Raw genomic sequence first — 72,089 nt, forward strand, 5'->3', positions numbered from 1 at the left:
ATGTAAATATGTTGTCCTCTCATGTTTAACATATTCCCATGTTCAAATTCATATTTCTCACTTATTTATTAAAATGTCTTATGTTTTAGGTCTTTGAACTATGATTCCATAGCACTATTTTAAGCATGATTATCGTATTTTTGTGATCATTCAGTATTAGTGGGTTATGAACAATCGATACCTATGTGTTTTACATGTTTCTATTTTCTAGTAATGAGTCATTCAAACCATAGTTTTATTATCATATTAAGAATATCATGTTCATGCTAAGCACATACAAGTACAACTATGTCATGATAAATGGCTAATAGCACCAATGTCATTCAGTTGGGAGTAATACTTAGCACTGAGTGAACGTAGGATGGTCTCTCCCATCAGTTAGGCATGAGGCTGTAACGACCCGAGACTACTCCCTAGTCGTTACACGGTGCTCATGACTCCAAAGGACCACAAGCTAACCCTTTCCTGATATCTGTACCATGAACACTAGATAATATCTGAAAATAAATGTGAAAAAACAGGTAGAAACAAGCCATAAGGTTCAACACATCTGTAAATACTCAAAACTGAAAATTGAATACTAATACATCCATCCGAAAAGCCTCTAACTATCTGAACTGTAGAGTTGATGGGATATATCCCCAACTAACTTCGTTAACTGAAAATAAATAAAGTATGATACAATAATAATACAAGGATCATCCTCGAATAAAGAGGACTCACTTCTACATCTACTGCTGCTGACTAGGACTGAACTGCTGAGGGAACTCTGGATCACGTGCCTCTGGACCTATGGTGTCAAATAAAACACCATAGCGCAAATGTGTCAGTACGAGAATGTACCGAGTATGCAGATAAGGTAAGGATAAATGCAAGGGCTCATACATGAACAGTTACATAACTGAATAATCATGAGAGTACCAAATGAGAACACATACAGGAATGCACAAACCATAATCACAATCATCACAATCCAAGATATTGAAACTCGAATACCGCTTTACTGTCATCTGAATTCACTACTAACACTGAGATACTGAATCACTGAATCATCTGATACTGATAACTGATTAACTTAATATAGTCACATAAATGAATGAATTCTGAGCTCACCGCTCTCGACTGATGGAATCAGAGATCAACCTCTCTTTAACGGATGACTCCAGAATCTATTATCAATAATAAGAAAATAATCATGTCCGAATCTGACAAAAGAATAATCAACAAAATCTGAGAATGAGATCAAGACTATCTATTGGGAGATCTCTAGATCTGATAACAAGAATACTCAACTAAATCTGAAACCAAGCCTATCTGACAGATGGTCATTAATCAATGGAACTATCTGAGTTCCTCACTAAGATAGACGATTGTACCTCACAGTCCTAATTTTTAAAGATTGATACTGAAACTGCAACTGTGGGAAGTAGTTACTTAACCAACATGCCCCGACCTTCCGTGTAACCCCAGCTGGAAGGGTGTCAATACCGTACCACGGGTAAAGACCTCTCTGGTCAAGCCTCTCTAATAGATGACCCTCTCAGGAAGTCAACCTAAGGTAATATAATAGTCAAACCTCTCTAACGGTGACAGCCTCTATTGATGGGGACTCCTGCATCCTGCGCTGGCTACGCAGTTCTGAAGTTCAGGGATTGCTCCTAGCGACTTGGTCTCTCTCTAACGGGGAGTCGCCATCCCTTCCCTCACTCGGTGCTAGCTCCTACTCCCAACTAAAATACTTTAAACTGAATTTCCAACTAAACACAAATTGAACTAAATTTGATACTGATCACATTTCTCAATTGATCTGACTGATTTAAGTTAAATTCACATAGTTCCATATCTGACAGAATACTACTGAATCACGGTATCTGACTGATGATACAGAGTTTTAATAGATTACTCGGTCACTACCGAGGTCAAAACTGAACACTTGAATATAACTAGATCTGAGTTGAGTACATCGTTGAGGCTAGATTACTAGCGATACAGGGATTATGAAGATTATTGAGATTTCTTAAGTTTTGTATCTGTCTGAGGATACAGAGTTCTATAATTCACCGAGTTTTGAGAATCATGGCCCGACTGGGATTATCGTGAAAACTGACACAGGCTCTAGACAACAGCTAAATTATTGGGTATAAATACTCCCAGGACTCGATAACACAAAAGTAAGGCATAACCATTCTTGACTAGTCATAACCAAAGTTATTCATTCATCATCACAATCACCAAAGCATCTCTTTCAAGCATTTAGGAATCACAACCATATATTCACCATCACAATCACTAAGGCATCACTTCAAGCATTTAGGAATCACAACCATATATTCACCATCACAATCACTAAGGCATCACTTCAAGCAGTTAGGAATCATAGACATATAATAGCATAGGGGAAATATGTTACTAGATCATACTCCATTCAACAAGTTCTTGCATCAAGTACTTTACACGTATATTAGTCTTGGCATGTATTGGATAGCACATGATTGTGGAAACTTCATACTATCATGTCACAACTTACTCGTTAAGCACTTGGCATGTATTAAAGGCTTAGCATGCATCAAAGAGCACGTAATTGGAGAATTTCATACTATCGTATCTCAACTTGTTCACTAAGGCTTTTCAACAAACACTAGGCATGCATGGACTTGCTCACAATTTGGGGTTTCCTAATCAACATACTATAATGGCCCTAATTCTTCACATAAGCATTTTATCAAACATATGGGGAGTATACTTTGCTTATTCAACCATTTCCACACTTAATTGGCATGAACACATCATCTAACAAGTAACTTGAAGAGGATTTATCATGAACATCACATGAATTCCACATACTAGGGTCAAAGCTTGAAAACCTTGTAAATAAATATGAATCTCAACTCAATAATAACTAAAACATCAATTTCATTTCACATGAATTATAAAAAACTCATAAACATAAAATCTTTGAGATTTAGAAAAGGGTACTTAAGCTTCTTGGATGAAAGGGACCCAAGAATCAACATCTACATACCTTGGGAAAACTCTTTTCTTGAAAGATCTTGGAGAGATTCTTGATTCCTCTTGATTTCTCTTGATCTCAATTGATTTTTCTTGAAAAAGAAATAAGGGTTTTGATTTTGTAAAACCCTAGTTTTGATGTTGAAGATGGGAAATAAGGCCGAGAGCCTTTTATCGGTTATATATAGGGGCTGAAGAAGAGTGGGAAAAGACCAAAAACCCTTAGAATTAAACTAAAAATTTTCAATTTTACATGTTGGAGCAAAGTCCCATAATCGTGCCAGCTAGCTGGAAATTGGACAATTGGGAAATTGCATGACGACGCGATGCGGTAAAAATATCATTGCCACTTTGGTTGCGAACTGGAAAGGCACCGCGATGCGGTGAAATTGCGTTGGTGTACTAGAAATTGACAATTCTGAAATTAAGTCTTGGCGCAATGCTCCATAATCGTGAAGGCTCACTGGATTTTGACGATTGCCATTTTTATGGCTCTACGATGCGCTAAATTGCCAGGTGGCACACTATCTCACTAAAATGGCTTTAACTCTTCACCCGAGTGTTGGATTTGAGCGAATTTGGTATCGATGGAAATCTTAATGCTCTACATAAAAAAAATTTGATATTAGGGGAATTCTACATGGTTAAAAGTATTTCACACTTGGGAAGACACCTCTTAAACTTTCAGGACCAAAATTTTGCTTTACAGAACACACTCTAAGGCTCAGACTAGGAGAGAATTTTGTAGAGTGTTACAGAGGCACTAGTAGCAGTCCCTAGGTTCCATATCTATGATACCATTATAGATTTTGAAGGGTACCTCATCAGTTAGAAATGAAAACCTCATCTTTTGGGACATCAACCTTATGGATCAACATCATCATTCATGCGTTGGTACCCCTAGCAAGGTCCCAGCACCCTTTCAACTGGGGTTACAAGTTGGACCCCGATAGCTCTGATTGGGGATTGTCAGTTGTAGTTAGCTCCCACGGTCTCAGTACAGTATTCAGAGTGCATCAGTTCAGGTTTGTATGACTAAGTATTCAGACATCGGTTATTCAGTTATTTAGAAATTAGTTATTCAGTTATTCAGATCATGTCAATACATGTTTATGCTTGTTCTTGAATTCTTAGTTTTACATGTTCATGTTTTTCATATTTAGTATCCATACATGATCCTCAATTCAGTTTTACTGCATGTTCAGCTATACGTGATATGTACATACAGTATTCATGTTTTACCGCTTCCTAGTTTTAGTTCTACTTATTATACAAAAGTAAATATTTAAGAAACTAAGTGTAGTGATTTTCCAGCTTACCAGATTATGTTTGTTACTCATGTTTTTAGATACTTCAGTTTTCAGTTAATTTCAGTCTCTAGGTGAGTTTACTTGTACTTAGCATGCATGTTTCAAGATTTTATATCTATTCAATTTTACTTATTACATTCACCCCCACTTACTCAGTACATTCCAGAAGTACTGACCACATATACGTTTGTATGGCTACATTATTTCATAATGTAGGTATTAGGAGTAGTCCACGCATTATAATCAGACTGTTATCAGCTTTCAACCAGCAATTTATGTGTTCTCCTATTTTGGGAACTCCAATCAGTTGTAGTTTATCTACTATATTGTTATTATTTATATATATATTGATTAGTGGTAGTTGTATGCATGTCCTAGCTATCTATAGTCAGTATAGTAGAGGCTTCATAGATAGTCAGTCAGAGTCATGATATGTAATTCATGTTACTTTCTTCAGTTTTATCATGTTATAAACTTTATAAGTATTACATTTATTCAGACTTTCTAATGATCATGTTTCCCTTCAGTAAATTTAGTTTTTATACAATTTAAATCAGTTGCTCAAGTAGTATGCCAGTACATGGGTTAGCTTGGGATCATTTGTGATTCTAAGAATTGTGTTACGACTAGGGGGTAGCCTCAGGTCATGACGAACTTGGTATCAAAGCATAAGGTTCAAGTGTCCTAGGGTGTCTATTAAGCTGTGTCTAGTAGAGTCCTATAAAATGGTACAGAGACGTCTATACTTTTCTTCAAGAGGATACATAACAGTTAAGAAATGTTTCATTTCTTTTATGTCTCAGATTATGCAGTAAAAGTGTTCTTTAAGGAACTTATACAGATTCTCATCATGCTCTATTCATGCCAACTCTGCCTTATTCTTGAGGTAACAAAAATAGTCAAGCTTAAATTTCTGCCGATAGAGCTTTCTCAAAGGGTCCCCACAGATAGCTATGGGATTACACGTTGGCTCAAAAATTACCCCACCGGTGCATTTATGTTCCAAAGTATGTAAGATTTCATTTATGTTCACAAAAATCGTGCACTAAGCCAAAGTCAAATGTGCTCTCAGATCCCTTCTCAAAATCCTATGATAGCATGTAATCTAGAGTTAGAAGCATGAACCTAGAAGCTTAGCAGCAGCATAGTAGGGATAATGTTTATCTAGATTTAGTAGATTATGTATTCATGGGGCTAGTTGTATAAAAGGTAAACTAGTAGGCTTGAAACAGTGCAGCAAGAATTTAAGTTTATTGATATAAACTTCAGTATGATGATGTGGTATGATCTAGAGGTGTACCTAAGGTGATATGGGATTGTATTATTTCTAAGTTTTTAAAGTATGTATGCTTAGATAGTACCCCTGAGTTGTTAAGTGGGAATGGGGCAAGTTATTTAGTATGTGGTATTCTTACCAGCTATGTTATGGGTTGTAGGTCGTGATATTAGGTATTTTGGTTTAATGGTAATTCTCATGGTTTAGGAAAAAATGTAAGTTTAGAGATGTGATATTAGTAGGCTATGAAGGAAAAGAACTAGATTATGTGTTTAGTGAGGCAAGTATGTTGTCGAGAAGGGTGTAAGTATGTGATGATGATTGCTGAAGCTAAAGAAAGTTAAGGATAGTATATATTAAGGGAGTGTTCAAGAATGAAGTTTGTATATTTCATTAAAAATCTTAGGAATACCCATGTTAAGTGTTAGAATCTAAGTTTAAAATTCTAGATGGTGTGAACTCAGGGTATGGTGATACTCCTGAAGATTCTAAGTTAGTCAGTGTTTAAGTTATTATATGATGATTATTGGGGCTATAGAAAGCTAAGAGTTGTATATCAGAAGGAAGTACAAGTAATGGGACTTACACTTTCAGGTATTTCAGGGTGATTTTATTATTAATGTATTGTTAAATCTCGGGCTCTAGAGTAAAGTGGTTGAATTTAAGTTTAGAGTTTATTAAAGTGGTTTGTAGACTTAGAATGATGGGTTAAAGATAAGGGGGAGATGATAGAACAAGGAACCAAGTTAGGATCTCAGATTCTAGTAGTGATGCCAGTGTATTGTAGAATATTATTAGGGGAGGAAGATGCCTGACCCATTCTCATCTCAGTGCAAGTTTTGTACTTTAGACATCACGACATCTACTCAAGCCTTACAAGTCATCTCTATGATCACAGCACATCTTTATGCACTTTTGATAGAATCATATACTCTTCCAATTCCTAGTATGAGGAGTTTCAGTCAATGCAATAGTACGAATCATATTTCATGAATTTATGAACTCCAAACTTAGGTCATGCTGCTCATGACTCAGTACTCATGCTATACTCTTAATGATTAGCGAAATTCAGATTATGTCATGTATGTCCGCAGATTAGATCTCTTTGATGAATCCATGATGTTGATATTCTATTCCTTAGGCCTCAGTTAAGTGTCAAAGTTATACATAGTGTTCTTATATTCTTCAAGACCTCATGTTCTAACCATTCAGTGATTTCTCCTTATGTTAAGGTATTGGTGATGAAAAATTGATAATCAAGGTTTATATGGGAGAGAGTAAATGTTCTGTATTGGGAAAAGATCATTGTATGCTTGTTCTATGTAAGGCTATAAGTTTGAAGAAATATTGAGGCAAAGCTTTTGGTATATGTCATGGTCAGTTGAAAAAACAATTGTGTGTCTTTTTAGGGATGGTGCATGGAAGTTGTTATTGATAGAAGTATTAGAGAATATGGGAAAAATTCTTTGGTGGATTGTTTGCCTAGAAGTTCATGTGTGGTTATAATGATGGGATTGGATGTCATATTGGTATATAAGTGGATGAATGCATTGTGTGTTAGTGAATTCCTAGTAAGAGGTTGAATTTAGTTGTTGAAGTAGTAAGAAGAAATATTCTTGAGATGAGTGTTATGAAACACGCATGGGGTATTGAATTTGTAGTTTATACTAGTACTATGATGTTATGTGTTATACCTTGTATTTCATGTAAGGCTTAAACATGGTGAGAGAAGGTAGTTCAACTCAGACTTTGGCTGGAGTGGTTATATGTGCACATGTGAGAATTATAAGTCAAATCAAATGAGCATAGTATTTAAGAGGATAAGTATAGTTAAGGGAGCATTTGAGAAGTGTGTCTAAGCTTGAAAGTTAGAAGTTATATTGCCTAAGGCAAAGTGATTCTATCCTAGCTTATGTTTTATACACCTATTGTAATGCTCCGAAAATGGTCCCGAGACGCCACATGGTGCTTAGAACCACAAGTGATCCCAAGCTAACCCTTTTATTGGCATAACACATAAGAAACTTTATAAAATACATAAATCTGAATAAAATAAGTGAAAGATAACTATTTTCTGAATCTGATCAATAACAAACGAAATTAAAATAATTACAACTCTGCTTTTACAAAAAAAACTGGAATCAAATACCTTAACTCTACTGAATGTCTATGAAGCCTCTACTAGTATTAACTATAGGTAGCCGGGACATGACTCCCAACTATCCCAAATCAATACGACTAAATAAAGAAAAATAAAATATTGTTCAAACTGTATGACTGACTCGAGCCCTTGAATCAAGAGGACTCATCACCTGCAGTCTGGAAGCTGCAAACTGTCTGAATACGATATGCGTGCTACAACTGAAATGATACCTACATTATGAGATAATGTAGCACATAGACGTATATGTGGATCAGTACTTTGAGGATGTACTGAGTATATGGGGGTGAATGCATAAGTAAAACATAATATCAGTAATCATAATTTGTAAAACAATGCATGCTAAATATAAATGACTCACATAAGCTGGAATATCTAAAATACTGAAGATCATGAGAAACAAACCATACTTTATAAATCTAGTGAGTCATAATATTTAGTTCTAAAAGTTGTACTTGCATTCTCTCTTTACATCATACTATGTAAGTGTAGAAGGGACTCACTCTTTAAATCTGAAATATGAAACTAATATCTTTCTGTAAAGTATAATCTGAGGAAGCTTTGTGAGCCTTTACACTTCATTTTATAAAAGCTTTCTGTTATTCTTTTCTGAGAAACTATTCTGAAAATCTTTACCATTAAGCTATAAGGAAAACACTTTATCTTAAGGCTTTAAACCAATAGACTATTTTAAGAGTAAGGGGCTTCTTTTTGGGAGGTTCTTCTAACCGGCATACACCATGTGAGCATCCATGGAGTCCCACGCCTTTCCCTCATTAGGTATGGTTGTTCTACCCTTTCCATCGGAATAGAACTTCTTATCTTAAGTGATCACAATCTTAGTCATCCACGTAGAAGTGGGAATAATCTTAATCATATGGTGGCACGTAGTTCTGGGGTATGAAACCTTGGTAACATACCCATCTCGGTGCTAAATACTACTCCCATTCTTATGCTCAAAATTTTAAGAAATCCACTTTAAAAATAGCACAAGGATTTACAAGAAAACCAATTATGCTATTTTTTAAAATCTCAAGTCATATGGAAAAAGTGGATTTTTTTATCTTAGCTTAGGACCAAAAAGGTCAAATCTTTATCAAAATCTGAGAATAATCTTATCTGAGGGTGCTCATAGCATAAATAATCTTGAAATAGCAATCTTAATTAGGGCTTAGTGACCCATGCATCAAACTCATGTTAAAACACTAAAATTCTCATGCTTGATAATGTAAATATTGATAAATCAACTCAAAATCTGAAAATTTCAGCAATATACCTGGAAATATGAACATAACTATGGAATTTAACTTCTAAATCATTGGGAATCTTATAAGCTTGTAAATAAAAATAATGGGTATAAACCCTAACTTGATTTTCATGAAAAATCATATAAATTTCAGTAAAGTCTGAATTTAAAAGTTTTGGGCACAAGGATGAAGGGATAATCCTTGTTCATACCCCACATACCTTGGATGATGAACAAGATAAACAAGTTTGCTTTTGGGATTCTATTTGTGCTCTTGAATGATGATTCTTAAAATTCTTGAATTGGAAACTTTGAATCTTGAATTGATTTGGGAAAAGAATGGTGAAATCTTGGGGATTCTTGAAGTTGAATGTTGAAGCTTAGGGTTTCACTTGAGAGAAACTTTGATGAATATAAGCACAAAATGATTGTAATAGGATTAAATCTTGTGTTTGAATGGAATTGAGGGCTTGATAATTGTCAAAAATTCCCTTTTTAAACACCTAAACAAAACTGAAAAAATAAACTAGGTTCCCGATTTAATGGGTCACCGCGACGCCCCACTATCGCGGTGGCTTACTGAAATTTGACGTATGGGAAATTGGTGGTCTCCATGACGTGGAGCTATTGCGCTATCCCACTGGATTTTGACAATTGGATCCTGGAACTTTAATGCGACTTGCCATCATCGAGGTGTCCTATAGAGATGCCATTTTGGCCTTCGGCGCGCCGCGCCACTATAGCGTTGGACTATTGGAAATTGACAAATGGGAAAATGGACCTCTTTGTGATGTGCCAATATCGTGGAGGTCCACTGAAAAATGACAATTATGAATTTAACCACCTCTGCGACGCGGTGACTGCCCAGGTGGTACACTGCAAACTTAAAAATGCACTAACTCCCCAACCAAGTGTCGGATTAGGCGAATTTGGTATCGATGGAAAGTTTATTCTATTTACCACATAATGGAATGTCTAAATCTTGAAAATTTCACGTGGAATAAATATTATTCATTTTGAAAGCTATCTCTTAACATTCTAGGAACGAATTTAAGCTAGAAAAATATGGTATATTACAATATCTATCCCTTGGGAACATTCATCCTCGAATGTGGCTAATTAGGTTAAAATCACTAAGGAATCTAAGGATATAAGCTATCATGCACAACTGAAATAAATTGTATGACTGAATCTTAAACATAATGAGCTACTGAACTGATCTGCGCGTGCATGAATTCTCATGAAAATAGCTATATAGCTGAGATAGAAACGAGAGCGTCAACTTATGAGTGACCATTACTTTAGGCTGGGTCAATTTTCGTGAGAAAAAAATGAGAGGTTTATAACGTGAAAACTCCATGAAAACTCGGGGCATTACAACATCTCCCCCTTGGGATCGTTCATCCCCGAATGCTACTGATTTGGTTGAAATACTAGGAAAAACTGAATCATGACTTAATATATGAATCTGAAACTGATGCATGATGCATATACTGAGATGGATCCACAATTTACATAGATGCTAACAAACTATCTCTTGAAATGACCATACTCACGAAATTTCAGGTAGCAAGACTAGACTAAATTGGAAGATGGAAAACTAAGGAAATTTATCTGTTGGACTATTAAGCTGGATTGCTGGCTATACAGACTGAATCATACTGAACGCTCATATCCCGATGGAGTATTTCTCCAACACTTTTCTAACAAACTCAAATGATATTAAGGAGTAAGGAACTTTGGGCATGATTTGAACAAAACATCTGAATAAGGAAGTACAACATTGCTACGGCTCTATAGCATGGAACATAAACTTATAAATGCAACTTCTTATTTTTCAAGCTTGGCAACACCTCACAAGTGCTCCATCAACTATACTATCCCCCCTTGAAATACCATATCCACTTGGTTCAACTTATAATTCTCATGAGGCATCAACAAATCCGTCTATTAAATTCTAACTGAACTAAATTTTCTCATCGTGGTCAAGCCTAACTCGTAATCACAAGGTACTATACTTAACACCATAAGAATAGTCTAAACCACGAATTCTATACCCCAAGCATTGTCATAACTGCTCACCTCAAGGATAATTCTCCTTACCACTTCAACAACTCAATTCAATTTCCTACTAAAAATTCTTAGTGCACAATACACCTATCCCCTTATATACCAACACAACATCCAAGCCTATCATCCTAACCACATGTCCGTTTCTAAACAAATACCCATAAAAGCATTTTTCTCATATTCTATAATACCTCTATCAATAATAACTTCCATACACTATTCAATTCTTAGGAAGACACTCATAAAATATTCTCAACTAACCAAGTCATACACAACAAAATAAACTTCTCCTCAAAATACTTTCAAACTTATAAACGTACACAAAACCAGCTTACAACAATCTTCCCAAACATAACACATTTACTATCTCCCCTTCATACAATTGCTCATCATGGCTATCTTGACTTGGGAGAGGTCACTGAAAATTTGAAATGTCAGGATCCAAAACATGAAGGGATACTAAGCATAGCTCGACACTTTACCGAGGCCTGAGAAATAGAGTATTCACGACATGGATTAATTAAAGAGATCTAATCGGAGGACGTTCATGATATAAATTTGAATTTTGCTGATCGTTAAGAGTGTTGCATGAGTACTGGAACTAAAAATATTGTAAGGCCTGAAGTTGGAGTTCATAACTTATGGAATATGATTCCATCTACTGGATGAACTGGAACTCCTCTTACTAGTAACTGGGATAGTACATGACTCTCTATTATACACATGAACATGATCTATGGTCAGGGAACTGATATGTGAGGTATGAGTAGATATCAGGATAGCTGAAGTACTAAACTTTGTACTGAGATAAGAATGGGTCGAGCATCATCCTCTTTTACTAACTTTCTATACTATACTAGCATCACTTACTAGAATCTGGAAGTCTGACTTGGTTACTCATTATATCATATCACCCTTGTCTTTAAGCCATCAATCTAAGTCTGTGAACCACCAAATAGACTTCAATCTAAACAGTAATCACTTTACTCTTGAGTCTGAGGTATATTCAATATACATAAAACTAAACTTACCCTAAAGTACTGTATCTTAACTTGTAACACCCAATGCTAATACCTCTGTCAAAGATACTACTCTTATCTTTCTATAAATCAATAGTCATCATATAACATCTTGATCACTTACTAACTTAGAATCTTCATGGGTATCGCCATATCCTGAGTTCACACCATCTAGAGTTTTCAACTCTTATTTTTATTTGCTCAATCTTCAAGGATTCAAGATTAGATCCTAAAACTTAACACAGTTATAATCAACCTTTAATAAACCATAATGCTTCCATCATACCCTACTAATATCGCATCTCTGAACCTATATTTCTAAACCATAAGAATCAAGATAGTACCAATACGGCTTAACATCATCTATCCATAACTCAACTCCTTAACTTAGCCATTAAGAATATCATATACTATATAACTGGTATCCTTCCTCTTAGTAACTCAATGATACTACAAACCCCATACAACACATAATAACCTTAGAAAATAAAGCAACCCTATATCACCTTGGGCATACTTATTTATCATACATACAACACCATACTTAATTACGAATTAAAATAGACTCAAACTCTTGCACATACTATTCAAGCCTACTAGATCACTACAAAATGACTAGCACCACTAACCAAGAAATCATTACCTCCACTTTGATGACCATCAACTGTTCAAACTTAATGTCTAGTGCTAAACATAATTTAACACCCTACCTTACATACTATTCTCACTTGGTAGCTATAAAATAAAACATCAAGAAACACTAGTCCACTAGATCTTTATAACAACAATAACCAATCATAACCATATGGGCTATCTTATTTACAATCTATTAGCACATCCTCCTTCTACCCATCAACACTATTTACCCATCTATAAACCTAAATTACTATCATAGCTCTATGAGTTTCAACTAAACTCCTTTTTATAATCCCAAGGAAAGCCTAAATTAACGATACTAAACCACCAAACACTTCATTAATAACCTATACCTTTCAAACACCATAATTTCCATCAATAACTCCTTTTGTGCTTCAAGCAAACAACAATTCACCTTAACTAATAACTCATTCTCTTCCTTCAACTAAACTAACACACAAGAACATATTACCTTTACACAACTCATTAATATGAACAAGTTTATCACTATACTTTTTATCAATCGATACTCTCACTTTTCTCGTCACCACTCTTCTATACCCATACTTCTAACTATAATAAGGTTCTACTATTCATAAATCATAATACTGAAGCTCATAATATCCCTCAAATGCAAACTCTATTTAATAATCTAGGTTCATACCATCTCCTCTCATGAGCACCATCTGTACTGAAGGAATAATGAGAAATCTGAATGCATATCTAATTCGATCGCAACTAAATAACTCATAAGGATGAGAACATAAACTTCCAAATTAAGAAACTTAACACACTAGGGAGCTCCTCTCAAGCCCCTCGTCTATTCTGAAACTTCTGCTAGCAAATCTGAGAGCATTATTTAAGGAGGAATTAGAATTTTCTAATTATGTTATCTCAAGAATAATACATAGCAGAGGAATTTTGGGGTAACACAAGAATAGATAGAAGATTCTAAGAAAACAACTTTACTGCACGATCTAAAGTAGGAAAGAAAGAAAACTTTTCTTAAATGCCTTATAGCCTCTCAAAGAAATGTATAGACGCCTTCGCACCATTTCACAAGACTCTACTAGATACGGCTTCACAGACACCCTAGGACACTTGAACCTTGTTCTCAGATACAAAGTTTATAATGCCCTGAAAATGGTTTTAAGATGTCACACAGTGCTTAGAACCATACGTGATCCCAAGCTAACCCTTTTACTGGCATAACTCATAAGCAACTGGATAAAGTACATAAATCTGAATGAAATAAGCGGAAGATAACTCTTTTTTGAATTTGTTCCATACCAAACTAAATTAAAATAATTACAACTCTGTTTTTACAAACAAAATTGGTATCATATACCTTAACTCTACCGACTGTCTATGAAACCTTTACTAGTATTAACTATAGGTAGCTGGGACATGACCCCCAACTATCCTAAATCAATATGACTGAATAAAGAAAAATAAAATATTGCTCTAAGTGTATGATTGACTCGAGCCCTTGAATCAAGAGGACTCATCACCTGCTGACTGGAAGCTGAAAACTGTCTGAATATAGTACGCGTGCTATAACTGAATTGATACCTATATTATAAGATAATATAACACATAGACGTATATATGGAACAGTACTTTAAGGATGTACTGAGTATATGGGGGTGAATGCATAAGTAAAACATAATATCAATCATCATAATTTGTAAAACAATGCATGCTAAATATAAATGACTCACATAAGCTGGAATATCTAGAATACTAAAGATCATGAGTATTAAACCATACTTTATAAATCTAGAGAGTCATAACATTTAGTTCTAAAAGTTGTACTTGCATTCTCTCTTTAAATAATACTATCTAAGTGTAGAAAGTACTCACTCTTTAAATTTGAAATTTGAAACTAATATGTTTCTGTAAAGTATAATTTAAGTAAGTTTTGTGAGCCTTTACACTTAGTATTATAAAAGCTTTCTGTTGTTCTTTTCTGAGAAACTATTCTGAAAATCTTTACCATTAAGCTATAAGGAAAATATTTTATCTTAAGGCTTTAAACCAATAGACTATTTTAAGAGTAGGGAACATTTTTTTGGGAGGTTCTTCTAACCGATATACATCATGTGAGCATCCATGGAGTCCCATATCTTGCCTCCATTAGGTAGGGTTATTCTACCCCTACCATCGCAATAGAACTTCTTATCTTAAGTGATCACAATCTTAGTCATCCATATAGAAGTAGGAACAATCTTAATCCTATGGTGGCACATAGTTCTGGGGCATGAAACCTTGGTAACATACCCATCTTGGTGCTAAATACTACTCCCATTCTTATGGTCAAAATCTTAAGAAATCCACTTCAAAAATAGCACAAAGATTTACAAGAAAACCAATTATGCTCTTTCTTTTCTTTAAATCTTAAGTCATATGAACAAAGTGGATTTTTTATCTTAGCTTAGGACCAAAAAGGTCAAATCTTTATCAAAATCTTAGAATAATCTTACCTGAGGGTGCTCATAGCATAAATAATCTTGAAATAGCAATCTTAATTAGGGCTTAATTACCCATGCATCAAACTCATGTCAAAACACCAAAATGCTCATGCTTATAATGTAAATATTGATAAATCAACTCAAAATCTAGAAATTTCAGCAATATGCATGAAAATATGAACATAACCATGGAATTTAACTTCTAAATCATTGGGAATATCATAAGCTTATAAATAACAATAATGGGTATAAACCCTAACTTGATTTTAATGAAAAATCATATAAATTTTAGTAAAATCTGAATTTAAAATAAGTTTTGGGTGCAAGAATGAAGGAATTATCCTTGCTCATACCCCACATATCTTGGATGATGAACTTGATGAACAAGTTTGCTTTTGGGATTATATTTGTGCTCTTGAATGATGATTCTTGGAATTATTGAATTGGGAACTTTGAATCTTGAATTGATTTGAGAAAAGAATGGTGAAATCTTGGGGATTCTTGAAGTTGAATGTTAAAGCTTAGGGTTTTGCTTGAGATAAAGTTTGATGAATATAAGCATAAAATGCTTGTAATAGGCTTAAATATTGTGTTTGGACGGAATTGGGGGCTTGTGAATTGTCCAAAATACCATTTTTAAACCCCTAAATGAAACTGGAAAAATAAACTGGGGTCCTGATTTAATGGGCCACCGTGATACGCCACTATCATGGTGGCTTACTGGAATTTGATGACTGAGAAATTGAGGGTCTCCACGATGCGGATCTATCGCATTGTCCCACTGGATTTTTTTCAATTGGGACCTATAAATTCAATGCAATATGCCATTATCGCAGTGCCCTATAGAGATGGCATTTTGGCCTTCGGTGCGACGTGCCACTATAGCATTGGACTACTGGAAATTGACAAATGGGAAAATGGACCTCTCTGTAATGCACCAATATCATGGAGGCCCACTGGAAAATGACAATTATGAATTTAACCACCTCCGCACGTGGTGACTGCCCAGGTGGTATACTTCCAACTTAAAAATACTCTAACTCCTCAACCGAGTGTCGGATTTGGCAAATTTTGTATCGATGAAAAGCTTATTCAATTTTTCACACAATGAAAAGTCAAAATGTAGAAAATTCCACATGGAATAAATATTATTCATTTTGGAAGCTATCCCTTAACATTCTAGGAACAAGTTTAAACTAGAAAATTATGTGGTATTATACCTATAGTCAATGATTATAGAGTTGTATCCATGTTGGGATTCCTTACGCAGATATCTTATTAAGATCATGCCCATAATTATTTGCTTCCTAATGTTGTTAAAACTTCTTAGAAAAGTGTTGGATAAATACTCCAGTCGAGTATAAGCTTTCATTATAAGTCAGTCCGTATAGCTAGCAATTTAGATTAGCAATCAGACAGATAAGATCCTATGATTTTCTATCTTTCCATCTTGTCTTAATATCCAAAGATTCATGAATATATCTATTCCATGAGGTAATCTATTTGCATACAAGTTTCGAATTCAGTTCAGTCCATGCATCAAGTTCCAAATTCAGCTATTTAGTCATGACTCAATTCATAGGTGTTTAGTTCATGATCACAGTTTTCCAAGTATTCTAGTTCAGTCATTATGATATCCCTTGTACGACCTTGGTCTCGTTATCTCATGATTCATGATTACATAATGTACTTGGCGATGCCATGAATCCCTTTTATTTTAATTCCTATTCGTGTTTTGTTGAGGGACAATTCCTAATGAGAAGCTACATACTTTATTACATCCTTAGTAACTCCTGGAATTTTATTGCGTCATTTATCACCTTGTATTTATATATTTATGATTGTGTCATGAACATAATAAGTGAATTCTAAACTCTTAGCAATAGAGTCAAGTCAGCTCAGAAATCAGTTTCATGATAAAAGTTTTTAATGTTGCAGCTCAGCTATATCCTTTATTATCATACATGTAATGTGTACATTATTACATACTTCAAAGACTTCAACAAGTTCCTATCCATCATTTGAGGATGAATGATTCAAAGGAGGAGATAATATAACACCCCGTATTTTTTACCAAGAATTTGAACCATCGTTCCTACGTTTGTAAACTCTAATCCCATGATTTATATTTGATTACATGTGTCATTATCATTATACTAGTGTTAAGAGCTCTTATGAGGTGAAAAATGTTCATAGGAAACACTTAGAGCGAAGTTGAGCTAAGAGCCTTTGATTTGGCCAAATTTTGGTGTTCGATTCTACAAGGGTCAAATGTTGAACGTGTATAAATTTTGAAATATGTGAAATTTTGCAGCTCAAGACCCAGCAAATTATAGATAATTGAATTATATTTCCAACAATACTACTTTTGCTTTAATTCGATACCGAGCAAAAAGTTATGACTATTTTTGTGAGAAACAGTAAGCCTCAAAGATAGGGTCGGGTCGTGAGGGTTGTTCCTCGGGAATGGGGGTGGCATCGTGAGGGATTTTCCCAAGGAATAGGGGTCTCTCCACAAGGTCTATCCCCTCACTATTCCAACTTCTTAAAGGGTAAAAGGGAAATTGGATCTTTTTTCCTCAACCCAAGTCATCCAAAACACGATTTGGGACACTCAAAAGGGAATTATTTGCCCATTACCCTAGAAGTTTCTTATGTATAAACCCTCCCCCTCCCCAAGAATGACCAATTCAAGCCTAATTTCCCAAGAATAATAAATTCAAGATTTCTTTCTCAAGAATTCAAGGATTCAAGTTCCAAGATCAAGTTTTCCTTCAAGAATTCATCTAATTGAGGTATGTGGGGTATTCATCAATAGATTCCTTCCACCCATTGAGTCCCAAAATCTCCTTTTTATTCAAGTATTAATTTTTAATCTTCTTTTATGAAATTATCTATATAAATCATGAATTTAATCTATGTCTTCTTAGAAATCCAAATTTAAGCCATGTCAACATGTTTTCCTATGTAAATTAGGTTATTTCATGCTTTAAATTTTAATTACCAATGTCATATTCAAGTGATTTCATGCTACATCATCAAATTATGTATTAAGCCATGTAAGTATGTTATCCTCTAATGTTTAACACATTCCCATGTTCAAATTCATGTTTCTCACTTATTTATTAAAATGTCTTATATTTTGGGTCTTTGAACTATGATTCCATACCACTATTTTAACCACTATTATTGTATTTTTGTGATCATTCAGTGTTAGTGGGTTATGAACACATGATACCTATGTGTTTTACATATTTTTATTTTTAAGTAAATAGTAAGTCAAAGCATGGTTTTATTATCATATTCAGAATATCATGTTTATATTGAGCACTTACAAGTACAACCATGTGATGTTAACTGACGAATAATACCAATGTCATTCAGTTGGGAGTAATACTTAGCACCGAGTGAGCATAGGGATGGTGTCTCCCCCATCAGTTAGGCATGAGGCATTAGTAGTAGTCTCTAGGTTCTATACCTACGGTGCCACCGTAGATTTTGAGGGGTCCCCCTCCAGTTAGGTATGAAACCCTCGTATTCGGGACATCAGCCCTGTGGATCCATATCGTTATTCATGTGTTGGTACCCCTGGAAAGGTACCAGCACCCTTCCAACTGGGGCTACAGGTTGGATCTCAATAGCTCATATTGGGGCATATTGGTTGTAGTTAGCTCCCACAGTCTTAGTATAGTATTCAGAGTATGTCATTTCAGGTTTGCATAACCAAGTATTCAGACATCAGTTATTCAATTATGCAGATATTAGTTATTCAATTATTCAGATCATGTTAGTACATGTTTATGCTTGCTCTTGCATTCTTAGTTTTATATGTTCATGTTTTTCATGTTCAGTATCCATACATGATCCTCAATTCAATTTTACTACATGTTCAGCTATACATAAGATGTACATACAGTATTCATGTTTTATTGCTTCCCAATTTCAGTTCTACTTATTCTACAAAAGTAAGGATTTAAGAAACTAAGTGTAGTGATTCCTTAGTTTATCATATTATGTTTGTTACTCATGTTTTAAGATACTTCATCTTTCAGTTGATTTTAGTCTCTTGGTGAGTCAACATACACTTAGCATGCATGTTTTAAGATTTTGTATCTTAGTGTTACTTATTACATTCACCCCAACTTACTTAGTACATTTCAGAAGTAGTGACCACATATATGCCTATGTGGCTACATTGTTTCATAATGTAGCTATCAGGAGTAGCAGGTTTCAGCCAGCAGGTGATGAGTTCTCCTATTTTGGGAACTCTAGTCGGTTGTACTTTATATACTATATTGTTATTATTCGTATGTATTGATTAGTGATAGTTGGAGGCATGTCCCAGCTATCTATAATCAGTATAGTAGAGGTTTCATAAATAGTAAGTCAAAGTCATGATATGTAATTCAAGTTTCTTTCTTTAGTTTTATCATGTAAACTTTATAAGTGCTATATTCTCTTGATCATGTTTCCGCTCAGTAAATTTAGTATTTATACAATTTAATTAGTTTCTCAAGCAGTATGCTAATACATGAGTTATTTTGGATCACTTGAGATTCAAGCACTGTGTTATGAATGGGGGGTAGTCTCGGGTCGTGAATGGGATAGATATTTATTTATACATTTTATTTTCTTATTTTGTATTTATGCTTGATTTATTCATAAGTCTTATATGTTTAGGCAATGGAACATTTCATAAACGACATATGCATCCTTAAATCGTTAGGATTACCTTTGTTTCAAAAGGTCATATGTATGCTAGGATGCATTACATGTTCATATTCTTTGCTACATAGTTTTCTTCATCCATGGTTGTGTGATTAAGTGTTTAATACATATTTTGGTTTAAAAGTGTCTTCTCTTAAGTTTTAGAACATCATCAGGTAAATAAACTCTAAATAAGAGTCTTCCTAAAGCACTTTTCAAGAGTTCATCCTCAAATTTATTAAAAACCAATCAGTTTTTATTTCATGACATTTTAAAAAGAGGGGTGATCGTCCAATACACATTGGCTATATTAATGTTTTCAAATATCCAATCATGGTCAGTCAGCCAAATATTTGATCAATAGATTTTAGGAATCCATCATTTTTTAAGGATTTTCACAAAAAAAAAAAAAAGAACCTTCCAAGTGTTAGATCATAGTTAGTTAACTAAATATCCAAACAATCTATGCTCCATCATTTTTAAATGATTTTTTAGTAGATCAAATCAAAAAGTCAAATTGTGTTGGATCTTTGTGTCTTCATGACTTTCTTCAACGTATGGTTCATTTTTCTTCTTATAATAAAAGTTCTAAAACTTGTCAAATTATCAAAATCATCCTGTCATCTTTTTAAGCCTCGTTGTTTGAATTTTGGATGAGATTATTGTCTAAAGCAAAACAAGTGTTTTCTACTTTTTATTATATCTTGGGTTAATTATTGTGATCAACAAACTAACATTTTTACTTTTTGAGTAATTCTTCTTTCTTAGAGAGGTTGATTTGTGTTGCTAACTTGATACTTAAGATCAAAGCAAAGCAATTTCAAAGACTTATTTTAAAATGAAAGATAGTTTGATCAACACCTTCACTTCATATGATTCAATCTCTATTTTGTCTGATTCAACCAACTTTACCACTTCAACAAAATCAGAACCATACTTGGAAGCTATCATCTCTTTTGAAAAGTAAGTGGTTGAGCTAAGGTCCATGATAATGCACAATAATACATCTTCTTAGCTCTCACCAAATATGAACATGGTTTTGGGGTCTATCAAGAAGGGCCCATGACACTTTAGATGAAGTTGATAAGGAAAACCATTTCACCACTCCTAAACAAACTCAAGATACTCCACTCATTCTTTCTCCTATTGTGACAGTATATGCTTCCCCAAATGGTCAGAATATATCAATGACACACCATGTTTTACTTGTCCATACTTATGTTATTGCACGAATTCAATGACTGGGTCGTCTAGATATTGATCCTTATTGTAATACTAAAAAAGATACCACGACTATCAATAATAAAGTGGTTAACAAGAAGCTCAGAGAATAAGAAGCTGTGGTGAAAGGTCATTATGGGTTCAATAGCCTTTAGAGTGTAATGTGTGAAGAGTGATGCATGCTTTGCAAAAGGAAACTAATAAACTTAAAAAATCAAAGTTTTAAGTGGAAAAGATATATAGTGGTATTCTAAGCAAGATATGACCAAGTGCGTGCCTAGAATGACTTGAAAAAATCTTTTATGGACCAATACAGATTCCATGCTAATATCACACATAATAGTATCTCAATCAAAAGGCTCAAGAAAATTCCTTTGAACAGTTTCGAGAATATGTTATGTTATGTAGGAAAGGAAAACCTAAGGTGCACCCACCCATGGATGAAGAGATGATCACTCAATTCATTCAAGCAAAAGATTTAGACTACTATGAACGGATGGTTGTAAGGGACACAGAAACCATTAATAAAATTATCAAGGTAGGGAAAAATTGAAGATGGCCACATGATTGGAGAAATAACAAGTATGACAACATTAAAATCCCCTAATAAGGCTTTTCAAGGTATTTCTCTCTAGAATAAAAAGGGAAAAGTGAAAAAGATTATGGGATTGATGAATCGAGGAGGTTTATCACATCACCTACAATTGTTACAATACTATTCCAATGCTCAGCCAATATTCTTCGCGTCCTTATTAGCCTACTTCTCCATTGTGTAAACTTTAAAATAGAAAATGATGTGCCCTGTCTATAACCCATGTCCAAAGTATCATTCTTTAGGATCACCATAAAATCCTCAAAGTAGTGCACCTTATCCCAGCTTTAAAATAAAGCCTACCAAATCCTTCATGCTACTAGCAGCACCATTGCTCAGATTTATGAAAAACTAAAGGTAGCATGGATCCTGCATCGAGTACAAGTAAATTTTATGAATGTTTCAACCAAGTGGTTTTATCCAAAATTAATGATATGCCTACTACTCAGGAATAGTTGGGCATGATACTAAGAAGTGTGCCGCCCTCATAAACAAAGTGCAAGACCTAATTGACAACAAGGTGATACCTCTTGTGGCATCCCCACCAATTTTAAACAGTAACCTACAGACCACCATAGAACTAGGCCTTCGGTATAACTGGTTTCAAAGAAGAAAGAAGCTTTCTAAAAGTCGCACTTTTGGCATCTTTCAACCTTACAATTATTGTTTTCTTTCTTAATAATAGCACTTTATTTCTTTCTATCCTTGTAATCATACATCATTATTTTCACTTATTTTTAATCATACATTATGGTTTAATTCCATTATAATTATAGTTTTACTTAAATTGAACACCTAAATTATCAAGAATGATATGCGTAAGTAGCCTATGTTGACTTTAGTCATATTCCCCATAGGATTTATATTTCCCTTCATAATGGAAAATAGGGATGAATTTTTTAGAAGATCTCAAAAGTTCCACAACAAATAACATTTTCTATAAGGTTGAAGAGGTTGTTGAAAATACAGAGGAAGAATCTCTGAGAAGATCTTAAAAGTTCCATACAAAGCAACATCACTAAATATAAGAATGTTAAAGGGTTCTTTTGTGTTCTAAATTGGGTCAGAATTTTTTGAGAAAGATACGCAAAAATTCCACCAAGGTTATGTGTGAAGGTCATATGAGTGTACAAGCTAAGCACTGAAAGTAGCAAAAAGACAGAAAGGCAAAGCCAACACAATTAGTCTCTCAAACTAAGAATTTTTCTTTGAACGCAGTTTTCTATTAAAGCTGAGCTTTTTCTTTTTATAGGAGCATTGTGTATATGAAGAGATTTGAATTATAAAAGTTCGTAGAAGTACAAAAACCCTTCATAGACTAAGAAGTTTATTTAGATGCAGAAGAAACAATATCACCCTCGGAACTTGCTGGAGAATCACAAGGATCTACTATTTAATGAATCTCTTGTCTAAGATACATTCTAATAATATTTCTTTTGATTTTACAGGATGCAATTCCTAAACTTCATTAGAGTCGATATTCTCCCTTGGACTCTACAAGGCACCAATATCCAGTCAAAAAGATAAATTAGGGTAGTCTTTGACTACACCCTTCCATTATGCTATTTTTATCACTTCCTCACTTTCACTCATTTCTTGTCTCTTTACAAGAGGGCTATCCTTGCCAATGGTTGATGATGGTCACAATAATATACGATTCCCATAGATATTTAATAAACCCCGTAATCTCTAAAAATATTCTAGGAGAAGACAACAACAAGTGATTTTTGTAAGCAATCATAGAACCACACTTACATAAAACATCAACAGGTGTCTTCACATATAATAGATAGGCAATTTAACGTTATCCCTTAAAAAATTAGTGAAGATCATGAGAATAAATAGTCCCCATAAGACAATGGGGAGGCCACAATAATTTTTGCAAATGACCAATAGACACTTCCAAGCTGAAAAATATCAAGCTTAGGAGGCACCACTCTACTTTTGTCTATACCTTTGAATTACTTTTGGGTATATATATTATCATGTCTGCAACAACTATGCATACCTGATTCTCATCCTTTGGAGTGAAATATGTAGGCAAACCTCTTCAGATTTGGTACCTTTTATTTAAAAAAAATAAGGATTATCTTTGACTTGGTTGGTGCCAACACGGTAAGGAACATGCATGTGGACAACACAAATAGTTGATTTGATAGAGAGGACTGGATTTATGCTGAACCATTGATTGTTTTAGTACCTTTGATTGTACTTTTATGACGCTTGAAAATGTTCCTTTCATGTTTTTATGATAATAATAAAATCAATCTCATTGTTTCATGCGCATTGTGGGGCAAGTTTCTAGATTTAGTTCAATTGCATTTGCATTATTGATATAGAACACAACCAAAATATTCATTGAGGCAAAATCCTGGGTAATGCTTGGTTTAGGAAAGGATCATGAGCTTTCTTTAACCTGACTGTACCTTTTAATACCTACCAAATGATATTTATCCATAGCATTTCCCACTTTCATCCTTAAGCCTATTGTTTGGACTACCACATCTTAGACTATACATTACGAAGTGCTTATATGCACTACTTGTCATGACCCGATTTACAAGTCATGAAGACTCCGACTTTATCTTGCTAGTAGGTAAGCCAAACAGTAGCCCGATCTACACTCAATGAGCTAAATTTGTAGGAAATGGCTTAAAAGCTGGAAATCAACATTTAAAGAGTTAAAACAGCACAAAGCAATCATAATAGCCTAACGATAGTTAAAAGAGAAACAACAATCTCAAGACTCAGTAATGTCGGTATAAGCGCTACTACAACTGAACTATTAGTATTGAATAGTCAAATACAATCTATCTCAAAAATAAAAGACTAGACATAGATAAATAGAAGGAAAAAGGGAAACTTTGACTTTGAGAACTCACCCTATCTACAAAATCAACTCAGCATGATCGTCGAATCAGTGGCAGATACTATCACTTGGATCTACACCAAAAAGGTACAAAAATGTAGTATGAGTACCAAAACCATGGGTATTCAGTAGGCGTCATCGATCGACTAAGCAAAATCATGATATAAATACGATAAAGTATAAGATAACACAAGCTAAGTCAAGATAAAAGGGGCAGACCTGGAAATAAGATCCAACACTAGTGTACATAAATAAATATCTAAAACCAAAATAGTAACGTAATTATCACACAACTATAACTACAAAATTGAGCCCCATAAGCCAATAAGTGCGGAAAAGTAAATAACTCAATGCATGCCCCCATAAGCTTAGAGGGTACAATCAAAGGAGAGTGAATAACCAAATAACCATAAATTACCAACTATTATGCCATAATAAAAAATCCACATGAACCATATCATATCATAATTAACACCCAATGTTGGACTCAAACCAGAACAATCATCCTCAATAGTATCATAACATCATTTTCCAAACTCAAACTGGAACTCATAGTATCAACACCATCATTAATTATCGAACTTGAATCGAAACTCATATAAATATCATCATCAATTGCTGGACTTGAATAAGAACTCATATTAATGGACCATAACTATATGTCATACCAATAAACCTTATAAGTAAACTATACCAATAGACCACTAGATCTTACACAAAATTAGCATCAACTCCAAATATCAAATTAGCATACTCATTAAGTATCCAATATCCTCAAGGTCCCAAAAGAGTCACTAATAAGGATACAACATGTATAAATAACTCTACATGAGCTAACACAAGTCTTGGCCTAAGGTGGGCCGGCGAGGCCCACTTTTAATATCCGAAATTAATTTTTAGGAAAATGCTACCCTAGACTAGGCTACGGTATCTAAATTCATTTCTAGATGTTAAATAAGCCATAACTAGCCCTAAGATAGCAATTCTCCCTAAAACTTGAGAAACTAAGTCAATTACGCCTAAATTATGATTTCAAGATAGCCTAAACATCCAACTACCTCAAATATTATCAATCATACCTCCAACATCTAAATCTCATTTCATATCTAGAATATTATCATAATCATACTACAAAATAGCTCAATCTATGCTGAGGGTAAACCTAGCCTACCTGGATACCAAATAAAATCTTGAAGAATCCGCTTAACCATCGATTTCCCCTTTAGAGAAACTTCCACAATGTGCCATGCTATTAAAATCATAATATACTCATTAAGGCTAGAGCAGTGATACCCATATTGCAATATTGTGCTTCGGATCCAAAATTATGTAAAATTCTCATACGGGGCCCATTTTTATAATTGCACTATCAAAACCAACATAACGTCCCTCTACGCTCAAGGAATACTTACCCTCAAGAATGGGTGAATTTCAAGCTCTAATGTTACTACAATCAAGCCACCAAGCTTCTAGGAATTTTAGAAAAAGATGGAGGAATTAGCCATGAAATTAATGGAAGCTTACCACAAATTCAAAGAAGAAACATGTAAATAAACTTTACCAAATCTCCAATATCACCCACAAATGATTATCTTATGCTTTTTAGGGTTAAATATTCCAAGGAATGGATAGCAATGTTGAAAATTGGGCTAAGTGGTGTATTTACACCCTTCCTAGGTGCACAAGTATTGCTTAAGTAGACATTGGGCTGCGTGAGTGGTTACCACTTATGCGACATAGTGTTACTTTAGTGACATCTAGTGTTAAACCAGTTACCACTTAAGTGACCTTCAATCGTTTAAGCGGCCATCGCTTAAGCACCAAAGGTATTTCTTAAGCGATAGCTGCTGGGTGATGCCAGGCCACTAAAGCTATAGACAGGATGTTTTAAAGGCATCACTTAAGAGATCTCATGGGCGCTTAAGCGATGCAACAGCACCAACTGAGACTTGGAATTTTTCTAAGTCCCCGCCAACCTCTTGGATTCATCAAGATCCCATATACACAAACAAACTATGCTACCCCATCAAATTTAACACTCCAAACTCAATGGCATAGTTAAAATTTCCATCTGAGGTAGTTTTGATAAAAAGTAGGTCCCACATCCATGTGCCATTTTTCTTAAATTTTGGTTAATAGTCCAAAATGATTCCAAAAGCCTTAGGACCCAAACCAAGGGTCCACCTAGCCTAAAATCAACATTTTAAAGCTGTAGAAATAGTTAGAAATGGTATACAAGGCTGTTTGATTGAATTCTTTGCTCGATTTGAACCAGCAAATACTTTAAAATAGGGAATTGGCTCTATAAACTAAATGAATTGCCCAATAACCGAACTGTCAGTTCCAACAAGTCGTAAATGACTTTAGGCAGCTATATGAAAGCTCTAAATGGTGAACATGAGTATAAATACAAAAAATAAAGCTTCAATACACAAATATGACTATCAAAATTGAATGAATCAAGTCATCAATGCTCGAAACACAAATACGGCTATCAAAACCTAAAACACCTTCAGCATATGTGGTAGCCCTCTTGGACTCACCACTCAATACCTAATCACAGACAATGCGAAGTCTCTTATACTTAAATTGGCGAACCTGCTTCCAGTGCTACTAGTGGTCAACATTAGAACAGGCTTTATGCATTTCAGTCCTGATAAAATCAAAAAAGTTCTTCTGACGTAGTTATTGGTACGTTGCAAGTCTTTTATTTACATATTTATGCTTTAGTACACCCTGGAGCATCTCTATATTTTGCAACCCCTTATTTAGCTATTGATTTCGGTGTCAGTCATGAGATTTTAGCAGAACCCTTTTCAGTGTCTACTCCAGTAGTTGACTCTATTGTAGCCCGACGGGTATACAAGAATTTTCTGGTTACAGTGTCTCAAAAAATCACCTTAGTTGACCTTGTAGAATTAGAGATGATGGAATTTGACATCATTCTTGACATGGATTGGCTTTATTCCTGTTATACTTTAGTGGATTATAGAAACAGAGTAGTTCATTTTCAGTTTCCAAATGAACCAGTCCTGGAATAGAGGGGTAGTACTACAACACTTAGGGCTCAGCTTGTTTCATACCTTAGAGCAAGGAAAATGATATCGAAAGGGTGTATTTATCATCTTGTCTGAGTCAAAGACTCTAATTTCGAGACTCTAAATTTTGAGTCAGTTTCAGTAGTGAGGAAATTTCCAGATGTATTCCCTGAATATTTTCCCAGAGTTTCTCCCGAAATGGAAATTGACTTTGGAATAAACATTTTTCTTAATACCCAGCCTATCTCTATTCTGCCATACAAAATAGCTCCAGCCAAACTCAAAGAGTTGAAAGAACAGTTGAAAGATCTCCTAGATAAGGGATTTATTAGGCCCAGCATTTCCCCGTGGGGTGCACCAGTTCTATTCATGCGTAAGAAAGATAATTATTTTAGAATGTGTATTGAATACCATCAGTTGAACAAACTCACAATCAAGAAAAAATACTCACTTTCCAGAATCGATGATTTGTTCGACCAACTTCAGGGTGCCAGTTATTTTTCTAAGATAGACCTCAGATCTAGCTATCATCAGCTCAGAGTCAGAGAATGTAACATTCTAAAAATAGCTTTCAAAACCTGGTATGGTCACTTCGAGTTTTTAGTCACATCCTTTGGACTCACAAATGCCCCAGCAGCCTTCATGGACTTGATGAACCGAGTGTTCAAGCAGTACTTAGACATGTTCTTCATAGTCTTCATTGATGATATTCTTGTCTATTCTCGTAACAAAAATAATCATGCAAACAACCTCAGAATAGTATTGCAGACTCTTAGAGCCCACTAGTTTTTTGCTAAATTCAGTAAGTGCAAATTTTGGCAAAGATTAGTAGATTTTGTTAGCCATATTATTTCCGGTTATGGAATTAGAGTTGATCCTTAAAAGACTGAAGTGGGGAAAAACTGGCCTAGACCCCTCTCTTTGTCAGATATTAGGAGTTTTTTGGGTTTGGCTGGCTATTATCAGTGGTTTGTTAAAGGGTTATCATCTATTCCATCCCCCATGTACAAATTGACTCAGAATAAAGTTAAGTTTCAGTGGTCAGATTCTTATGAGAAGAGTTTTCAGGAGTTGAAGACTCGACTCACTACAACCCTACTTTTGACTCTTCCAAATAGTTCAGACGGGTTTGTTATGTACTATGATTCTTCTAGAGTTGGTGTGGGGTGTGTTTTGATACAGAGATTTAAAGTTATGGCCTATGCCTTTAAACAAATTAAGCCCTATAAAAAGAATTACCCTGACCATAATCTTAAGTTAGTAGTTGTTGTTTTTGTCTTGAAAATTTAGAGGCACTATTTGTATAGGGTGAATGTTGATGTGTTCACAGATCACATAAGCTTGCAGTATGTATTTTTGCAGAATGATTTGAATCTGTGTAAGAGGAGATGGTTAGAATTGTTGAAAGATTATGATATGAGTGTTTTGTATCATCCGAACAAGGCCAATGTAGTGGAAAATGCCCTAAGTAGATTGTCTATGGGTAGTGTTACTCATGCTGAGGCTGACAAGAAAAAGTTAGTTCAGGAATTTCATCATCTTTCTAGGTTAGGTGTCCATTTGGTTGATTCTATTGAGGGTAGTATTTGGGTTCAAAATAGTTCAAAATCTTCTTTGGTTGCCGAAGTGAAGGAAAATCAAGATAGGGATCCTAGTCTGGTGAAGCTGGAGGAGTCAGTCAGATATCTGAAAGCAGAGGTTTTCTCCCAAGGAGGATGGTATGTTGTGTTCCCAGGGTATACTATATATGTCATGTGTTGATGAGTTGAGACAGTGAATTCTTGCAGAAATGTATGGTGCGTGTTACTCGATTCATTCAGGGGCCACAAAGATGTACCATGATCTACGGGAAATCTATTGGTGAAGTGGGATGAAGAGAGGTATTACAGAGTTTGTAGCTAAGTGCTCCACTTGTAGACAAATTAAGATTGTGCATCAGAAGCCTAGTGGATCTATGCAGGAGTTCAGTATTCCCACTTGGAAGTGGGAGGGAGTAAACTTAGATTTTGTGACAAGTTTGCCTCGTACTCATCAGCAACATGATTAGATTTGGGTCATTATGGATAGGATGACCAAATTAGCCTATTTCTTGCTAGTCCATACACTTTATTCAGTCGAGGACTCTTCCAAGCTCTATATTAGAGAGTAGCTTAGGTTGCACGGTATTTTATTGTCTATCATTTCAGACAGAGGTACTCAGTTCACCTCTCACTTTTGGAAATCTTTTCATAATGGTCTTGGTACCTAAGATCACCTCAGTATGACCTTTCACCCTCTAACAGATGGTCAGGCAGAGAGGACCGACCATTCAGGCCCTAGAGAACATGTTGAGAGCTTGTGCTGTAACTTTAAGGGCAATTGGGATAACCACTTACCTTTGATCCAATTTGCATATAATAACAGCTATCATTCGAGTATTCAGATGGCTCTATTTGATACTCTATATGAAAGGAGATGTTGATCTCTGATTGGTTGTTTTGAGATTGGTGAAACCACTTTGATAGGACCTGATTTAGTGTTCGATGCTTTGGAGAAAGTTCAGCTAATTTGGAAAAGGATTAAGGTAGCCCAAAGCCGACAGAAATCTTATGCAGATATGAGGAGAAAGGATCTTGAGTTTGAAATTGGAGATTTAGTATATCTAAAAATATCTCCATGAAGAGGGTAAAGAGATTTGGTAAAAAGGGGAAGCTTAGTCCCCGATATATTAGCCCTTATAGAATTTTGAGCTTTTTTGGAAAGGTAGCTTATAAGCTTGAATTGCCTGCAGACTTAGCATCACTGCACCCAGTATTCCATATCTCCTTGTTAAAGAAGTGTATTGGTGACCCAGATGTAGTTGTTCCTTTAGAAAGCATAGATGTTCAGAGCGGCCTTTCTTACGATGAAATTACAGTCGAGATCCTTAATCGACAAATTCGTAGACTAAGGAACAAAGAAGATTCCTTAGTCAAGGTTCTTTGGCAGAATCAGTCTATTGAGGGATTCACTTAGGAAGCAGAAGCAGATATGCAGACCAAGTACCCTCATCTTTTCTCCGCAAACTCAAATTCAGCTTAAGGTAACAATTTTCTTAGAATTTTTCTTTTCCATGCTCAGTTTCAGCTGCATATCATTCTCATGTCAATCATGCATTCACAGAATCAGTTCAGTCATGTTTCATACTCAGTCATGTAATCAGGTTTTCATCACATATATTCAGCATATAATCTTAGTTACTCAGTGCTTTCAGCTTAACCAATCTTATTCGAGGACGAATGTTCCCAAAGAGAAGATATTGTAATACCACAAAATCCAAACCTATGTTAGAGACATGTTCCAAGCTCATGCAAAGTACACTATAGTTCTTTTGTATTTTTATGAATGAGTTTGATGTATATTAAGGCCTCAAATAACTCCCAGCTATTAGACGGATCAAAATATTTCTTATCGATTGAATTTTTGTGAAAAATATTTCTTTAGTCAACTTCAAATAAGCATATATTTTTCTATACTAAGAATTTACCATCTCAATACCCACCAAACTTTAGGAAATTGAATTAGCTTTCCAACGATATCAATTTTGTCCAAATCCGATACACGGGTTAGAAGTTATGGCACTTTTAGTGATAACAATAGCCCAATGCGATAAGGCCACATTGCGGTGATGGGCAAAAACATATTCATCATTTTCAAGTTGATCACTGCAATAATGCCGCATCACGCTAAGGGTGAAATTCGCGTTCAGTGGGTCACCACGATAGCACTGCATTGCGCTAAGGTGCCAGTTCGGAATTATCCTTTTTCAGTGGCGCAATGCGATAGTACCACGTTGTGCCGTTGGACAAAATAGGGATTGTACCTTTTTAGTGGCTCGACACAATAAGCACTGCATCACGTCGGAGCTAAAAATTAGGATTTTCAGTTTCGCAATTTAAATTCCAGGGACCATTTGGTCTTTTCCCATGGCCCCAAATTCGTCCAAATCACATAATTACAAGCCTAAAGGGGCATTATGTGCCCCATTACTCATAATTTCTCTCCAATAAACTAATCATCTCTCAAGAACAAGACCCTAGCCTTCAAGATTCAAGATCAAATCTCAAGGAAAACCCCAAGAACTCTTACAAATTCATCAACCCAGGTATGTTAAATGTTCATCCATAGGTCCCTTTCACCCATGAAGTCCAAGTATCTAATTTTAAATTCAAAGTTGTGATCTTATACAATTTATTATGATTTTTAACCATGAATTCCCATGAATCTTGATTCTATACAATTTTTACATTGAAGTATTGTTGTTATTAAACCCCACACGTTTGAATAATGTTATTTGCTGATTTAAATGATAATTAGTAATGTTGATGTTGAATTCATGCTATTTCTACAAGCTTTAAACTATTCTCATGCTTAGCTTACAATATGCATATCAAGTGTTTGATGAAATGTCTACAAGAATGAATTTTGAATAAATGTTTTCATATTATGTCCCTAAAGTTTTACTACTATGTTGCCATTATTGCTATCAAGTCCTGGGGGTTATGAATACCCAAAGACTTAGCCTCAGTATCTTTGAAATAGTTTCAGACATGTTATGAGCAGCATCAGTTCAGTCAGTTATCATGATCAATTAAACTTAGAACAGTTCAGTATGTCGAGTTAGTTCAGTTTGCAGTAGGATTTAGCACTGAGCGAGTGCAGGGATGGTGGTTTCCCCGTAAGATAGGCAGAGTCGTTAGTAGCAGTCCCTATACTCTAGAACTATGTAGCCAGCATAGGATTTGAGGATTCACCCGTCTGTTCAGGCTTGACTACCTCCCAGGGGTCACCCGTAAGTTTAGGCTTGACACCCTTAGTTATTCGGGAGAACATATTAGTATAGTGGATCCACACAGCCAATGTTAGTACCCGTGTCACGGTATTGACACCCTTTCAACTGAGGTCAAAGATTGAACCCCAAATTACTCACTGGGGCATGTCAGTTAGACGATAGTTCCCATAGTCTCAGTCCAGTCATCAGCTCAGTAATACAGTTTTAGTTTTTGCTTGTTCATAGCATGCAGATATCAGTTATTCATGTATCAATACTTAATATTTTAGTTTACAGATTATATTCTAAACATGTTTTATGTTTGGTCATGCATTCTTAGTATTTACAGATTTCATGCATTCTATTTAGTACATCATGCTATTCATTCAGTCAGTTATTACTCCTGTTCATGAAACTATGCATAGCATCCTACCTCATTTAGCATACCAGTACATTCAAAGTACTGGTCGCATTCTCATTTTTTGAGCTATGATGTATCATATCATAGGTTCGGATGCTCAGTTCTCAGATTGCACATTGATGTAGATACGTGATTTTGACCCTCCCCGAGTTTAATATATATATATATATATTGGTTTTAAATATTTATATTTGGTCTGATATTATTTTAACTCTTATTTACTTTTTAATACATTTTTAGTTAAATAAATAAATAATTAATGTTACATTTTGAATATTTTTATTTTATTTTTGTGTTTAAAATGATATGAAAAATTCAAAAATATATTTCATTTTTAATAAAAAATCTCCTAGTTTTATTATTATCTTAATTATATTTATTTTTAGATTATTTATAAACATCTATTGTAGTTTCTTAAAAAATAAAAACTAATTAATTAATAGTATTTTATTTTTATTATTTATTTTAATTCATTATTGAAAAATAAGAAATAAAAAAAAAGAATCCCTATCCTAAAACTACCCAACTACCCCACCCTATCTGATATTCAATTTTTCTCAACTGTTTCTCCTATATTTCCCTGTATTTAAGGACTCCCCAACTACCAAATTTTATACGTACATTAACATTATCTATCTATCAGACTTTGACAGAAAATCATCAGAATACAAATAAAAAAAACACAGAGTCAGAAAAAAAAGAGAAACAAAAAACAAGAACAGAGAAGAAAATAAGGGAGGGAAAGAGTTGAGTTCGAGTTTCAAAGTTTTGTTTGAAGTTTCTGGTGATGGATTTCTTTGTTTATTACTCTGTGTAATTCACACAGGTTCTTATTCAATTCTATATTCCTATTTTTATGTGTTCTATTATGAATGGAAGAAAATTATTTAAATGGTATCATGCATTATTTTGTATGCAAGGTTGATAGTTTAAGTGAGGTCCATCTTTTCCTTTATTGTTTTAATTTTGTTACAATTTTTTTTTTTGATATGTGAGAGTTTTGTACATTGACGGATTATCTATTAAAGAGTGTTTAATAATGTCTTACTATTTGTTTTGACAAAGTTAACGCCAGCTAAATATAATGAATAAGTATATGTCCTGTGTTAAGTCAAAAGAATATTTGAAGATATTAAAAGTAGTGTATCTAATTACAGTGAATTAGGATTTGGACTTAATAAAGAAAAGGGTGCACTTTGATTTGTTTATCATGACCACTAAAGATATGAAACATTATGGAAATTGGATTATAATTGATCTTGCCATTCTATTTTATATATTTGAACCCAAGGTTAATGCAAATAGGATTTAACTAAGTATATCTACAATTCTTGTTTTAATGTTAATAATTTCAAAGTCATACTCTTTAATTTAAGTTGCATGTATTAACATTTTGTCTTAGAGCCAAATCCTTAATAAACATGTGTATTGTTTCAGTGAGTTAATGCTATATTTAACTTTGTAGTAGTTTTAATTCTGGACTTTGTTTCAATTTATTTGATATTCTTCATTTATTTAGTGATAAACCTGAAAATATTGAGTGGTTGTTTGATTAATTTTTTTTACGATAAACGAAAAAGAACAAAATGAATTAATTGGGATTGAGGTTTTAGGCTTGATGGAGTAATCATCATTTTGTTTTATTAGAAATGAATTTTTTATTATTTATTATGAGTAGCCACTATTTATCCAAATTAGAATAAAAATGAAAATGTTTATGTGTGTCATTTTTTTTTAAAACACTAATTGTAAGGTCAATTAAAATCCAAAGATAAAAAGGAAAAACGTATTTTAGAGGTTTAAATCTATTTTGTTTGATTTTAGTTACAATTTCAGTTTGCTTTCATCTTTTAGTTTATCAGTATATTAAAAATGAGCAAATTTAGGCCTTAACATAATTTATCAAAATAGTTTAAGTCAAGATAATTCAATGAAAGCGACCGTGCTAGAACCACAGGACTCGAGGGGTGCCTCACACCTTTCCCTTAGTTAACAGAATTCCTTACTCGATCTTCTATTTTTGCAGACCAAATAAGAGTCATTTCCTTTTTAGTAGGGATTCAAAAAGGTGACTTGGAACACCATAACTCAATTTCAAGTGGAGACTCTGTAATTAAATTAATCCTTATTCAATACCATTACTTTAATTAAAAAAACCCGTCAACTCGATGTCACAAGTGAAAAAGGGGTGTGACATCTCTGGCGACTCTGAAGGAGAATTAATCAGAATTCGAGTTTTTGGTTTTGACTTTACTTTCTTAAATTATTTTGATATTGTGTTTGTTGGCCTTATGTGCTACTTGTCGCTCATTTACTGTTTTGATATTGTTGAACTATATTTATAAACTGTCTTCTGTTGCGCACCCCTTCTGAGTCTCTGAAATAGGATAGAAGGAATGCAGCGTATACATCCTGCTTTCTTTTTGAGATAGCCGAAGTGTTGAGGAACCTAGTGAAGGATTATGGTCACACATGTTAGGTGGGGTTCAGATCGGCAATAAAGGCGGAGTAACACTGCTACCGAACAAGTTGTCCCACCCCGACTCAAGTGTCCACTCGAGTAAGCCAGTCTAGACACCTATCCCTATTAGGCTTGAACTTAGAAGAACTGAAAACTCAGAATCGGGTTATCCCTATTAGGTTTTGCTTTATTTGGATCATATGCATTTAACTTAGTAGGACTCGGCATAGTGGTCGGGTCTGTCTAGGACAGGTGACCCACTTTATAATGACCAACATGTGCATCTTACGTGCTCTTTGACATTTGTTTAGAAGGCTATTTGATTGTTGACCGGCTTTTAGGCAACTTTGAAATGTAAGAGATTATATTTAGTGAATCATTTTTCAAAGAAATTTTTTTTTTTAAAAGAAAAATTTTAAATGTATAATAACATAATTTGCATGGTCTTTATGAACTACGAGGGTCTAATTCTCACTCTTTAGCAGGATACGTAGGAAGTCCTTCTCAAGATACGACCTTGAACCTTTAGGGGTCTTGAGGCTTAGTTTTGTACAACATATATTTCAAGAACTAAGCACACCTGATTCTCATCTTAATGAGATACGTAGGTAGTCCTCAATGGATTCAGTGATCTTAAAAATTTGGTTGTCTTTCCTTCTAAAAAAAGAGAAAAAAATTCAGAATTCAAAAATATTAATTAATAAATTCAATAATAAAATAAAATAAATTGTTTCTCATATTTAAAATAATAATAATAATAATAATAATAATAATAAAAAGAAAAATGTGTTTCTTCATATATCCAGTTTCAAGAACTACGCACAGCTGATTTTTATCTTAATGAGTTACGTAGGTGCCCTTCTAGGGTTCGGTGATCTTTTCTAAAAAAAACAGATAAAAGAAAAGAGTTTTTAAAAAAGTGTTGCATTCTAACGCCTTTATTATTTCTTAATAGTTAGTTTAAGGTGATTGGTTTGTGGCATTTTGTCTTGTCCTCCATATTACATCAAGTCTAGGGAGGAGAGTAATGTCCAGCAAGAATATAGAGAGTGACATCATGGATCAGACAAGGAGTCAGAAAAATGAGATTTTAAAATAAGAGATTATGATTTTGAGGTAACAAATGATGGAAATGTATTGAGCTTAGGCAAGTGGGCTGCTTCCTCCTCCATTTTCCACTATTGACCCTACAAATACCTTGAGTTTTTCACCAAAATTGCAAGGTCAATTTTCTGCTGTTGGTTATACGCCACAACGTGCCTCAGAATCTACTCCAAGCCAAAAGCATCCCAATGTTGCCATCACCTATAGTCTCTGCCCTTTACTGAGGCTTCTACCTTGGATTTTTGCCCGATAATTGTACTTCCCCAATCTGCTAGTGAGTCGATGTTCAACACTCTTGATGATCACTATTATACTCCTGACCCCACATTTATGTTAATTGGACCACCAAAATTTATTACTATAAAGTCTGACATGACAGAAGAGCAAAAGAAAATGGCTAGGAAAATGAAAAGCACAAAAAAGGCTATAAAAAATTCTTAGGAAATTGCGAATTATAAAGATGTTGCATATAAAAATAGGGGCATGTCTTCAAGTGTTAACCTTCCTTCAAGCCTTGAGATATCAAAATTTGAGGAACATGATGAGTACAAAGATTCTATAAAACACTTGGGACGATATTGCCATCAGTTGAGAGGGACTGAAGGGAAGAAAAAAAAATGTATCTATTGTTGTTATAGGGGCAATCAGAGCTCAGGAGGTTCAACTTAGTAATATTGTCAGTCTCAATTCCGATCTTGCACATCAAATCCATGTTCTCATCTACAACAAGGTTCCTCTTTGCAAAATTCAAGATATTTTATTCTACTTCCTAAGTATCCTTTGAACAATACACAGTTGTATGCTCATCCATTTTATTATCCCCAGTGGCATGCATCAATTTTTCAACATCATCCTCGACCCCCACATATTTATCAAGGAACTTTTAAGTCCAAGTTTCAATCGAGGATAGAGTTTTCAAAGAGGAGAAAGTCAAAGAATAATTTTACACCAATTGAGGAGTCGTATACCAGTTTATTCCAGAGATTGAGAAAGTTGGGCATAATGTTTCCTCTCCCTGAGTGTACTCCTGATCCACATTTAAGAAATTTTGATCCTCATGTACGATGTGCATATCATTCTGATATTCATGGTCACAGTATTGAGGATTGTCGTGCTTTAAAAAGAGAAATATAAAGGATGATTCAAGAAAAATTAATTATAGTGGAAAACATTAACACTACGAGCGAAACACAGAATCCTTTATCAACACACGGTAATGCATAATACGTGGGAAACAATGAGTTAAGCATGGGGATCCAGAATTTATTTGTTGAAGAAAATATGTTGGACAGTAGTGGAAGCTCTAGTCATATTGATATGCAAACTAGTGGCTAAGATGTTAAGCTCAATAATTGGAAAGCCATTCATTTTCTTACTTGGAAGGATTGTTGGTAGTTTGTTTTGTTTTTCTTTCTGTTTTTTTTTTAATTATTTTAGGATTATAGTTCGATACCTATCTTGCTTTGTCTGTCTGTTGTTTTTGTTTAAACCCTTCTATATTTTCTTTTAAAGAAATATGGTGTCCTTGTTGTTTTGTCTTAGTTTTAAGTAGTTTGTTTGTCTTCTTTACACAATACATTTTATGTTGATTCTAGTGTTATGATATGCCTGCAAAATTTTCAGCCGATCTTAAAATCCAGCTTAATCATGAAATATTGAATCAAAGAGCTAAAGTTAGAAAAAAGAGAGCATATGAGAAAATAAGTAAGGTGTTGAGGTGTTTGAGGACATAGTTACATCCTCACTTGAATATATTGAGACAGTCACTTTGTGAATAAAAATAATTTGGTCTTCAATGAGAAGGTCCATCTCAAATATTTTGAATGAGATCAATCAAAGGATATATAGTTTCCACAGTCAAGAGAAGCAAAAGAAAGTTAGCTCAATAAAATAAAGGCATGAGTCCTCTATTGTGAGAAAAGTACAACACATGTAGAACTTTATGTTTCATGTGCATGAGAAGCAGTGATATATGTGCTCAGTTAAAATTGATGTTGAAAATATATGTATGATTTTTATGTTCACTCTCATACTGCATGTTAAGTACTTGCGTTTTTAATGATTGATATGACGAAGGTATTTCATTCTGCTATCCAAATGTTGTGTCATCCTTTGTTACCCCCTTTGACCTTTAATTTTATTTTCTTTCATACACCCTTTTTGGAATCAAAATAGAGTCTGAAAAAAAATAATAAAAAAAAGAAAAAAAAGGAAAATAAAAGTGTCAAGAAAGAGAGATATAGTCAGAAGAAGTGCCAAAAAGAAATAGAGTCAGCAAAAAAAAATCTCTGTGTGTCTCTCTCTCTAAAAATAGAGAAAATCCAAGAAAAAAAGAAAAAAAAAAGATCCAAGGTTAGAGAAAAAATCGACAAAAAGAATAAGATGTCTGAACTACGTTTGACCTGATTCTTGCTAAGACAAGATAAGTAGGCAACCCTACTCTGGGGTTCGATCCAACCAAAAGAAAATTCAAATTACCTAGAATAAAATGAAACTGGGGCAAAAGTTTATTTTCTTAAAAGAGTCGATTCTGAAAATTGTACGCTCTACCCAATGTTATGTAAATTTTTTAGCCTCATGTCGCCCTTTTTTTCTAACTCTTTCCAAAAGCCAAGTTACAACCAAAGAATGACCTTCAGATCAATCTTTGAGAATGTCAAGGCTAAACATATCATGGGTGCATGATGTTTCATATGTTGGGCATTATTTTTACAAAAAAAAAAATGAAATGAATGATTGAAAAAAAATGAAAATGAGAGAGTCTGATTGGTGAAAATTCTTACGGGTATCGTAACACGATGGTGAGTTGAGAGAAATGAAATAAGAGAGTCTTATTGGTGAAAACTCTCACGGACACTGTAAGACGATTATGAGTTGAAAAAATGAGGATAAGAGAGTCCCATTGGTGAAAATCCTTATGGGCACCATAAGGCGACTGTGAGTCAAAAAATAAAAAAATCAGAAAGGCTTGTTGGAGAAAATCCTTCAAGATGTCCCTAGATGAATGGGATCTATAAGTGCAACTGACTTAAGGAACAACTCAGTTTCAAGGCCATTAACTTGACAACAATTGGTGGAAAGTTTGGATGAAAAGATCAGGCAGCTAAATCCAAAAATGCATGGCATACTTATTAGAGTTGACTATCATTTTAGATGAATTTTTTGTTTCTTTGTTTCAAATGGTGACATTCATTTTTATTTTATTTCTTCTTTATATCTTTGTTTTCTTGAGTCAGTTATTCAAAAAAAATCATCATTGTCATTTTTCTCATGTCTTTGAATCGAGTCCGTGTCATAACAAGTGAAAAAAGATTTCAAAACTGGCTACCATCTTCTTCAATTGCACAAAGCATAATAAAAGCCAACACATGAAAGAGACATGATTGTGAGCCGAAATAAGGCATGTGGAAAGTTTTGTCAACACACGAGTCTGGAAACTCATGAAAATATCAAGATTCAAAGGGGTTTATCTGAGAAACATGGAAAAGCATAGATATTGTGTTTGTTTTAGAGTCACTCTTAATAATCTGATTTTGGGTTAATGAAGCAGCAAGTCAATGACATGCTAATGATTGGAAGCAAGGTTAAATGTGATGAGGGCAAGAGCGATCACCGTAAAAGCTAAAGCCACAAACCAACCACCATGTTTTAAAATCACAAGTTTCCTTTGATGAAATAGGAAACATATTACCATTAAAGCAAGGACTTCAGAGCATAAATATCAAGGGTTGCAATGCCTCATTTCCACAAATACAGGAAGCAATGTTGCTGCACAGGTTTGATAATCAAATTACCTTTAAAATATATTACCTTCAAAGCAAGGATTTCAGAGCATAAATATCAAGGGATGCAATGCCTCATTTCCATAAATGCAGAAAGAAATGTTGCTACACAGGTTTGATAATCAAATTATGGTAAAAATTCATCATCCTATATCCCTCAGAGACATACTTCTTTGTCCAGATATTTTATTTTTCAATTGCTAGGTGATATACTTCTTAAATTATACCTTAATTCCTAGAAGATGTACCTTTTAGTTGAGTCATACTCTTTGATTCCTATAAGACGTACCTTTTAGTTGAACCATTCCCCTTGATTCCTATAAGACGTACCTTTTAGTCGAGTCATCCCCTTGATTCCTATAAGACTTACCTTTAATTGAGTCATTCCCCTTGATTCCTATAAGATATACCTTTTAGTCAAGTCATCCCCTTGATTCCTATAAGACGTACCTTTAATTGAGTCATTCCCCTTGATTCCTATAAGACGTAACATTTATTCAAGTCATTTCCCTTGATTCCTATAAGACGTACCTTTTAGTCGAGTCATTTTCCTTGATTCATATAAGACGTACCTTTTAGTCGAGTCATTCCCCTTGATTCCTAGAAAATGTACCTTTTAGTTGAGTCATTCCCTTTGATTCCTTTAAGACGTACCTTTTAGTAGAGTCATTCCCCTTAATTCCTATAAGACGTACCTTTTAGTTGAGTCATTACCCATGATTCCTATGATACGTACCTTTTAGTTGAGTCATTCCCCTTGATTCCAATGAGACGTACCTTTTAGTTGAGTCATTCTCCTTGATTCCTATAAGATGTACCTCTTAGTCGAGTCAATCCCTTGATTCTTAGAAAATGTACTTTCTAGTCAAGTCATTCCCTTTGACTTCTAGAAAATGCACTTTCTAGTCGAATCATTCCAATTAACCTATAGAAGATGCATTTCTTTGTTTGGGTTTTTCAAGTAGTTATGATGTGACTTTCACAAAAGTTCTCTGACGATAAACTGGGGCAAAAATTTAATTCCTGTTGTTTGGAACTTTACTTTTTTTGGAAATGAAACATCTCTTTATAATAATCTTTGTTTGGGATAATTATTTTTTTAGTTTTGATGTGATTTCAGGAGTTCGCCTGAAGAACAGGGTGAAGGAAAAGTAAGTCCAAGAACCCGCCTGAAGAACAAGGTGAAGAAAAGTAAGTCCAGGAGCCCGCCTGAATAACATGGTGAAGAAAAAGTAAGTCCGGAAGTCTGCCTGAAGAACAGGGAGAAGAAAAAGGAAGTCCAGGAGCCCACCTGAAGAACAGGGTGAAGAAAAAGTAATTTAGGAGCCCGCCAGAAAAATAGGGTGAATTTTCAAGTTCAAGTCATGAAGATTCGAATCAAAATTCTAGAGATTGCAATTTTTACTTGTATTTTTCATTTTTGATTTTTGTTAGTCATTTGAATGTAAAAGGCAAAAGTCGTTAACTGAAAACTCGACGGAATCTCACTCGACGTTTAACTGATTCTCTCGCCATATTTCCTTTGAACTACTCATGACCTGATTCCCTTATAACCCGGGATAGGTAGGAAGTCCAAAATCAGGACTCGATCATATCTTTTATTTTATTTTATCTTCACTTTTTGAATAATCGAAGGGTCAAACAATCATCTCTTCGTCTACTTCTTTGTATGAAAACTCTTTGAGATTTCGAACAAAGAAGGGCAAAATGTAGACACGTGATTTTGACCCTCCTCGAGTTTAATATATATATATATTTCGATATTAAATATATATATTTGGTTCGATATTATTTTAACTCTTATTTCATTTTTAATACATTTTAGATAAATAACTAATTAAAGTTATATTTTGAATATTTTATTTTATTTTTGTGTTTAAAATGATATGAAAAATTCAAAAATATATTTCACTTTTAATAAATAAGCTACTAGTTTTATTATTATCTTAATTATATATATTTTTAGATTATTTATAAACTTTTATTATAGTTCCTTAAAATACAAAAATTAATTAATTAATAGTATTTTATTTTTATTATTTATTTTAATTTATTATTGAAAAATAAGAAATAAAAAAAAATCCCTATCCTAAAACTACCCAACTACCCCACTCTATCTGATATTCAATTTTTCTCAACTATTCCCCCATATTTCCCTGTATTTAAGGACTCTCTAACTCCCAGATTTTAACACTGTCTATCTATCAGATTTTGCCAGAAAAACATTAGAACACAGAAAGAAAAAAAAAACACAGAGTTAAAAAAAAAAAGGCAAGAACATAGAAGAAAATAAGGGAGGGAAAGAGTTGAGTTCGAGTTTCAAAGTTTTGCTTGAAGTTTCCGGTGACGGATTTCTTTGTTTATTACTCAGTGTAATTCACACAGGTTCTTATTCAACCATACATTCCTATTTTTACGTGGTCTATTATGAATCAAAACATGAAAAAAATTATTTAAATGGCATCATGCATTATTTAGTATGAAAGGTTGATAGTTTATGTGAGCTCCATCTTTTTCTTTATTGTTTTAATTTTGTTACAATTCTTTTTTTATATGTGAGAGTTTTGTACATTGATAGATTATCTGTTAAAGAGTGTTTAATATTTTCTTACTATTTGTTTAGACAAAGTTAACGCCAACGAAATATAATGAATAAGTATATGTCCTGTGTTAAGTCAAAAGATTATTTGAAGATATTAAAAGAAGTAGCGTGTCTAATTACAGTGAATTAAGATTTGAACTTAATAAAGAAAAGGGTGCACTTTGGTTTGATTATCGTGACTACTAAAGATATGAAACATTATGGAAATTGGATTCTAATTGATCCTGCCATTCTATTTTATATATTTGAACCCGAGGTTAATGCAAATAGGATTTAACTAAGTATATCTACAATTCTTGTTTTAATGTTATAATTTCAAAGTCATACTCTTTAATTTAAGTTGCATATTTTTGTCTTAGAGCCAAATCCCTAATAAACATGTGTATTGTTTCAGTGAGTTCATGCTATATTTAACTTTGTAGTAGTTTTAATTATGGATTTTGTTTTAATTTATTTGATATTCTTCATTTATTTAGTCAAAAACATGAAAATATTGAGTGGCTGTTTGATTAATTCTTTTTACTATAAACGGAAAAGAACAAAATGAATTAATTGGGATTGAGGTTTTAGGCTCGATGGAGTAATCATCACTTTTGTTTTATAAGAAATATTTTTTTTATTATTATTATTATTATTATTATTTATTACGAGTAGTCACTATTTATCCAAATTAGAATAAAAATGAAAATGTTTATGTGTATCATTTTTTTAAAACATTAATTGTAAGGTCAATTAAAATCCAGAGATAAAAAGGAAAAACGTATTTTAGAAGTTTAAATCTATTGGTATCAAAACTAGATTTAGATATTCCCCTACAATTGGTATCAAAAGTAGATTTAGATATTCCCCAAAATATTATTTAAATGAATAACGTACAAAAATATAAAGAATTAAAACAAATAATATCTGAAAAATATAAATAATTAAAAATAAGGATAGAAAGACTACAGTATAATATAATTGTCGGAGTTGGTAAAAACTCAATAAATACACAAAAAGAAGAAATATCAAATTTAGAATCAACAATAGATAGTCTAGAATATACATACCAACATGATCTATTAACAACTAAATAAAAAATGAATAAAGAAGAATTTATAATAGATGAAAAAATATATGAAAATCATGAAGGATTAAAAATAAAAATAGTATTTTCTAATCTAGGAAGAAGGTATAAAAAATAGGTGAACATTTATATTTAATGTTAGAAAAAAAGGAATTAAAATTAGAAGATAAATTGATAGCTATGGTGAGAATAGAAAAAGAAAATGAAGAAATAGATAGAAAAAAAGGAAATATAAAAAATAAAACAACAAGCTACAGAAGAAATATGAAAAATAGAAAAAACTAAAAATAGTAGGATTGCTGAATTAGAAAAAGAACTACAAATGCTAAAAGATCTGTATGAAAAAAGAAAAAAAGAAAAAGAAGAAAAAGATAAAGAACAAAAATTATTAAATGAGATAAATCAATTTAAAACAAAATTAGAAATAAACAATAAAGAAATAGAAACCAAGGAATTAGAAATTAATACAATAGATGTTGAAGAAACAGTTAATTATGATTCGAAAGATAGTGAAACATATACAGAAATCTTAACAAATACAAAAAATTTAGAAATCAATGAAACACAAGAAGTAATTAATGAAGAAAATTTAGAAAATATAAACACGGAAATAAACACTCTTGATAAAAAAGAAGATGAAAATATAATACCTAGAACATCAGAAATAAGAAACCCTACATATTATAAGAATAAGTTTAAAAGATATAATCTAAAGAATGAATATGACAAATGGACACCAAAACAAATAATTAATAAAAAATATAACTTTTTAGACTTAGATTGTATAATAAATACAGAAAAACAATAAATTATGGATAGGATATATGACAAAACAATTATTAGATAATAACATAAATAGAACAGATGCACCAGAATATATAGAAAGAACACTAATAGGAACAGTGAAATTATGGTTTTTAAATCTAACTGAAAATAGTAAAAGGGTATTAAGAACTGACAAACCTACATAAGGAACATCATCAACAACTACAACTAAATTAACACCTATAGAATTATTAAAAAAATATGAAACAGTTATAAAAGACGAATTTAGTAGCATGACAACAACAGAAGAAGAACAAAATGAAGAGAAAGATACAAATAGAAATTTAATATTAAAATTAGCAATATATAATATGTGCTACATAGATGAATATACTTGCGCATTTAAAGATATTATTATAAAGGAGCATATAATACAGAAAAAAGTAAAGAAATAGGAAAATTATATTTTAGTAAATTACCTGAACCATTTAGTTCAAAAATAATAAAAAGTTGGGATGAAGCAAAAAATAGTAGATACTCTAGGAGCAAAAATAAAATTTTTACAATAATGGTATAGAAACCTATGTGAAAAATATAGAGAAGAAATAAAAATGAAAAAAACATTAATAAGAAATTTAGCATGTTGCAAAGATAAAATAACACCTCAATTTGGATGCGAAGAAAAAATATTATAAGAAAACAAAAAGACATAAGAAATATAAGAAATACAAAAAATCAAAACATAAATATAAAAAAACAAGAAAAAGATATTATGTAAAAAAAATATAAATATAAAAGACCATATAGGAAAAAGAAATCTATAAAAGAATGTACTTGTTATAATTGCGGAAAATTAGAACATTTAGCTAGAGATTATAAATTACCTAAACCCCCCCCCCCCCCAAAAAAAATATCAGAAATAAAAATAGAAAATACAGAATATATGCAGATAGATTATATAGATTACGAATTAGAAAGTGAAGACAGTATATATGAAATTTCACAGAATGAAATAGATAATGAAATAAATAGTGAATTAGACGAATTAAATGACTGAAGAAGATATACAAATAAACCAAATAATTGAAGAAGATATAAAAATAATAACAAAAGAAGAATATTTAAATGACGAAGGAACAGATCAAAAAATAATATTTGATAAAATAAAAGTAAAAGAGTTAGACTTAAGTGTAGAAAAAAATATTTAAAATACCAACAATAAAAAATATATTTACTAGGAAAAAGGAAGAATATTATGTAGTAAGCTAAAAAGAACATGTAATAGACTGCAGATATGCAAAAGGTAAAGCTAGTATACCACTAGTAACAAAAAGGATAATAAATAAAGAAATAAATGATATTAAAAAGTAGAGACCTAATAAAATATGTACACCTTAGAGGAACGGACATATTGATAAAAGCATGTTTTAGAGAATGAATAGATACACCAATAGAATTAAATTTAGCAGATGATAGAATTATAAAACCTATAGAAAAAAGTATAATAACTGTCTTAAAAGGAAATTTAATATACCAAAAATTTTAATTTATAATAAGTGCAAATTATTCCATAGCAATAACAAATAAAAATATAGATAAATCATTAGTATTATATTGAAAAATATCAAGAATTGAACTAACCTCAAGAAATAAAATATTTACAGCAAGATGTAAAAATCTATATGTATTAACTACAAAACACAAAATAACAGGAAAAAATAAAATTAATAAAATATAAATAGAAAATCCTTTTGAACAATTCGTGAAAACAATTGATAATAATGATTATAGTTACAAAAATATAGACATAGAAGAAGATTTAGAAATAATAAATAATAGAATAAGTACAACAAAAAGAATAACTTATGAAAAAACAAAATCATCACGTTCATCAAAAAGAACAAGTTATGAAACAAGTTCAATAGTTAATTTAAACCAATATTACATAACAGGAACAATAAATGAAAAGGAATATTTAATACTCTTAAATACAGGACAAGAAGAAAATTATATAGCAAAATATCTAGTAAAAAATGAGGAAATAAAATCTGATAATTATATATGCCCAGATCTACCGAGAAGCTTAATAAACACTAAAAATATAGCAGAAAAAGAAATAACAATAGGAGTTATAAAAATGAAAATATAATTTGAAATAAAGGAAGAAATGCAAAGAGCAGACATAATATTAGGAATTAAATGGCTAGAACAAGTAAAACCATACAATATAGAACATACACAATTATCTATAACATATAATAGAGAAAAATTATTCTTAAGAAGAGATTTAACATGATATTAAAATATATGTATTAATGAAGATAGTAGTAGAAGGATATTACAGTAGATATTATACGTCTATGATAGATACAGGAGCAGAAGCTAAGTTATGTAGATATAATTGTTTGCCAGAAAGTAAATGAGATAAATTAAAAACACCAATAATAGTTAAAGGATTTAATAACGAAGGAAGCTTAATTACTTATAAAGCTAAGAATGTAAAAACATAAGTATGGGATAAAATATTAACAGTAGAAGAAATCTATAATTAAGAGCTAATATCAAAAGATATACTTTTAGAAATGCCATTTTTAGATAAATTATACCCACATATAATAACTAAAACAGATTGGTGGTTTACAACACCATGTAAACAGAAAGTAAGAGCAAAAAGAGTTACTACTAAAATAAGAAAGAAAATTGATTGGATAGAAGGAAGTGAAAAAATTACACAAAAATATAAAAAATACTGAAGATACAATAGAACTGCTCGTATTTTCAATAAATAAAAAGGAAATAACTATATTTTCAATAAATAAGATAGAAATAATTAAGCAAAAATTAGAACAATTATATAGTGAAGATCCATTAAAAGGATGGAAAAAACATAAAACCACTATAAAAATTGAATTAATAGATAAAAATAGCATAATAACCCAGAAATCATTAACATATAATTTTGATGATTTAAAAGAATTTAAAATGCATATACAAGAATTATTAGAAAAATAATACATACAAAAAAGTAATAGTAAACATAATAGCCCATCATTTATAGTAAATAAACATAGTGAACAAAAAAGAGGAAAAAGTAGGATGGTTATTGATTATAGAAATTTAAATGCAAAAACTATGACTTATAATTACCCGATACCAAAGAAGATATTAAAAATAAGACAAATACAAGGATATAATAATTTTAGTAAATTTGATTGTAAATTAGGATTTTACCGTAATGCCCCAGAAAATGGGTCCCAGAGCGTCACACGGTGCTTGATGCTACAAGTAGCCCCAAGCTAACCCTTTGAGCCATTTTTATTTAGTTCAACACAAATGAACGGGGTTTTCATAAATAACCCTCAAATATCAACAGAGTAATCATCATCCAAGAATAAAAGAATTTTAGAAAGATAACAAAATATGACTTATTAGTCAACTCCCAACATCTATACTAGTCTGACAAGCCTATAAGAAAATCAATAAAACCAGCGAGCTGTTGAGACATGCCCCAACTGACTCATACTCAGTTATCAAATATAAACAATTTCGTGAAACCAACATCAGACATCACGTCCTCGGAACATGAGGACTCGCCACAACAAAGGATGTAGAACAGCATGCCCGAAGAATCACTGTCGAACCTGGAACTGAGCACCAGAACCTACATTTTGATAAAATGCAGCCCACATCCGAAGATGTGGGTCAGTACCACGGAAAAGAACCGAGTATATGGGGGTGTATGCAGTTGTATAAACATCATCATCATAAATATTTATAAGAAATATGCAGGATGTATGAAAAACTCACATAGCCCAAAGAAAATCATCATAATCATGAGAGGATGAAATAAGTACAATAACACATGTGAGTCATCATATAATTTATTAATCACTTTCAGTTCATCAAGAATATCAATTATCATAATGTAAATATCATTTAAATCTTTCGAAAGAAAACTTTCACAATTCCACTTTCAAATCACTTCACCATTCACCATAGACACAAGGAAACACACACACACTGGGAGATCCTATAACTGACATAAACCATGTGAGCTACATGGAGTCCAACGTACAACCCACGTTGGGGAGAGCTGTCCTATCCTTGCCATCGGAGTAGGACTATCGATATCAAATCCACACAAACTAGTGATCACTATATAAATCAGCCTCAGGCTCACTCCTACGGGGGCACATAGTTCTAGGTAAGTAAGGTCGCTTTATACCTCTCACTCGGTGCTAAAGATTTCTCCCAAACTTAGCTCAGATCATTTCAAAGACAATCCACAACAAAACAATTTCAGTAATATATAAATATACATCGGGAGTCAACATGCTTCCCATCTATCAAAATCAATCACGTTGTAGATTTTTTTCACACTCGAGTTCAAAATAACTCCATTAAGACCAAAAGGTCAAATCATTCAAAATGTCTCAAATATTCAACATCAACGTGCTTATAACACACACTTTCTCAAAAAAGCACAATTTTCAATGGGAATTCACGACCCAAATATCAAAATCATGATAAATATCGTTCACGATTCATGCTTTATATCTCCACACATGTAAATTCAGCTTTCAAAATCATAAACGTCAAGATTTCATAATAATCATCATAAGATATGGGTTCATGCTTCAAATTCGTAAAAATCAAATAAAAATCATGCCTTTGTAAAGAAAATTACTTTTGGGCACAAGAACGAAAGAGAGTTTTTGTTGAAAAACCCCACATACCTTGAATGATGAACTTTAGATCGATACTTATTTTTAATATGTTAATCGTGCCTTTGAATGATGGTTCTTGGAGTTCTTGAACTAGGAACTTGGAATCTTGAATAAATTTGCAGAATTAATGGTGAACTTTGGAGGTTCTTGCAGTTAGATGTAGGAACTTAGGGTTTTCTTTTTAAGGGAATTTGATAAAATATAATATATAATGCTTCTAATAGGCTTAATATAGGGTTTGGAGGGATTTTGGGTGAGGGGGAATGACTAAAACACCCCTAAAAATCAAATAATTCTCGAATCTGTCCTTTGATGGACTGTTTTGATAGTCTAAAGTAGATCAACCATAACGTTTTACTCCAATATCCAAATTGGATGAAACTAATTTCATTAGAAAGAGGACTCTCATATCTTTCCGTTGATATATAGTATCTCACCCAGATCATTGTGTACGAGAAGTTATGATCGTTTAAAGTTGACCTAAAAAATTTGCTTTTGATAGGCTGAAGTAGATCGACCATAACGTTTGCTCCGATAGACAAATTGGATGAAACAAATTTAATTAGAAAGAGGACTCGCAGAGCTTTCCGTTGATATATAGTAGATCACACAGATCATTATGTACAAGGACTTATGATCGTTCAAAGTTGGAGCAAAAATACGCCAGGCCTCAGTACTTTTTCCTGCATATTTTACTGTTCACTACTATTCACAGTTCGATCAGAATGTTCATAACTCGTCGCCCGGGTGTCCGTTTTGGATGATCCACATATATTTGGAAAGCTTATTCAATACTCTACGCAATGGTGGGTCATATTCTAAGACATTCCACATAAAAAATTTATAATTCATTCTAGAAGATAGAACCCAACACGTTTACGCACAAAATTTCAACGAAAAATTTCCCAGGGTATTGCATTACCATTTAAAGTTAGAAGAAGAATCTAAGGAATTAACCGCATTTACGGTGCCACAAGGATTTTATGAATGAGATGTACTACCATTTGGATATAAAAATGCACCAGGTAGATATCAATATTTTATGGATAGTTATTTTAAACAATTACCTAATTGTATAGTATACATAGATGATATACTATTATATAAAAAAACTAAAGAAGAACATTTAAAATTATTAGAATAATTTACAGATATAATAGAAAAATCAGGAATAAGTTTAAGTGAGAAGAAAGAAGAAATTATGAAAAATCAGATAATTTAGGAATACAAATAGATAAAAGTGGAGTCAAAATGAAACAACACATAGTTCAAAAAATAATAAATTCAGAAGAAGAATTAGATACAAAAAAGAAATTACAATCATTTTTAGGATTAGTAAACCAAGTAAGATAATATATTCCAAAACTAGCAGAAAACTTAAAACCATTATAGAAAAAATTGAAAAAGGGTATAGAATATAGCTATAATGAAGAAGACAAAAAATAGGTACAGAAAATAAAATTACTTTATAAATAATTACCAAAATTATAATTTTTAGATGAAAATAAAAAATTTACATATATAGTAGAAGATGCAAGTGAATATAGTTATGGAGGAGTACTCAAATATAGATATGAAGAAGAAAAATAAGAACATCATTGTAGATATTATTCAGGAACGTTTAACGAAACAAAAATAAAATGGGAAATAAATAGAAAAGAATCATGTTCTTTATATAAATGTTTAATAGCATTTGAACCATATATCGTGTATAAAAAGTTTATTGTTAGAACAGATAATACACAGGTACGATGGTGGCTAACAAGAAAAATAAAAAAATTCAGTTACGACAAAGGAAATTCGGAAACTAGTATTAAATATACTGAATTTTACATTTACAATTGAAGTAATCAATACTAAAAAAAATATCATTGCAGATTACTTATCAAGACAAAGCTACTCAAATTGATTTACCAATGGCAGAGGCTGATGCAAAAGATACCCAGACTGACTTATTGCTCCAAATGTTTAAACAAATGGAGTTATTACAAGAACGAGTTATCACACTAACTACTAAAGTTACAAATGTAAAAGTGCAAGTCGAGCACTATAAAAAATAAGATACTATGCAGGAAGAGCACATTAAAAAACTAGACCCAGAAGGTGACGATGAGAAACACCTTAAAACTCAAATCACTAACGTAACTTCAATTACAGCTGCAGGCACATCTAAAGGGAAAAATATAGTCACTCAAAAATAGACCTGGAATACCAAAGAAAAAGAATTATAACCTCAGCCAAATATTTTCAAAACCATATAGACCAAATATACAAAATTTAGAAGTATTTACATCTCCCCAGATACATACATATTCTGAATCACTTAATATGTAGGTTTTCTTATTTCTGATATTCTAGGTATTATATTTTCATCTTGTTCTTTATATAAATGTTAAATAGCATTTGAACCATATATCGTGTATAACAAGTTTATTGTTAGAACAGATAATACACAGGTACGGTGGTGGCTAACAAGAAAAATACAAAATTCAGTTACGACAAAGGAAATTTGGAGACTAATTTGTATTTATTATCTACCGTGCCTAATCCGCATATACCGCGCCAAACCCGCATATGTACCGCGCCTAATCCGCACCCTCCTACAATTGAGGCACGGTAGATATGTGGATTAGGCGCGGTATATAATAAATACTTATTAGGTAATAAATATTTATTTTATATAATGTATTTTGTGAATATTATTGATTGGATTAATTTTCAATTTTATCTTCTTGACTTAAGATGTTTTATTAATTCATATTCTAAATTAGATATTATCGTAATTAAATTATCTAGTGTTCTGGGATCCTCGTTAGTATTATGTAATCTTTTGTATTCTAGGTATAAACTATATAGTTTGTTTTTGATTTCTTTTAATGATTTATTCTTTTCGTAAGATGTATCTATTAATTTATGTAATTATTAAATGCTTTGTAGTAATGTTTATTAACTGTTTTTCTTCATTTTTGTATCTTTTATTTTCGTATATCTTATTAACATTTTTAATTTTACCGATATATATATTTTGGGGGGTGATTAAATGGTAGTTGATTAAATGCTTTGCTATAATATTCTTTAGTTTTTTTATCTTAGTTTTTGTAAGTCTTCTACATTATTTTTAAGATATTCTAAATATTCTCTATCTTTTGTTTTAAAATATTCAATTAAATTTATTTTTATAAGGTTTTCTATTAATCTTATTTCTTCCATTTCTTGTTCCCAATATTTTAGATATTCGTAGTTTATCATTTTATTCTTCTAAAGTAAATGTATAATAAACTATATAGGTTATACCTAGAAATCAAAAATAAACTATATAGTTTATACCTAGACTACAAAAGATCACATAATACTAACGAGGATCCCAGAACACTAGATAATTTAATTACGATAATATCTAATTTAGAATATGAATTAATAAAACATCTTAAGTCAAGAAGATAAAAATGAAAATTAATCCAATCAATAATATTCACAAAATACATTATATAAAAATAAATAGTTATTACCTAATAAGTATTTATTATCTACCACGCCTAATCCGCATATCTACCATGAAATTTAGGCCTTAACATAATTTATCAAAATAGTTTAAGTCAAGATAAGTTAATGAAAGCGACCGTTCTAGAACCACGGGACTCGAGGGGTGCCTTACACCTTTCCCTCGGTCAACAGAATTCCTTACTCAATCTTCTGTTTTTGCAGACCAAATAAGAGTCATTTCCTTTTGGTTAGGGATTCAAGAAGGTGACTTGGAACACCATAACTCAATTCCAAGTGGAAACTCTGTAATTAAATTAATCCCTATTTAGTATCATCACTTTAATTGGAAAACCCTTTGACTCGACGCCATGAGCGAAAAAGGGATGTAACAATAGACATTCCAAATTTTGAGCCATAGCAATGGTGAGTCCTCATATTTTGAGGACATGGACTATTTATCTCAGTTATTTCATTATTTCTATATTTTCCATTTAGACGGAGTTAGTTGGGGGTTTGTCTCATCAGCTCCACGGTCAATCAGTAGAGGTTTTTCAAACTAGTACAGACAGTCATTCAGTTTTGTTATTATTTTATTAGTTTCAAGCAGTTGTTTCCAACAGTTATTTCCAAATTCATGACCCAATATTGATTTAAATTGTTAAAACCATATGGCTTATCAGTTGTTCTTTTGCATATGTTATTATATTATTCAGTGCTCACAACAGGAACCAGCTCATGGGTTAGCTTGTGGTCCCTTAGGACTGTAAGCACTGTGTGACACTCAGGGTGTACTCTCAGGGCATTACAAACTGGGTATCAGAGCCTAAGGTTTTAAAAGGTCCTAGAAACTTTGAAAACCACGTCAAGTAGAGTCTTGTGCATGGGTGTTAAGCGCGCCACACTTATGGACAAGTGTCTACGAGGCATTTAAAGAAAATTTTCCCTTCTTTCAGTGTTCATATCGTGTGGATGAGCATGAGCTCATGTTGAACTCTCTATTTAAACCATTATCCCTTCCGTTTATAGAACATGCCTCCTAGAAAGACAAATAGTAGAAAAAATATGAACCTGCCAGTACCTTCCTTTGTTCAAGAAGATCCCCTGAACGAGTATGTTTCTCATGCAGAATTTAGAGCTTCATTCACTACTCTAGCTCACTCTGTAGTGGCTCAGAATGTTCAGCCAGCTGCTGTTCTGGACAACCTACTGGCCAATACTGCCGTAGCTAGGATTTGGGACTTTACCCGAATTAATACACCTCTATTTTTGGGATCCAAATACGAAAAGGATTCACAAAAATTCTTAGACATGGTACAAAAGGTAACAGACATATGGGCGTGACTTCTAGTGAGAGTGCTGAATTGGTTGCTTACCATCTGCAGGATGTAGCCCATACCTGGTTTAAGTAGTGGAAAGGGGATAGAGGCGCAAATACTGGGCCTTTAGAGTTGGAGGAGTTTGCTATAGCCTTTTTAGATAGATTCTTCTCGTTGGAGCTGAGGAAGGCCAAAGTATAAGAGTTTATCAACTTGAGGTAGGGTAACATGAGTTTGAAGGAGTATTCCTTTAAGTTTACTCAGTTATCTAGGTATGCTCCTCATGTGGTGGCTGATAGCAGGTCTAGGATGAGCAAGTTCATATTTAGGGAATCTGATAGTGTGGTCAACAAGTGTAGGACTACGATATTAATTAAGGAGATGGACATATCTAGGCTTATGGTCCATGCTCAACAGATTGAGGAGAAGAGGAATAAGGAGAAGGAGAGAGAAAATAAGAGGGCTAGAACAGGTAGCTTTAATTTTACTCAGCCAAAGTCAGAAGGTGGTAGCCATCCTCAGTTCCATCAGAAATCTTCAGTCCCATCTCCATCTTCAGCTAGTGCCCCAGTACCTAAATTCAGAAAATATAATAAGGATAGAGCGCCAGGTTCTAAGTTCCAAGACAATGTAAACAGTGGTCGTACAAATCCTCTTTGCTAGAAATGCTGTTGAAACCACCAGGGTGAGTAAAGAGCTGGATGCAATATATGTCTTGGGTGTGGCAAGTCAGGCCATCGAATCCGAGAGTGTCGGGTAGTTTCTAAAAAATAAAAGGATATGCTCCAGCAGGGCCAGTCCCAACAGTCATCAGTTCCAGCCGGCCGTTGACTCAGCAGGCACTATTTCCAATGCTACTTGTGGTCAGTATCAGAATAGGCTCTATGCAATTCATTCCCAACAAGATCATAAAAGTCCTCTTGACATAGTTACTAGTACATTGCAAGTCTTTCATTTATATGTTTATACTTTACTAGACCCTGGAGCATCTCTTTCTTTTGTAACCCCTTATATAGTTGTTGATTTTGGTGTCAGTCATGAGATTTTAGAAGAACCCTTTTCAGTGTCTACCCCAGTAGGTGTCTCTAATGTAGCCCGATGGGTGTACAAGAACTTCTCGATTACAGTATCTTAGAAAGTCACCTCAGTTTACCTTGTAGAATCAGAGATGATGGATTTTAATGTCATTCTCAGTATAGATTGGCTCTATTCCTATTATGCTTCAGTGGATTGTAGAAACAGAGTAGTTCATTTTAAGTTTCCAAATGAACCAGTCGTGGAATGGAGGGGTAGTACTACAGCACTTAGGGGTCAGCTTGCTTCGTATCTTAGAGCGAGCAAAATAATATCCAAAGGGTGTATTTATCATCTTGTCTAAGTCGAAGACACTAATTTTAAGACTCCAAATTTTGAGTCAGTTTCAGTAGTGAGGAAATTTCTAGATGTGTTCTCTGAAGATCTTCCCAGAGTTCCCTTCGAAATGAAAATTGACTTCGAAATAAACTTTCTTCTTGATACCCATCCTATCTCTATTCTGTCATATAGAATGGCTCTAGCCAAACTCAAAAAGTTGAAAGAACAGTTAAAAGATCTCCAAAATAAGGGATTCATCAGGCCAGCATTTCCCCAAAGGGCCCGCCAGTTCTGTTCATGCGTAAGAAAGATGATTCTCTTAGAATGTGTATTGACTACCGCCAGTTGAACAAAGTCACAATTAAGAACAAATACCCATTTCCCAGAATTTATGACTTGTACGACCAACTTCAGGGTGCCAGTTATTTTTCTAAGAAAGACCTCAGATCCGGCTATTATCAGCTCAGAGTCAGAGAATGTGACATTTCAAAAATAACCTTCAAAACCCAGTATGGTCACTTTGAGTTTCTATTCATGTCCTTTGGACTCACAAATGCCCCAGCAGCCTTCATGGGCTTGATAAACCGAGTGTTCAAGCAGTACTTGGACATGACATTCTTGTCTATTCCCATAACGAATATGATCATGCAGACCACCTCAGAATAGTATTACAGACTCTTAGATCCCATCAGTTGTTTTCTAAATTCAGTAAGTGTGAATTTTGGCTAAGCTCAGTATCTTTTCTTGGTCATATTATTTCCGATGATTGCATTAGATTTGATCCTCAAAAGACCAAAGAGGTGAGAAACTAGCCTAGACCCATCACTCCATAAAATATCAGGAGTTTCTTGGGTTTGGATGGCTATTATCGGCATTTTGTTGAAAGGTACTCGTCTATAGCATCTCCTATATATAGATTGACTCAGAAGAAAGTTAAGTTTCAGTGGTCAGATTCTTATGAGAAGATTTTTTAGGAGTTGAAGATTTGACTCACCACAACCCTAGTTTTGACGCTACCAGATGGTTCAGATGGGTTTGTTGTGTACTGTGATGCTTCCAAAGTTGGTTTGGGTTGTGTTTTAATGTAGAGGGGTAAAATTGCAGCCTATACCTCTAGACTACTTAAGTCCCATAAAAAGAATTACCCTACCCATGATCTTGAGTTAGCAGTTGTTGTTTTTGCCTTGAAAATTTAGAGGCACTAATTGTATGGGGTGCATGTTGATGTGTTCATAGATCACAAAAGCTTGCAGTATGTGTTTTTGTAGACGTTTTTGAATCTGCATCAAAAGAGATGGTTAGAATTATTGAAAGATTATGATATGAGTGTTTTGTATCATCCGAGAAAGGCCAATGTTATGGCAGATTCCCTAAGTAGATTGTCTATGGGCAATGTTGTTCATGTTGAGGCTGACAAGAAGAAGTTAGTTCAATAAGTTAATCAACTTGATAGGTTAGGTGTTCGTTTGGTTTATTCTGCTGAGGATAGGGTTTGGGTTCAGAATCTTCTTTGGTTGCCGAAGTGAAAGAAAAGCAGGATAGGGATCCTAGTCTGGTGAAGTTGAAAGAGTTAGTCAGAGATTAGAAAGTAGAGGTTTTCTCCCAAGGAGAAGATGGTGTGTTACATTGCCAGGGTAGACTCTGTGTGTCGTGTGTTGATGAGTTGAGAAAGCAAATTTTTATAGAAGCTCATGGTGCGTGTTACTCGATTCATCCAGGGGCCACGAAGATATACCGTGATTTGTGAGAAATATATTAGTGGAGTGGGATGAAGAAGGATATTGTAGAGTTTGTAGCAAAGAGCTTACTTGTCAACAAATTATTAGGCATTAGAAGCCTAGTGGATCTATGTTGTAGTTCAGTATTTCCACTTTGAAGTGGGAGTTAGTGAACATGGATTTTATGATAGGTTTGTTTTATACTCTTCAGCAGCATGATTCGATTTGGGTCATTGTGGATAGGATGACCAAATTATCCCATTTCTTTCCAGTTCAAACTTCTTATTCAGCCGAGGACTATGCTAAGATCGATATTAGAGAGTTGGTTAAGTTTCATGATTTTTCGTTGTCTATCATCTATGACAGAGGTACTCAGTTCACCTCTCACTTTTGGAAAGCTTTTTAGAAGGGTCTTGGTACCCCACATTTACCTCAGTACAACCTTTCACCCTCATACAGATGGTCAAGCAGAGAGGACCATTCAGACCCTTGAGGACATGTTGAGAGCATGTGTTGTTGACTTTAAGGACGGTTGGGATGACCACTTGCCTTTGATTGAATTTGTGTATAATAACAGCTATTATTCCAGTATTCAAATGGATCCGTTTGAGGCTCTATATGGAAAGGAGATGTAGATCTCTGATTGGTTAGTTGAGATTGGTGAAACTGCTTTGATAGGGCCTGATTTAGTGTTTAATGCTTTGGAGAAAGTTTATCTTATCCGAAAAATCCTTAAGGCAGCCCAGAGCCGACAGAAATTTTATGCAGATGTGAGGAGAAAGGATCTTGAGTTTGATATTGGATATTTTGTATATCTAAAAATCTCTCCCATAAAGAGGGTAAAGAGATTTGGTAAGAAGGGGAAGCTTAGTCCCAGATATATTGGCCCTTACAGAATTTTATGCCATTTTGGAAAGGTGGCTTATGAGCTTAAGTTGTCTGCAGACTTAGCATCAGTGCACCCAGTATTTCATATCTCCTTGTTGAAGAAGTGTATTGGTGACCCAGATGTAGTTGTTTCTTTAGAAAGCGTAGATGTTCAGAGCATCCCTTCTTACGAAGAAATTCCAGTCGAGATCCTTGATTGACAAATTCGTAGACTAAGGAACAAAGAAGTTCCCCTAGTCAAGTTTCTTTGGTGAAATCAGTCCGTTGAGAGAGCCACTTAGAAAGTAGAAGCAGATATTCGGAACAAGTACCCTCATATTTTCTCCGCAAACTCAGATTTAGCTTAAGATAACAATCTTCTTAGAATTTCTCTTTTCCGTGCTCAGTTTTACCTGCATATCATTCTCATGTCAGTTATGCATTCATAGAATCAGTTCAGCCATGTTTCAGACTTTGTCATGTAATCACGTTTTCATCATGTATATTCAGCATGTAATCTCAGTTCCTCAGTGCTTTCAGCTTAACCAATCTCATTCGAGGACAAATATTCCAATGGAGGATATATTGTAATACCCCAAAAATCCAAACCTACATTAAATCCATGTTCCAAGCTCATACAAAGTACACTGTAGTTCTTTGGTAGTTTTATGAGTGAGTTTGATGTATATTAAGGCCTCAAATAACTCCTAGCTACTAGAAAGATTAAAATATTCGTTAACAATTGAATTTTTGGAAAGAATTTTTCTTTAGTCAACTTCAAATGAGCATATATTTTGGTCTACTGAGAATTTTCTATCTCAAGACCCACCAAATTGTAGGAAATTAAATTAGTTTTTCAATGATATAAATTTTTCCCAAATCTGATACTTAGGTGAGAAGTTATGGCAGTTTTAGTGAAAAATAGTAGCCGAACGCGATAAGGCCATGTCATGGTGATGGCCAAACACACGTTCGTCCTTTTCCAATTGACCACAGTGATAACACCGTGTCATGCTAAAGGGCAAATTCGTATTCAGTGGGGCACCGCGATGGCACCACGTCGTGCTAAGGTGCCAGTTTAAAATTATCCTTTTCCTGTGGTGCAACGCAAAAGCACCGCATTATGCCGTTGGACAAAATGATGATTGTCCTTTTCCAGTGGCCCGATGCGATTAGCACCGCATCACGCTGGAGCGAAAAATTGAGATTTCTAGTTCCGCGATTTAAATTCTAGGGATCGTTTTGTCTTTTTTCATAGCCCTAAATCCGTCCAAAATACGTAATTACAACCATAAAGGGGCATTATGTGCGCCATTAATCATTATTCTTCTCCAAGAAACTAATCATCTCTCAAGAACAAGACCCTAGACTTTAAGATTCAAGATCAAATCTCCAGAAAAACTCCAAGAACTCTCACAAATTCATCAACCTAGGAATGTTAAATGTTCATCCATGGGTCCCTTTCACCCATGGAGTCCAAGTATCCAATTTTAAATTCAAAGTTGTGATCTTATATAAGTTATTATGATTTTTAACCATGGATTCCCATGAATCTTGATTCTATACTATTTTTACAAAAAATTATTGTTGTTTTTAAACCCCACAAAATGATAATGTTATTTGTTGATTTAAATGATATTTAGTGATATTGGTATTGAATTCATGCTATTTCTACAAGCTTTAAACTATTCCCATGCTTAGCTTACAATATGCATATCAAGTATTTGATGAAATTCTTACAAGAGTGAATTTTGAATAAATGTTTTCATATTATGTCCCCAAAGTTTTAGTACTATGTTGCTATTACTGCTTTCAAGTCCTGGGGGTTGTGAATACCTGAAAACTTAGCTGTTTACTTAGCCTTAGTATCTTCAAAATTATTTTAAGACATATTATGAGAAATATCAGTTCAGTTAGTTATCATGATCGGTTAAACTTAGAACAGTTCAATATTCTGAGTCAGCTCAGTTCGGAGTAGGATTTAGCATCGAGCGAGTACAGGGATGGTGGCTTTGCCATCCGATAGGCAGATTCGTTAGTAGCAGTCCCTGTACTCCAGAACTATGTAGCCAATATAGAATTTGAGGAGTCAACTGTCAGTTCAGGCTTGACTACCTCCCAGGGGTCGCCTGTATGTTTAGGCTTGACACCCTTAGTCCTTCGGGATAGCATATCATTATAGTGGATCCATACAGCCAGGGTTAGTACCCGCAACACGATACTGACACCCTTCCAACTGGGGTCAAAGGTTGGACCCCAAATTGCTCATTCAGGCATGTTGGTTAGATGATAGCTTCCACAGTCTCAATCCAGTTATCAGCTCAGTAATACAGTTTCAGTTTTTGCTTGACCATAGCATACCGATATTAGTTATTCATATATCATAACTCAGTATTTCAGTTTACAGATTATATTCAGAACATATTTTATGTTTGGTCATGCATTCTCAGTATTTACATATTTCACACATTCTATTTAGTACATTATGCTATTCATTCAGTTAAGTATTACCCTTGTACATGAAACCATGCATATTATCCTACCTTATTTAGCATACCAGTACATTCAAAGTACTGATCGCATACTCGTTTCTTGTACTATGATTTATCATATCATAGAGTCAGACGCTCAGTTCTCGAATCATGCATAGAAATTCTAGATTTTTAGTTGTAGCAGTGGTGATTCCTCATATATTGAGGACATGGACTATTTATCTCAGTTATTTCATTAGTTCAGTATTTTCCATTCAGACAGAGTTAGTTAGGGGTTTGTCCAGTCGGCTTCACAGTCAGTCTGTAGAGGCTTTTCAGACTAGTACAGACAGTCAGTTTTGTTATTAATTTATTAGTTTCAGACAGGTTTTTCAAACAGTTGTTTCCAAATTCATGATCCAATATTGATTTCAGTTGCTAAAACCTTATGGCTTATCAATTGTTCTTCCGTATATGTTATTATATTATTCTGTGCTTATAGTAGGAACCAGCTCATGGGTTAGCTTGTGGTCCCTCGGGACTGTAAGCACCATGTGATGCCCAGGGTATGCTCTCATGTCATTACAGACGTGCAAAAAGAAAAAAATTCTGCTTTTAAAAGTCGCTCTGTTATTCCCAGGCGTCTTGTGAATCTCTGTCAGTTAAAGGTCGCTCATTGCAATATGTAAGTTCCTTCTTTACATTTTAAGACTTATCCCTGGTCTTTCATCTTTTTGGATTACTCGTTCATGAAGATCCAGTTTGCATGTTCGATGCGAACCTCCATAAGTTCTTTGAAAGTGGTGCGTTAAAGACTCTTGTGTTGGGTACAAGAATTAATTTGAATGATTTCCTCTCTGAAAAGGTGTTCGATATAAAGCTTTCTGGTGCAATTCCCTATATGACTAGTTCTTGGCCTGATGAATTTAAAGTTGGTTTTGAGGAGGCCAAAAAGGTTGTGTCTGATCCAGACGCTACGTCCTCCATAATTTTGGTCCTCTGTTTTAAGGATAGAATTTTAGCTCATATTATTGTAACCACCCTGATTCTCAGAAAGGGTTCCCTCAGTAATATTACTTGTCGAGATATGTTTATTATCTACTACTTAGTGAAAAATGTAAGATCAATTGGGCAACATGGTTCTGCTAATATATGCTTGAGAGTGCTGCAGATGCTCATGCTTCCGTAAGATTGCCCTACGGATTGTTGATTACCCAAGTTCTTAAGTACTAATCCATCGATCTCTCCTCTTACCCTCCTGTGGAGATCTCCGCAACATATGATTCAAAGACCTTCGCCAGTATGGGATACATCTTAGTTGATGATGTATGGAGCAAAAACAACTCCTCTCAAGCAAAATTTGATATCCCCAAGGTAACAAAACAGTGTCTAATCCCATGTTCTGGGTGTTGAAGGAATTGGAAGAGCTTAAAGATCGTATGAAGACTATCGAGGAAGGAGTAGTTCTGCTTAAGGAGTCAACTTCGAAAGTGCTGCAGCTTGGAAAGAATGCCAACTCTGACTTCAGCAAAGTGTGATTAACCTTTGATGGGTTTAAGCAAAAGGGCATCAAGTTTTTCTCTAAAGTATTCTCTCACCTAGACTCTCTCAAAACTGAAGCAACTCCTCCAACACTGACCTTGTTATCTCCGTACAAAACTCCTATTCCTTTTTTTCTAAAAATATTGATAAATCTTATGAACAGTTCTGTCACAACATGCGCAATACCCTCACATATTTCTTGGCCAAAAGACGATGATGACTCTATTCAAAAGGGGGTCCTGTCCCATATTTTTGGGTTGTAAGATAATTCTACATACTTTTCTTATGGTTTCCTAAATAGACATCACCTGTTGTTTTTGATGATTCTACACAAACTTTCGCGTTTTTTACTTAAAATTTTAGTTATTTATTTACGTGCTTGTTTTGAGCCTAATATGTTTTGTGAATTATATTGATCTGCAGGCAAGTCGGTTGTGAGGAGTCAACAGTTGACTCATAGAATTTTTCTAATTCACCCCGCACTCCCTTGAATTTTAGAGTGCATTGAAAATATAATACAAAAAATGATTACTCTACAAATATCTAATGAGAATCCTTAAACATAATTTAGAAGACAAATTAAAACTGAATCATTGAGATCAAGTGTTTGAATTATCAAGAAAATAACTATAATAAATTACTTAAATTTTCTCACGTATTTTAAAAATAAATATTTTTACTGTTGATGATCCTTTAAATTCTAAAAATAAATACAAATAAGCAACTACAAAAAAAAAAACTCAAACATTCAGTAAAGAAAACGTTTGACTTTTCAACAACCCTTTGTTAAAGGTTGGAAATTGTTCAAAGTTTATTTTTTGACAAAATTTCAATCTTCCACTCATCTTAAAATAACTCAAAGGTTAGCAATATTTCAAAATTAAAATATAAATATTAATTGACATCAAATAAACAAATCCTTGTATAAATATATACAACCATACAAGCAACCTTTCATTAAAAAATAAAAAATTGAGCAACATTTTACATATTCCTTCAATTTCCAATATTTAAAGCTCTCTAGAGGTGACCCATGGCCCACCAAAAATCCATGGCACTTTGAATCTTTAAGGGTTTTCCAACCTATCAGCCTCTTCCAGCGTCGAAGTCTCTTCCAATCCTCAACAAAGTTATGAGAAAATTGGCCTACTTCTTGCATTGTAATCTCAGCTTCATGACATCAAAATAGAGATTGATGTCTTAAATCGATGCATCGAGAGTTTTGAGCGTAAGCATGATGCCATGATCAAGTCCATGGGGAAAATGATAAAAAGAATTATGATGTTGCCTCCAAGATCCTCCCTTCTGCCTGCAAGTTCCTCCGTCGCACCCCGCCCTCGAAAGAGAAAATAGAAATTTTGTAAAAAAAATTTAATATTTAATGTTATTTTAACTTTGTAGTTTTAATGATATTTATGGTTATGTTTCAGCTTTATTGACTGATTCGTATATGTAGACGATAAGTCATGTATCTCATCCATCGAAGAACTTAATGTAACTTTAAAAATAAATATTGCCAAAAACATAAATGTCACAAAAAAAATGAAAACCAAATATTTCATCACGGCATGAATTCAAAACTCAACACATAATTAATAAATTGAATGAATTAATGTTTTTGATTTGCCCAAGCACGCCTAACCAATCATATTGCGGAAAAAAACTTTGTTATACCAATAGTCGTCTATATTGATTACTAAGAAGAAAAAACTGATGAGTCATTCAATTAGAAATGCCCGATGAAAATCCTAAAAAATATGCCCAAGTCATTGAGATCAAATAATTGAATTTTCAACAAATTAACTACAGCAAATGGCCTAAATTTTCTAACGTATTTTTTTCAAAAAAAAAATTTCACTATTGATAATCCTTTAAAATAACTACAAAAAGTTACTACACAAAATAACTTAAAGATTTATTAAAGAAAACGTTTGAGTTTTCAATTTTGCTTTATTAAAGGTTGGAAATTGTTTAAAGTACATTTTTTGAGAAAATTTCATTCTTCCAAAGTAAGTACTAGTTATCTTAAATGAAATAAAAGGCTTGAAAATATAATAGTTTCGTAAATGCTCTGACCCTTGGAATAACTACAAAATTTATTACCTTAGCATTCACTTGTTTGGGAAATCTCCTATGCTCTTCTATTTAAATCAATCAATAGGAGATCATCCATAGAATAACAATTAAGAATTGCGTGTGAAAATGAGCTACCAATAAAATAACCCTGCAACTTCCAATAGTGGAAACTTTTCCACCCCCAAACAGTTTTGTGCACCCCCAATCCATTCTTGATGATGTATACTCATATGACCAAAGTCAGAATACAGGTTGATGTGTTGAGTAGAAGTATGGACAATTTTGTCCGCAAGTATGACCTGCTTATAATTACATGAAAACAATGATGGATAAAATGATGAAGCCACCTCCACCAACCTCCCTCCCAGAAATGTCATCAAACAGATAATTGTCAACTTTCTTTGTTCATATATTTTTACATTTTTAATGTTACAATAATAGTTACAGGTAGCCTTTTCTTTCAATGGTGGAAAGTATTATTAGTTAAATTTTTAATGAAAAATGCTAATGGTAATCTTCTTAGTGATGCTAATAATCCAAAAATCAAAGTATTTTTTACTACTGCCCACAAGAGATTAGAAAATAAACCTTCCAAATGACTACGCTTTGCTAAATACTATACATAAAAGTAAAACAAAATAGACATGCTTAAACCTAGGTGGTTTACTGTTTTAGCTTCTCATTCGTTAGCTATTCTTATACTTCTTCTCCAGTGAAATTTGGAGATTCTGAGTATTTTATTTTAAAATAAGGAACAATTAATCCTCCTTCACTCAATTTTGGATTTCAAGTCTTGAAAAGCATTGAAATAGGTAACTTAATGCTTAGAGACTCTATTTTCAATTTATTTTCTATACTATCTAGTATACCATTGGTATTTCGTACTTTGGTTGTACTGCATTTTGATTTTTTTGGTTATCCTTCTTACTTTAGGGTTTAATGACTATCAGGCTTAACAAATCAATCCCATTGGGTTGAATGCATTAAAAATACAAAAAAAATACTTTGTTATACCAATAAATGTCTATAGTGATTTCTAAGAAGAAAAAAATTAAAGAGTCATTCTATTAAAGTTTGATCAAAGCAAATTAGCAAAAACACATAAGTTTTAGTTAACGTGTGTGGATCATCATAACGGAATATTGACCAAGATATATGTTGAGTTATTATGCCTTTTATCAGCCTTCAAATCATGTATGACGATCGATTGTTTTTGTGATTTGGATAAATATCAAGATTGAAAATAATAGCAAACAAAAATTATGCGTATCGAAAGTAAAACAAACATAGATGAACTAATATTTTTTAGAAGGATCAATGAATTTATCCAAGTGCATGACTTTGGAAAAAAAGTAATATGAAATGTATCTTTCTAAGTTGGACTTTTACGCCTCTCTTCATCTTCAACCTCTACATCCTGTAGATCCTCTACTTCTTTGCTCCCTCCTCCATTTTCGTCATCCGACTGGATGTTCACATTTACATTATACCATCATTTGGTTGAAAGTCATAGTCCTCAATGGTTGCAGCCTACTTTTCATCATTAGGATCACCCTCATTATTATGAGATTCCATCTGCAGTTGTAACTGATTAATTTGAGCAATAAGTTTGGAGATAACAAAATGCGATCGAAGGCAAATTTTCATATCTCTCTAAAGAAAAAATTTATAGTCTGGGGTCCCTATAATATTAATTAAATTCATTAAAATATAAAGTAGGAAGAAAAAAATAGACACAAAAAATGAGTTAAAATTGAACTTTGAACAGACAACTTACATCGTATAGAGGACAAGCCCAATACCGTCTTCCGGTATTTCAAGCATCTGAACAAGTCTTCATTGGCAACACATAGTCATATACGCATCTCATCTCCAGGTCGCGCCATGAATCATTCTCATCTATACATACTTATGATAAGTTTGCCATTTTTTTACTCTTAAATGTTACTAGCGTTGCTTAAGTTATTAAACAAAAGAGATGAAGTTATTAAATAGAGAAGGACAAAGGGGAGACATCTCTTGGAAAGGAGATTAATAGACGAAGAAGGGAATTAAAAAGATGTTTCTCTTTGAAAAGTGATTAAGAAATGGAGAAGGAATTTGAAAAGACTACCCTAATTAGCTGGTGTGAAAGGGAAAGGAATAGGGTAATTAATTAGGAGTGTATGGAGAAGGAGCAAATAGTTTGTTAGAAGTTCAAATTTAGGTCACATATATTTGCATTAACTTGGTTGGACATTAAGTTCTTAATATCCTAATTAGAGGGGTGATGTTGTTATGCCTCCTTAGTTCTATGGTTTTATAAGTAGAAATTTATAATTACGTAAAATGAAGACTAATTATCTACTATCCACTATATTCTATATTATTTGTTGTTGTTGACCTTTGAATATCATATCATCTGACACATAAATGTATGTTTCTTAATGACTCTTGATAGTTCTACCCCTTTCATCCCTTTAATCTAAAAGTTTAAATTTTTTATTGATGATCTTTAATGCTTCTTTACTTCTATGTGCAGGTAGCTATCGTGTGTAACTGTTTTGGAATAATTAAAATGGCAAGGGAATTATTGTAGTTCTCCATCAATTTCAGAAGAATGATAAGATCACTGATCAACAGAACTAATTCTATGTAATAGAGACTCAAACCATTAAATAATTGAATTAATCAACTTTTAAATAAGTAAGAACCAATATGTCGGAACTAAAAAGGAAAAAAGTAGACAAATAAAGTTTGGTAAAAATATTTTTGGTGACATATATGAAATATTATTGAACATTACAGTAGTAGAACTAGTATCGTTCTTATATCTCTAATTTATAGGCATCACATCGTGTTTCTTTAGACCATTGATCCTTGGCCACTTCTCTTAACAAAAAACTTTTTTATTAGTTGCCACATGAAATCCTTCAAACTGAACACTCAATATAACTACTTTCTCTTCCAAAGACATCTCTATTTATGTTGTTCGCCAAACAAAAAACCTCGTCCTACTTACAATCATTCTTACACTATAAAAATTATGAATTACAATTGTGTTGCTTCTATAGTGTAAGAATGATAGTGAGTAGGACGAGTTTTTTTTTTACTAGTAAACAACGTAAAAAGAGGTGGTTTTCAAAGAGAAAGTAGTTCAAGTGAGGGTCCAATTTGGAGGAGTTCACATGCCGACTGAAGAAAGACAGGTTGTTTGTTTAAAGAAGTGGCCAAGGATCAATGAGCTGAAGAAACACGATGTGATGCCCATAAATTGGTGCCATAAGAATGATACTAGTTCTAATATTGTAATGTTCAATAATATTCCATATATGTCACTACAAATAATTTTATCAAACTTTATTTTTATACTTTTTGCCTTTTTAGTTCCAACATATTGGTTATTACTTATTTGAAAGTTGATTAATTCAATTATTTAATGATCTAACTATCTAGCTGCATATCATTATTTTTGTTGATTTGTGATCTAACTCTTTAAAATTTGATGGGGAATGACAAGAACCCCTTGTCATTCTAATTGTTACAAACAGTTACATACGATTGCAATGGTGGGGGTTAACTTATTTAATTAGCCAAATTGAGCATACTTTTGCCATCTTTAAGGTGTTTTATTTTTAAATTTTACAACATCAACAATGTATTCCTTGCCTCTATGATGCATAATGAAGGCTGAAAATCTCATCTTCGTACAATAAAATGGCCTATGATTTGGGTAAATGCGATACTCCTATCTAAAATATGATAGTCATACTAATCAACTTCAGCACCTATTCTCAAAAGGTTAATAATACTACATAAATAGAGTAGGTTCAAAAAGATCATACATCATCGTAGAATCAAATATGATAAAGATTAAGGAAATGGAACATCCTACTACAAAAACTGATGGACTGTAGAATGATTACTTACATTTGTAGCATCACCTCTACCTCATCTACTACCACACATACCACCTCTTCTACTTTCTCTATGACCTTGTCTCCCACCACCACTCCTACCTTGACTACTTTGTCCCTCATCTATACATCATAGTATCCGAAACCCCATCTCCTACCATCTCTACGAAAGGCATTTTGGTGAGAGGATATATTCTTATTGCTTTGGTGCCTTCTATGTGAACGAACTTCCCTCGAATTTCCTATGAATGTTGCATCACTATTGGAGTCAAAATCAGGAACATTAGGGGTAGCCATGTCATCATCCCAGTCCAAATACGCTTTGAAATGAGCTTTCAAAATATTCTTCAAGTCCCTACATCTAATGGGATAGTCCAAGCGATGTCGCAGTTTCTATCGAACCATTTTTTTAGTGTATTATAATTTTGTTACTCGTCCGTCATTATTGGGTACCTTCCTGGGAAAAATTTACTCAAGTGTGGGCGGACTGTGTCTCTTCACTAGTGACATAGTATATATCTATCATGAAACAAACAAATTCTTTTGAAAGTCATCGCCCTCAAAATGTGGCAGCATGCAGTCTCTTCACTTTCGAAGGTATTACAATTGCATTCAATACATTGATTGGCTAGATAATACTCCATAATAAATACAAAATTCTCTCCGTGATAATCACTTTTTATCAAAAAATCTGGCACAAGTATATCTCAACTCCCTCCTCCGCATCAAAAGCGACATGTCTTTCGATTTCACAGTAAGGTAGTCTTCCATTATGCACCCTAAAGAAATCATAAATAGCACGGGTGTAGTGGCTATAAATCTGCATATCCCAATCAAATGATGTAGTAGGTCGTATAAGTTGCTTTCTTTTGATAGCTTGGCTCTCCATTTCTTTCTCATATTTAAACTTGAGGGCTACCTCATACTGCTCAACAAATTGCTTTAGAGAGCTTCGACCACTAATGTAGCTATCAAAGAAGGCATGCATTGATATTTGACATATATCGGTCTCTTGCTTATAATTCCTCACTCTCTTAGATTTATAGGTAGCTTAGTAAAGATGTGTTAAATGCAATACCTGTGGATAGTATTTGGCATCACCTCACAAATGACTGCCTTATTACTCTCACATTAGTCTATGAGGATAGCCATTGGAGACATTTCACCTATGGCTGTAAGCCAAGTTTTGAATACAAACACATATGTATTGATGTCCTCACTAGTGATCAAAACACATCCCAGAAGTATGGATTGGTTGTGATGATTAAAACCATTGAATGAAGAAAATGGCATGTGTCATTGATTAACAAGGTAGGTTCTATCGAAATATATGGCATTGCTGAAGTCGCGATAGGCAGCCTTGCAATGTGTGTGCACCCATATGGCATTCCGAAGTATCCTAGTATTGTTGGAGTCTATACAATGAAAAACATTTCATCCTTGGCTTGCATTTCCAAAAAGAATTTGTGTAATACGACAATATCACTGGAAAGTTTTCAGAGCCTCTGTTACTAAAGAATGTAGTTTCGATAGTCCTTGGGAGTGCACGTCATTCTTTCAGGGCCTCCAGCTTTGACTTCCAAGAGTCTTATCCTCTTTGAAGGCCTTAGACCCGCAATGTCGTTGCTACAAGACTTCTGTTTAAAGTCCTGTTCAATTCCCTGTGGCAGGGCAAAAAATGTGACAATGTAGGATTCAATTCATGATTATGCTATAAAATAACCATTGTCACAACACACAAGTCATCATTCATCATATGACAGTTAACTCTAGCTTTGCAATCCATCCTTTTGCTTTGATTCCTGGCTTTTGTTTTTTGGCACTTATCACACTCAAATGTCACGTACTTTATTTGACCACTTACTGTTTTGCACTTTTCTTAACAATGCCAAAATAAGTCAATCGACTGTGTTCTTTGTAAAATGCAAATGCGGATTGTACACTATGAAAATACATACCTACAATAGAGCATGCGGTATATTGAGCTTCAGTGTAGCCATCATCATGTATTGTGCCTTCCTCTTCTTGACCACCATCATCCTGATGATCATATTCTTCGCCGTCGAAAACACTTAAATATTCATCTTCATCCTATTGATGAGACCTATTCATCGACCAAGTTTTGAAGGTCTTCGTCGCTACTGTCCAAATATCGATCTGGACCATCACCATACCCACCATATGAATCTTCATTATGGAGCGAAAAATCACTATCCTACAACTCTAAAATATCATTTAATGTTACTCTTAATTTGCTATTCTCGTCATTATGATTCATTACACCACAATTATATGAGAAAGCATAGAATAATTAATGAGAAAGTAGAATGAAATAGTTAAGAGTAAAGTAAAAGAGTATAGAAGAAGTTTGTTGTAAATAAAAAATAAAAAACAATCAGGTCATTTTGTATTTTGGAGAGAAAACGGACGGTTTTAAAGACAAAGGACAATAAAGATTTTTTACCAAATTCCAGTCAATCGAGTCTAATTTCTTTGAGTCATTTAGCAGTACCCTTTAGAAAAAACGTAAGCAAAAGCAATTGTCAGATCAATAAAAACACACCAACATATCTATAACCCATCCCTTCTCACTATCCACCCACTTTTACCTGGCTACTTCCACCTATCTCACCCCTTGGCTCATATGCCACCCCACCTGTAACAAGAGGTCCGTTTATATGAATTTATTTTCTCTTTTATGATTTAATTTAATAATTAATTACATATTTAATTATTAAATTAATATTTATTTCTTCTAATTTCTTTTTTTTTTTCAATCTAATTTCTCTGAGTCTATCTCTATATGATAATTACACTATCAAAGCAATAATAAGTGTATATTTTAGAAACCAAAATTAGTACTTCTATGATTAGTAAAGCAATACTTATTTTGAACAAAAAAATGATGTAAAAATATTAAATAATATAAATTAGAGGAAATAGAAGGGTCAATTAATTAAAAAAAGATTAACACAATATGAGCTTTTGCATATGATATTAGGACGGGTCAAATCTAGTTTGAGTATTTTACTCCGCCCTTTTAGTAGATTGTTCCAAAATATTATTTAGATAACAAAAAAAATGAAAAGAAAAACTATGAAAAATCTTAATAATTTAATTGACTGATGAGATTTCGATCCATGCATCTTAGAGTCAATTCCTTATATTGTCACTCAACTTAAGAAAATGTCCAACTAAAGTTACTTATCCTTTTTTTTGTTTCAATAATGTCATCAACTTTGTACATTTTCCTTATAAACTAACAATTGCTAAAACAGCCCTTGTTCTTTGAGAGAAAAATAGCCAAAATAGCCCCTTAAGTTAAATCATGAATTTAAATAGTTTTTATTCTTTTATATAAAATATTAATATGCCTCCAAATACATTTCAGTTTTTTTACTTCATTACATACTTTCTTGAGAAGAAGAAAAGGTGTCTTTTAAGTCTTGAATAAATGATTGATGACATTGACCAACTTAAAAGGGTCAAACATAATTAGGAAACTTGATTGAGTTAATCGTGAACTTGATTAATATTTTTAAAACTTTCTAATATTTTCAAAAATATAAATCAAACCACACTCATCTCCTCCAAATCAACTGTCTCTCTCTTCACTCTCTCTAGATAATCTCTCAACTCTCTCCCAACTAACATTTCTGCAAAATTTCTCTCTTCAAGCTCTGGCAACAAATAGCTGGGCGAGTTTCTTTTCGACTTTCAGTCGTCAATCAACGTGAAGAAATAGAGGAACTTGAGCCAACTTCTCCAGCGACAACAACTTCAAGTTCTTCGCCATCCCATTTCTTCTTTCACAGGTAAAAAATTATGACTTGAGCCAACTTCTCTTCTAGATTGGTTAACAATTTCATTATTTCTTCCTTAAATTTGAAATGTGGACTGAATAAACCCTAATTTCTGGCATTTTTCTCTACTCTTTTTGCTGTAAAATATAATTTTTTGTTGTTATTGTAGTTCTTATAGTCGAACTATTGATTCAATTTTTTGGTGATTTTTTGTCACTGTTG

The sequence above is a fragment of the Capsicum annuum genome, chromosome 6 (genome assembly GCF_002878395.1).
Source record: "Capsicum annuum cultivar UCD-10X-F1 chromosome 6, UCD10Xv1.1, whole genome shotgun sequence".
Taxonomy (NCBI): Eukaryota; Viridiplantae; Streptophyta; class Magnoliopsida; order Solanales; family Solanaceae; genus Capsicum; species Capsicum annuum.